This window comes from Garra rufa, chromosome 5 (genome assembly GCF_049309525.1).
Source record: "Garra rufa chromosome 5, GarRuf1.0, whole genome shotgun sequence".
Taxonomy (NCBI): domain Eukaryota; kingdom Metazoa; phylum Chordata; class Actinopteri; order Cypriniformes; family Cyprinidae; genus Garra; species Garra rufa.
In genome coordinates, this window is record NC_133365.1 from 26,842,066 (window position 1) to 26,914,154 (window position 72,089).

At 39.0% G+C, this 72,089-nt stretch overlaps 1 protein-coding gene and 4 non-coding genes across 5 annotated transcripts; 4 read left to right on the forward strand and 1 right to left on the reverse strand.

Annotated features, from left to right (window-relative positions):
* Positions 1 to 3,104: 3,104 nt before the first annotated feature.
* On the forward strand, positions 3,105 to 3,177 carry trnar-ucg (transfer RNA arginine (anticodon UCG)). The gene has a single exon. It is a non-coding gene; the product is annotated as a tRNA-Arg (tRNA).
* Positions 3,178 to 10,266: 7,089 nt separating this feature from the next.
* On the forward strand, positions 10,267 to 10,339 carry trnaq-uug (transfer RNA glutamine (anticodon UUG)). Its single transcript has one exon. It is a non-coding gene; the product is annotated as a tRNA-Gln (tRNA).
* A 10,540-nt stretch (positions 10,340 to 20,879) lies between these two features.
* trnar-ucg (transfer RNA arginine (anticodon UCG)) lies at positions 20,880 to 20,952 on the forward strand. The gene has a single exon. It is a non-coding gene; the product is annotated as a tRNA-Arg (tRNA).
* An 8,122-nt stretch (positions 20,953 to 29,074) lies between these two features.
* Positions 29,075 to 29,147, forward strand: trnar-ucg (transfer RNA arginine (anticodon UCG)). The gene has a single exon. It is a non-coding gene; the product is annotated as a tRNA-Arg (tRNA).
* Positions 29,148 to 53,451: 24,304 nt separating this feature from the next.
* LOC141335880 (GTPase IMAP family member 8-like) lies at positions 53,452 to 57,266 on the reverse strand. Its single transcript, XM_073841441.1, has 5 exons — positions 57,222 to 57,266; positions 56,908 to 57,105; positions 56,630 to 56,823; positions 54,394 to 54,427; positions 53,452 to 54,292 (listed from the first exon to the last, which is right to left on the reverse strand). Exons 1-5 carry the CDS (start codon positions 57,253 to 57,255, stop codon positions 53,778 to 53,780), a joined length of 975 nt encoding a protein of 324 aa, XP_073697542.1. The 5' UTR covers positions 57,256 to 57,266; the 3' UTR covers positions 53,452 to 53,777.
* Positions 57,267 to 72,089: the final 14,823 nt, after the last annotated feature.

Here is a 72,089-nt window from a genome sequence, read left to right on the forward strand (position 1 = left end):
TACAATGAAGTTAGAATTACGTTTGAATAAAATTATCACCCCTTTCTTTTTAGCATTACAGTTTGATGACACTATAGGAATATAATGTCTGTTTTGCAGTCTTTGGTTATCCGGTGCAACTAGGTGTGTTTCTTGAAAGAATGCTACATCAATCTTTTTTCTATGTAGAAGATCTAAAACCTTTGTACGTTTGATAGGAACGTTTAACCCCCTAACATTCAGTGACAAAATATTTACTCTAACCATAATCTGATATTGGGAAACTCACGCAAGATAACACGTAAAGGTTATAGCTTACTGACACGGTATCCATTACACTTTTCACTGATGTAAACAGAAAACTTGAAATTCCTGAGTGCTTTATGCGCCTGTGCGCCCCCTCCCTCTCCCAAATCCCCCATTTAGCCAACGTCTGTGGCGATCGCGAGGCAATGTCTAAGCACTTAATCACCTTATCAACCCCCTGAGAAAGGTGATATCTTGAGGAAAGTTAGATTTATAAAACAATATAATCAAATACAAAATTGTAGTCAAACATGTGACCACTCCCTAAATTAATTTTGTTTAAACAAGTAGGAAAGTTAGATTTATAAAACGTCTTTACAAAACATTTATAGTATAGTAGTTCGGTGTTACTTCTTAATATTATAATCTGACTGACACCCTGAACAGAAAAACAGTTGTTAAAGAACGTTGGAAATAGGATGTAATTTCACACGCAAAAAAAAAAAAAAAAAAAAAAAAAAGGTTTACCACTTCACTTTAGTGAATGCCACGGGTGCGAGCTGAACTACTTTGGTCCATGTATGTCACGGATTTGTAAGCAAAACCTCGGAAGTCTTTCTATACGTCCTCCTTCTCCATTGGTACCTGGAACTGAACGAGCCGTCGGTACCGTCGCGCCATCCAAACCCTCAATGTATTTATCCGCGTCCTCCGGAGATTCAAACGAATGCTTCTGGCCCTTGTAGGTGACTCTTAGTAGTGCTGGATAGATCAGGAAAGTTTCGGCGCCTTTCTGATGGAGCTTTGCTCTAACAGCTGAAAATGCCTTTCTCCGTTGCGCCGTTTCAGAACTGTAGTCAGCATAGAATTGCAGACTCATTCCTCCAGGGAGAGTCGGTTTTGCTTTATGTGCCCCATGAAGAATGGCTTGCCTGTCAGGATAGCGGAGAAGACGAAATATCATCGAACGAGGTTTAGCTTAGTTGGAGTTCGTGTAAACTCGATGAGCTCTATCGATATCGATCGGGCACGGGCGCGAAGAAATGTCGGGATCCATTTAGGTAACATTTTCTGCAGAAAGCCGACGGGATCATCACCCTCCATTCCCGTTGGTAGATTAACCAGACGGACATTGTTGCGACGTGACCGATCTTCTAAATCACTGCATTTTCGTTGCATCTGTTCAATCTGAGACAGGCAAAGATTCGTATCTTTTTTTTGTTTTACGGAGACTGCCTTGAAGGTTGTCTACATTCGTTGTGATATTCGCCAAACTTTTACCCATAGACTCCATTTCTTCTTTCAATGTTCGGAGAACAGTGCCATTCTCGCTAATATAGTCATTAAAGGGAATTAGAGCCGTCTTTATTGCCTCTGTAAGCATGCTGGAAACCATTTCGCGCATAGCTTTTTGTTGCGCTTCAATTGCATGGCTAACAATGGAGGCCACGTCGTCCTCAAACGTTTTGAGACGTTTTCCTCCCGAAGCTTGTTTTTGAGGAGACATCCACCTTTTACCTGTTGTCATCCTTAAAGTATAACTGATATGCTGTCGGATAAAGAAACAATCTTTCCTCGATATGAAAAAGATTACTGAAAATAGGAGGTTATTCGTCGGAACCTAGTGCTGAGCTGTCATCTTGCAGCGCGCGCCACCGGAAGTCCGGCAAACACTTCAGTTTTTGAAGTCCAGTATTGGTGGTTTGAGTCACATCTGGGATGTTTAGAAGCTTCATTTTGACAGGTGATTGTTCTGTAATTTGAATTCAATGGAATCATTGTACTAATCTAATACAGCAGCACTACACTAGTGAAACTGTAAGTGTGGGCCTGGTGGCCTAACAGAAAATGCATCAGACTTTTAAGATCAGTACTATGGTTTGAATAACTTTTGGCTTGTTTAAAAGCTGCTGATTGGTGATTTAATGTGGGTCCAGTTGTGTACCGGAAAAAGAATTAGACTTCGCAGCTGAGTAATGTGTGTTTGATATACATTTAAAAAAAAAAAAAACTGTTCTAGTGCATTACAACCAATTTGGTTCAGCAGCCTTCCGAGCTGAGGATTGTGGGTTTGAGTCCCATCTGGGTCAGTTGAAGCTGTATGAACTGCACTCTTGAAACTGCAATTGTGGGCCTAGTGGCCAGTTGCAGAAGGCGTCAGTTTGGAGCTGAGTAGGTTAGAATCAGATCTGGGTTGTTTAAAAAGGTTCTTCTTCTTGAGGATTGTCTACCAAATTATTGTTACTCACTGGAATGACAGTATTACTCTATTGCAGGGATGCCCAGGAGGCCCTTCAACACTGCATGTTTTCCATGTCTCCTTAATCAAACACACCTGTTTCAGATCATCGGCTCATTAGTTGAGACTCCAAGACCTGAAATGGGTGTGTCAGACAAAGGAGAGATGCAAAATGTGCAGTGTTAGGGGGTCTCCAGGAATGTGGTTGGGAACCACTACTCTAGTGCAACTGAAAGTGTGGGTCCAGTGGCTCAATGGCAAACACTTCAGATTTTGAAGTGCAGTATTGGTGGTTTGAGTCACATCTGGGATGTTCAGAAGCTTCTTTTTGACAGTTGATTGTTCTGTAATTTGAATTCAATGGAATCACTGTACTAAGCTAATACAGCAGCACTATTGCAGAGAAAGCGCAAATGTGGCTCTAGTGGCCTAATAGAAAACGCATCAGTATTTTGAGATGAGTACTATGGGTTTGAATAACTTCTGGGTTGCTTAAAAGCTGCTGCTTGGTGATCTAATGTGGGTCTAGTTGCATACTGGAAAAGGCATTAGACTTTGCAGCCGAGTATTGTATGTTTGATTCACATTTGAAAAGAAGTGTTTGAGTGCATTAAAACCAATTTGTTAAGAGCACTTTGCTGGCCCAGTGGCCTAATGGATAAGGCATCAGCCTTCGGAGTTGAAGATTGTTGGTTCAAGTCCCATCTGGGTCACTTGAAGCTGTATGAACTAGACTATTGAAACTGCAATTGTGGGCTCAGAAGGCATCAGAGTTTGGAACTGACTATGTTAGAATCACCTCTGGGTTGTTCAAATGGTTCTTCTTCTTGGGCATTAGTTACTAAATTGTTGTTACTCACTGGAATGACAGTATTACTCTAGTGCAGGGGTGCCCAACCCTGTTCCTGGAGACCAACTATCCTGCAAAGTTCATCTCCAACCCTGATTAAACACACCTGGACCGGCAAATATTCTCTTAGGTAGCACTTGTTAATTACAGACAGGTGTGTTGGAGCAGGGCTGGAACTAAAGTCTACTGGCCGGTAGATCTCCAGAAACAGGGTTGGGCACCCCTGCTCTAGTGCAACTCTAAGTGTGGGTCCAGTGGCTCAATGGCAAACACTTCAGTTTTTTTTTTTTTTTTTGTATTCAGTGTTTTTATTTATTTTCAAAGAGCATGTAAGTTACATCAAGCAAGAAAAAGTATCAAACAATTATTACCCCCCCCAACCCTCTCCCAACCCACCGCACTTCAGGAATTTAAAACAAATAATGTACAGATGAATAAACAAAATAATTACAAGATTTAAAGAAATGGTTTAAATGTCCAAAATCTCTCTAACTGAACAGATGCAGTTCTTCCACATAGACAAAATGACCGGTTTAGCCTGGTTGGTCCGTGCTGAAGACAGTTCCAAATATAATATCTCAAGTAAGGAATGTAGCTAGTGCTTAATAGAAAGGTCATGAGGAGGTTTCCATCGTTGAACTAAGAGTTTCTTTGCAGCAGTCGAGGCAGCTAACCAAAATTTCCTGTCCTTTTAATTAAAGCAAATTGAGAATTGTCGCTTAACAGTAACATAACAGGGATCTTGGGAAAACAGATCCCAGTGACCTTATACAGAACATCAAGCACCATATCCCAGAAATCTTGCACATCTGGACATTCCCAGAGCATATGCATCAGCGTGCCCAAGCAATCTGGCCCACAAAAATTACAGTAAGGGTGTGGTGATAAACCCATAACATGTCTTGTGCGCATGGTTAAATATGCCCTGTGAATAATTTTGAAATGGATAAACTGATGATTGGGGTTTGTAGATGCATGAAATGTATTGTCCCATACTATTTCCCATTCAATTGTACTATTATTGGGAATCAGTTCAGATAACCATGCTCTTGATTTTGGAAAACTCTCTGTTTTATGAGTTGAAAAGCAGAAGTAAAAATATGAAACCGTTCCTTTACTTGGCGCATTGTTAATCCATTTTACTACTGGATGAGTTTGAAGATCAGTACCCCAAGGCACCTTATGTGCCTTTAATGCTGCACGTAATTTAAAATATAAAAATAATGTATTCTGAGAAATATTAAATCTTTTAATTAATTCTTGAAAATCTAGGATTGATTTTTCTCCTTTTATGTCATTTAATGTTAGAATACCTCTTTCCGCCCAAGATGTCTGTACAAAAGGTTTTCCGCCAGAAAGTAAATTCAAATTGTGCCAAATAGGAGTATGCCATACAGTTTTAGACAAAAATAGACTTTCTATTTTTTTAAATATTTGGAGAGTATAAGACAAAATAGAACCATAGTATAATGAGCACTTCCTGTAAGAGATGCCAGAAAATAGAAAGTCTTGCAGACGAATTGGTGAAATTAAATCTTTTTCTATTTGTTTCCATGAAGACTGTGAACAAGGATCAAACCATCTCACAACCGAGAGCAGAACGAAGGACCAATGATACCATTTAAAATTAGGGCAGCCCTATCCACCTTCCATTTAATTGTTTTGAAGTGTAGACCACTTAATGCGTGGACGCTTTCCATTCCATACATATTTTGAGAGTAAAGAATCAATTTTTTTCCAATAATTTGCTGGTGGGGAAAGAGGAAGCATGGAGCTAATAAAGTTAATGCGAGGCAAAATATTCATTTGTATTGAAGACAATCGGGCAGGTGGTGATGAAGGTAGACACATCCATCTTTGAATATCAGCTTCAACATTTTTATAGATCGACATAAAATTGACATTTGAAATGAGGGATAAGGTGGGTCTCAATTCGATCCCTAAATATTTAACTTGTGTTGATATCTGAATACTATTATTATTAGGAATATTGGAACCTCCTGAATTGAGAGGCATCAAAATTGTTTTAGAGTGGTTAATTTTATATCCAGAAAGCTTGCCAAATTCATCTAGAACTTTAAGGGCATTAGGGAGTGAATGCTGCAAGTCAGATAGAAACAATAAAGTATCATCTGCATATAGAGAAACAGAATGGACTGATGACCCTAACTGGATTGGAGTGATATGTTTACACTGTCTAATGAACTGTGCCAAGGGTTCTATTGATAGATTAAATATAAGAGGGGAAAGTGGGCATCCCTGCCTTGTGCCTCTACAAATATTGAAGATATCTGAGATAAGCCCATTGGTAGATACTCTGGCCATGGGGTTGGTGTATAGGGTTTGTATCATTCTAATGAACTGATCACCAAAATTAAACTTTTTCAATGTATACCATAAATAACCCCATTCCAGCCGATCAAAGGCTTTTTCAGCATCAATAAATAGGAGGCCACTAGGTTTTTTCAGTTTCCCTGATTCAGCAATAACATGTAACACTCTACATACATTATCTGCAGCCAACCGGCCCGTAATAAATCCTGATTGATCTGGGTCAATTAATTTATGAATCACCGATTGTAAACGTCTGGCAATAACTCTAGCATATATTTTAACATCTTCATTAATCAAGGAAATAGGCCTATAATTAGAGCAATCTGAATGATCTTTATCAGGTTTAGGTAAAACTGTAATTAAAGCCGTATTAAGATCTTTATGAAAGTGGCCCCTGGATATGGCATCATTAATAGTGCGTAGCCAAATGTGACCTAATAGATCCCACAGCACCAAAAATAAATCAACTGGGATGCCGTCAATTCCCGGCTACTTTCCCTTATGTGAACCCAATACTGCATTATGTAGTTCTTCCAATGTAATTTCAGAGTCTAGACTATCAGCTTCTTCTTTTGACAATTTGGTTAAATTCAATTGGTCAAAAAAACTATTTAACTGATCTACATTAGGTTGTGTTTCTGAAGTATACAATTTTTCAAAAAATTCCTTGAATGTTTTATTAATGTCCATGGGATGCGAGGTGAGACCACTTTTAGAGCTTTTGATAGCCTGAATGTTGAAGCGTTGCTCGTGTTTTTTCAAAGTGAGCGCAAGGAGTCGACTCGGTTTGCTTCCATCTATGTAATATTTATGTTTTGTAATATGCATTAAATATTCTGTTCTCTGTCTAAGCAAGTCATTAAGAGCAGCCCTTTCACCATTCAATTTTTGTTCGGTTTCTTTAGAAAATTTATAACCCAATTCCTTCTCTAATTCTCCACACTTACTCTCTAATGCAAATAATTGTTCAAGATGGTTCTTTTTAAGTCTAGCAGAGAAGGAGATGGCATTATTTCTTAAAAACCCTTTGATAGAAGCCCAGAACATGTCTTGATTAGAGACTGAATTTTGGTTTAAGCTAATAAATTCAATCAATTCTGCTCTCAGTTGAGAAAGAAAGTCTTCATTTTGCAGTAAAAAAGTATTAAACCTCCATCTGGAAGGTTTACAGAGAGTGCTAATCTGGAGGTGTGCAAATACGGCATTATGATCTGAGATACTTTGTGGTAGAAATTCAATATTGATTAGATCTGAAAGTAATGATGAAGAAAGTAGAATATAGTCAATTCTTGAGAATGATTTGTAACTTGGGGAAAAATAGGTATATTCTTTGGCAGTAGAATTATGTAGCCGCCAAGCATCACACACATCTAAATCCATAGTAAACAGTCTCAATGCTGTAGAAGACTGAGATTGTGCTACTGAGAATGACGGATTGGAACGATCTAAATTTATGTCAAGCACCGCATTCATGTCTGCTCCAATGATGATTGAATAGCCACTAAGAGATAAGAGAGTTTTCGAAACATTTGGAAAAAAGGAGGCATCATATGAATTTGGGGCATAAATATTAACAAATGCCAACTTCTTTCCTCCTATTGAAGTACAACAATATGCAATTCTGCCATCATTATCTGAACCTGTATAATCTACAATGAAGTTAGAATTACGTTTGAATAAAATTATCACCCCTTTCTTTTTAGCATTACAGTTTGATGACACTATAGGAATATAATGTCTGTTTTGCAGTCTTTGGTTATCCGGTGCAACTAGGTGTGTTTCTTGGAAGAATGCTACATCAATCTTTTTTCTATGTAGAAGATCTAAAACCTTTGTACGTTTGGTAGGAACGTTTAACCCCCTAACATTCAGTGACAAAATATTTACTCTAACCATAATCTGATATTGGGAAACTCACGCAAGATAACACGTAAAGGTTATAGCTTACTGACACGGTATCCATTACACTTTTCACTGATGTAAACAGAAAACTTGAAATTCCTGAGTGCTTTATGCGCCTGTGCGCCCCCTCCCTCTCCCAAATCCCCCATTTAGCCAACGTCTGTGGCGATTGCGAGGCAATGTCTAAGCACTAATCACCTTATCAACCCCCGGAGAAAGGTGATATCTTGAGGAAAGTTAGATTTATAAAACAATATAATCAAATACAAAATTGTAGTCAAACATGTGACCACTCCCTAAATGAATTTTGTTTAAACAAGTAGGAAAGTTAGATTTATAAAACGTCTTTACAAAACATTTATAGTATAGTAGTTCGGTGTTACTTCTTAATATTATAATCTGACTGACACCCTGAACAGAAAAACAGTTGTTAAACAACGTTGGAAATAGGATGTAATTTCACACGCAATAAAAACAAAAAGGTTTACCACTTCACTTTAGTGAATGCCACGGGTGCGAGCTGAACTACTTTGGTCCATGTATGTCACGGATTTGTAAGCAAAACCTCGCAAGTCTTTCTATACGTCCTCCTCCTCCATTGGTATCTGGAACTGAAGGTTTAAAGATCTGCGAGCCGTCGGTACCGTCGCGCCATCCAAACCCTCAATGTATTTATCCGCATCCTCCGGAGATTCAAACGAATGCTTCTGGCCCTTGTAGGTGACTCTTAGTAGTGCTGGATAGATCAGAAAGTTTCGGCGCCTTTCTGATGGAGCTTTGCTCTAACAGCTGAAAATGCCTTTCTCCGTTGCGCCGTCTCAGAACTGTAGTCAGCATAGAATTGCAGACTCGTTCCTCCAGGGAGAGTTGGTTTTGCTTTACGTGCCCCTTGAAGAATGGCTTGCCTGTCAGGATAGCGGAGAAGACGAAATATCATCGAACGAGGTTTAGCTGAGTTGGAGTTCGTGTAAACTCGATGAGCTCTATCGATCTCGATCGGGCACGGGCGCGAAGAAAGGTCGGGGATCCATTTAGGTAACATTTTCTGCAGAAAGCCGACGGGATCATCACCCTCCATTCCCGTTGGTAGATTAACCAGACGGACATTGTTGCGACGTGACCGATCTTCTAAATCACTGCATTTTCGTTGCATCTGTTCAATCTGAGACAGGCAAAGATTTGTATCTTTTTTTGTTTTACGGAGACTGCCTTGAAGGTTGTCTACATTCGTTGTGATATTCGCCAAACTTTTACCCATAGACTCCATTTCTTCTTTCAATGTTCGGAGAACAGCGCCATTCTCGCTAATATAGTCATTAAAGGGAATTAGAGCCGTCTTTATTGCCTCTGTAAGCATGCTGGAAACCATTTCGCGCATAGCTTTTTATTGCGCTTCAATTGCATGGCTAGCAATGGAGGCCACGTCGTCCTCGAACGTTTTGAGGCGTTTTCCTCCCGAAGCTTGTTTTTGAGGAGACATCCACTTTTTACCAGTTGCCATTCTTAAAGTATAACTGATATGCTGTCGGATAAAGAAACAATCTTTCCTCGATATGAAAAAGATTACTGAAAATTTGAGGTTTTTCGTCGGAGCCTAGTGCTGAGCTGTCATCTTGCAGCGCGCGCCACCGGAAGTCCGGCAAACACTTCAGTTTTTGAAGTCCAGTATTGGTGGTTTGAGTCACATCTGGGATGTTCAGAAGCTTCTTTTTGACAGTTGATTGTTCTGTAATTTGAATTCAATGGAATCACTGTACTAAGCTAATACAGCAGCACTATTGCAGAGAAAGCGCAAATGTGGCTCTAGTGGCCTAACAGAAAACGCATCAGTATTTTGAGATGAGTACTATGGGTTTGAATAACTTCTGGGTTGTTTAAAAGCTGCTGCTTGTTGATCTAATGTGGGTCTAGTTGCATACTGGAAAAGGCATTAGACTTTGCAGCCGAGCATTGTGTGTTTGATTCACATTTGAAAAGAAGTGTTTGAGTGCATTAAAACCAATTTGTTAAGAGCACTTTGCTGGCCCAGTGGCCTAATGGATAAGGCATCAGCCTTCGGTGTTGAGGATTGTTGGTTCAAGTTCCATTTGGGTCTAGACTAATGAACCTATAAACTAGACTATTGAAACTGCAATTGTGGGCTCAGAAGGCATCAGAGTTTGAAACTGACTACGTTAGAATCACCTCTGGGTTGTTCAAATGGTTCTTCTTCTTGGGTTGTTTAAAAGCTACTGCTTGGTGATCTAATGTGGGTCTAGCTGCGTACTGGAAAAGGAATTATACTTTGCAGCTGAGTACTGTGTGTTTAATTCACATTTGAAAATAAGTATTCGAGTGCATTAAAACCAATTTGTTAAGAGCACTTTGCTGGCCCAGTGGCCTAATGGATAAGGCATCAGCCTTCGGTGTTGAGGATTGTGGGTTCAAGTTCCATTTGGGTCTAGACTAATGAACCCATAAACTAGACTATTGAAACTGCAATTGTGGGCTCAGAAATCATCAGAGTTTGGAACTGACTACGTTAGAATCACCTCTGGGTTGTTCAAATGGTTCTTCTTCTTGGGTTGTTTAAAAGCTACTGCTTGGTGATCTAATGTCGGTCTAGCTGCGGACTGGAAAAGGAATTATACTTTGCAGCTGAGTACTGTGTGTTTAATTCACATTTGAAAATAAGTATTCGAGTGCATTAAAACCAATTTGTTAAGAGCACTTTGCTGGCCCAGTGGCCTAATGGATAAGACATCAGCCTTTGGAGTTGAGGATTGTGGGTTCAAGTCCCATCTGGGTCACTTGAAGCTGTACGAACTAGACTATTGAAACTGCAATTGTGGGCTCAGAAGGCATCAGAGTTTGGAACTGACTAAGTTAGAATCACCTCTGGGTTGTTCAAATGGTTCTTCTTCTTGGGCATTAGTTACAAAATTGCTGTTACTCACTGGAATGACAGTATTACTCCAGTGCAGGGGTGCCCAACCCTGTTCCTGGAGACCAACTATCCTGCAAAGTTCACCTCCAACCCTGATTAAACACACCTGGACTGGCAAATATTCTCTTAGGTAGCACTTGTTAATTACAGACAGGTGTGTTGGAGCAGGGCTGGAACTAAAGTCTGCAGGACGGTAGATCTCCAGAAACAGGGTTGGGCACCCCTGCTCTAGTGCAACTGTAAGTGTGGGTCCAGTGGCTCAATGGCAAACACTAAAGTTTTTTTTTTGTTTTTTTTGTTTTTTGTATTCAGTGTTTTTATTTATTTTCAAAGAGCATGTAAGTTACATCAAGCAAGAAAAAGTATCAAACAATTATTACCCCCCCAACCCTCTCCCAACCCACCGCACTTTAGGAATTTAAAAACAAATAATGTACAGATGAATAAACAAAATAATTACAAGATTTAAAGAAATGGTTTAAATGTCCAAAATCTCTCTAACTGAACAGATGCAGTTCTTCCACATAGACAAAATGACCGGTTTAGCCTGGTTGGTCCGTGCTGAAGACAGTTCCAAATATAATATCTCAAGTAAGGAATGTAGCCAGTGCTTAATAGAAAGGTCATGAGGAGGTTTCCATCGTTGAACTAAGAGTTTCTTTGCAGCAGTCGAGGCAGCTAACCAAAATTTCCTGTCCTTTTCATTTAAAGCAAATTGAGAATTGTCGTTTAACAGTAACATAACAGGGATCTTGGGAAAACAGATCTTAACAGTGAAAACAGTGACCTTATACAGAACATCAAGCACCATATCCCAGAAATCTTGCACATCTGGACATTCCCAGAGCATATGAATCAGCGTGCCCAAGCAATCTGGCCCACAAAAATTACAGTAAGGGTGTGGTGATAAACCCATAACATGTCTTGTGCGCATGGTTAAATATGCCCTGTGAATAATTTTGAAATGGATAAACTGATGATTGGGGTTTGTAGATGCATGAAATGTATTGTCCCATACTATTTCCCATTCAATTGTACTATTATTGGGAATCAGTTCAGATAACCATGCTCTTGATTTTGGAAAACTCTCTGTTTTATGAGTTGAAAAGCAGAAGTAAAAATATGAAACCGTTCCTTTACTTGGCGCATTGTTAATCCATTTTACTACTGGATGAGTTTGAAGATCAGTACCCCAAGGCACCTTATGTGCCTTTAATGCTGCACGTAATTTAAAATATAAAAATAATGTATTCTGAGAAATATTAAATCTTTTAATTAATTCTTGAAAATCTAGGATTGATTTTTCTCCTTTTATGTCATTTAATGTTAGAATACCTCTTTCCACCCAAGATGTCTGTACAAAAGGTTTTCCGCCAGAAAGTAAATTCAAATTGTGCCAAATAGGAGTATGAGTATGCCATACAGTTTTAGACAAAAATAGACTTTCTATTTTTTTAAATATTTGGAGAGTATAAGACAAAATAGAACCATAGTATAATGAGCACTTCCTGTAAGAGATGCCAGAAAATAGAAAGTCTTGCAGACGAATTGGTGAAATTAAATCTTTTTCTATTTGTTTCCATGAAGACTGTGAACAAGGATCAAACCATCTCACAACCGAGAGCAGAACGAAGGACCAATGATACCATTTAAAGTTAGGGCAGCCCCATCCACCTTCCATTTAATTTTTTTGAAGTGTAGACCACTTAATGCGTGGACGCTTTCCATTCCATACATATTTTGAGAGTAAAGAATCTAATTTTTTCCAATAATTTGCTGGTGGGGAAAGAGGAAGCATGGAGCTAATAAAATTAATGCGAGGCAAAATATTCATTTTTATTGAAGACAATCGGGCAGGTGGTGATGAAGGTAGACACATCCATCTTTGAATATCAGCTTCAACATTTTTATAGATCGACATAAAATTGACATTTGAAATGAGGGATAAGGTGGGTCTCAATTCGATCCCTAAATATTTAACTTGTGTTGATATCTGAATACTATTATTATTAGGAATATTGGAACCTCCTGAATTGAGAGGCATCAAAATTGTTTTAGAGTGGTTAATTTTAAATCCAGAAAGCTTGCCAAATTCATCTAGAACTTTAAGGGCATTAGGGAGTGAATGCTGCAAGTCAGATAGAAACAATAAAGTATCATCTGCATATAGAGAAACAGAATGGACTGATGAGCCTAACTGGATTGGAGTGATATGTTTACACTGTCTAATGAACTGTGCCAAGGGTTCTATTGATAGATTAAACAGAAGAGCGGAAAGTGGGCATCCCTGCCTTGTGCCTCTACAAATATTGAAGATATCTGAGATAAGCCCATTGGTAGATACTCTGGCCATGGGGTTGGTGTATAGGGTTTGTATCATTCTAATGAACTGATCACCAAAATTAAACTTTTTCAATGTATACCATAAATAACCCCATTCCAGCCGATCAAAGGCTTTTTCAGCATCAATAAATAGGAGGCCACTAGGTTTTTTCAGTTTCCCTAATTCAGCAATAACATGTAACACTCTACGTACATTATCTGCAGCCAACCGGCCCGTAATAAATCCTGATTGATCTGGGTCAATTAATTTATGAATCACCGATTGTAAACGTCTGGCAATAACTCTAGCATATCTTTTAACATCTTCATTAATCAAGGAAATAGGCCTATAATTAGAGCAATCTGAATGATCTTTATCAGGTTTAGGTAAAACTGTAATTAAAGCCGTATTAAGTTCTTTATGAAAGTGGCCCCTGGATATGGCATCATTAATAGTGCGTAGCCAAATGTGACCTAATAGATCCCACAGCACCAAAAATAAATCAACTGGGATGCCGTCAATTCCCGGCGACTTTCCCTTATGTGAACCCAATACTGCATTATGCAGTTCTTCCAATGTAATTTCAGAGTCTAGACTATCAGCTTCTTCTTTTGACAATTTGGTTAAATTCAATTGGTCAAAAAAAATATTTAACTGATCTACATTAGGTTGTGTTTCTGAAGTATACAATTTTTCAAAAAATTCCTTGAATGTTTTATTAATGTCCGTGGAATGCGAGGTGAGACCACTTTTAGAGCTTTTGATAGCCTGAATGTTGAAGCGTTGCTCGTGTTTTTTCAAAGTGAGCGCAAGGAGTCGACTCGGTTTGCTTCCATCTATGTAATATTTATGTTTTGTAATATGCATTAAATATTCTGTTCTCTGTCTAAGCAAGTCATTAAGAGCAGCCCTTTCACCATTCAATTTTTATTCGGTTTCTTTAGAAAATTTATAAGCCAATTCCTTCTCTAATTCCCCACACTTACTCTCTAATGCAAATAATTGTTCAAGATGGTTCTTTTTAAGTCTAGCAGAGAAGGAGATGGCATTATTTCTTAAAAACCCTTTGATAGAAGCCCAGAACATGTCTTGATTAGAGACTGAATTTTGGTTTAAGCTAATAAATTCAATCAATTCTGCTCTCAGTTGAGAAAGAAAGTCTTCATTTTGCAGTAAAAAAGTATTAAACCTCCATCTGGAAGGTTTACAGAGAGTGCTAATCTGGAGGTGTGCAAATACGGCATTATGATCTGAGATACTTTGTGGTAGAAATTCAATATTGATTAGATCTGAAAGTAATGATGAAGAAAGTAGAATATAGTCAATTCTTGAGAATGATTTGTAACTTGAAAAATAGGTATATTCTTTGGCAGTAGAATTATGTAGCCGCCAAGCATCACACACATCTAAATCCATAGTAAGCAGTCTCAATGCTGTAGAAGACTGAGATTGTGCTACTGAGAATGACGGATTGGAACGATCTAAACTTATGTCAAGCACCGCATTCATGTCTGCTCCAATGATGATTGAATAGCCACTAAGAGATAAGAGAGTTTTCGAAACATTTGGAAAAAAGGAGGCATCATATGAATTTGGGGCATAAGTATATTCACAAATGCCAACGTCTTTCCTCCTATTGAAGTACAACAATATGCAATTCTGCCATCATTATCTGAACCTGTATAATCTACAATGAAGTTAGAATTACGTTTGAATAAAATTATCACCCCTATCTTTTTAGCATTACAGTTTGATGACACTATAGGAATATAATGTCTGTTTTGCAGTCTTTGGTTATCCGGTGCAACTAGGTGTGTTTCTTGGAAGAATGCTACATCAATCTTTTTTCTATGTAGAAGATCTAAAACCTTTGTACGTTTGGTAGGAGCGTTTAACCCCCTAACATTCAGTGACAAAATATTTACTCTAACCATAATCTGTAATTGGGAAACTCACGCAAGATAACACGTAAAGGTTATAGCTTACTGACACGGTATCCATTACACTTTTCACTGATGTAAACAGAAAACTTGAAATTCCTGAGTGCTTTATGCGCCTGTGCGCCCCCTCCCTCTCCCAAATCCCCCATTTAGCCAACGTCTGTGGCGATCGCGAGGCAATGTCTAAGCACTAATCACCTTATCAACCCCCTGAGAAAGGTGATATCTTGAGGAAAGTTAGATTTATAAAACAATATAATCAAATACAAAATTGTAGTCAAACATGTGACCACTCCCTAAATGAATTTTTTTTAAACAAGTAGGAAAGTTAGATTTATAAAACGTCTTTACAAAACATTTATAGTATAGTAGTTCGGTGTTACTTCTTAATATTATAATCTGACTGACACCCTGAACAGAAAAACAGTTGTTAAAGAACGTTGGAAATAGGATGTAATTTCACACGCAAAAAAAAAAAAAAAAAAGGTTTACCACTTTCACTTTCACTTTAGTGAATGCAACGGGTGCGAGCTGAACTACTTTGGTCCATGTATGTCACGGATTTGTAAGCAAAACCTCGCAAGTCTTTCTATACGTCCTCCTCCTCCATTGGTATCTGGAACTGAAGGTTTAAAGATCTGCGAGCCGTCGGTACCGTCGCGCCATCCAAACCCTCAATGTATTTATCCGCGTCCTCCGGAGATTCAAACGAATGCTTCTGGCCCTTGTAGGTGACTCTTAGTAGTGCTGGATAGATCAGGAAAGTTTCGGCGCCTTTCTGATGGAGCTTTGCTCTAACAGCTGAAAATGCCTTTCTCCATTGCGCCGTCTCAGAACTGTAGTCAGCATAGAATTGCAGACTCGTTCCTCCAGGGAGAGTCGGTTTAGCTTCACGTGCCCCTTGAAGAATGGCTTGCCTGTCAGGATAGCGGAGAAGACGAAATATCATCAAACGAGGTTTAGCTGAGTTGGAGTTCGTGTAAACTCGATGAGCTCTATCGATCTCGATCGGGCACGGGCGCGAAGAAAGGTCGGGATCCATTTAGGTAACATTTTCTGCAGAAAGCCGACGGGATCATCACCCTCCATTCCCGTTGGTAGATTAACCAGACGGACATTGTTGCGACGTGACCGATCTTCTAAATCACTGCATTTTCGTTGCATCTGTTCAATCTGAGACAGGCAAAGATTCGTATCTTTTTTTGTTTTACAGAGACTGCCTTGAAGGTTGTCTACATTCGTTGTGATATTCGCCAAACTTTTACCCATAGACTCCATTTCTTCTTTCAATGTTCGGAGAACAGCGCCATTCTCGCTAATATAGTCATTAAAGGGAATTAGAGCCGTCTTTATTGCCTCTGTAAGCATGCTGGAAACCATTTCGCGCATAGCTTTTTGTTGCGCTTCAATTGCATGGCTAACAATGGAGGCCACGTCGTCCTCAAACGTTTTGAGGCGTTTTCCTCCCGAAGCTTGTTTTTGAGGAGACATCCACTTTTTACCAGTTGCCATTCTTAAAGTATAACTGATATGCTGTCGGATAAAGAAACAATCTTTCCTCGATATGAAAAAGATTACTGAAAATAGGAGGTTATTCGTCGGAGCCTAGTGCTGAGCTGTCATCTTGCAGCGCGCGCCACCTGAAGTCCGGCAAACACTTCAGTTTTTGAAGTCCAGTATTGGTGGTTTGAGTCACATCTGGGATGTTTAGAAGCTTCATTTTGACAGGTGATTATTCTGTAATTTGAATTCAATGGAATCATTGTACTAATATAATAAAGCAGCACTACACTAGTGAAACTGCAAGTGTGGGCCTGGTGGCCTAACAGAAAATGCATCAGACTTTTAAGATGAGTACTATGGTTTGAATAACTTTTGGCTTGTTTAAAAGCTGCTGATTGGTGATTTAATGTGGGTCCAGTTGTGTACCGGAAAAAGCATTAGACTTTGCAGCTGAGTACTGTGTTTGATTCACATTTGAAAAGAAGTGTTTGAGTGCATTAAAACCAATTTGTTAAGCGGACTTTGCTGGCCTAATGAATAAGGCATCAGCCTTCGGAGTTGAAGATTGTGGGTTCAAGTCCCATCTGGGTCACTTGAAGGTGTATGAACTAGACTATTGAAACTGCAATTGTGGGATCAGAAAGCATCAGAGTTTGGAACTGACTACGTTAGAATCACCTCTGGATTCTTCAAATGGTTCTTGTTCTTGGGCATTAGTTACTAAATTGTTGTTACTCACTGGAATGACAGTATAACTCTAGTGTAGGGGTGCCCAACCCTGTTCCTGGAGACCAACTATCCTGCAAAGTTCATCTCCAACCCTGATTAAACACACCTGGACTGGCAAATATTCTCTTAGGTAGCACTTGTTAATTACAGACAGGTGTGTTGGAGCAGGGCTGGAACTAAAGTCTGCAGGCCGGTAGATCTCCAGGAACATGGTTGGGCACCCCTGCTCTAGTGCAACTGAAAGTGTGGGTCCAGTGGCTCAATGGCAAACACTTCAGTTTTTGAAGTCCAGTATTGGTGGTTTGAGTCACATCTGGGATGTTTAGAAGCTTCTTTTTGACAGGTGATTGTTCTGTAATTTGAATTCAATGGAATCATTGTACTAATCTAATACAGCAGCACTACTGCAGAGAAAGCGCAAATGTGGCTCTAGTGGCCTAACAGAAAACGCATCAGGCTTTTGAGATGAGTACTATGGGTTTGAATAACTTCTGGGTTGTTTAAAAGCTGCTGCTTGGTGATCTAATGTGGGTCTCGCTGCGTACTGGAAAAGGCATTAGACTTTGCAGCTGAGTACTGTGTGTTTGATTCACATTTGAAAATAAGTATTCGAGTGCATTAAAACCAATTTGTTAAGGCTGTTTTGAGGGTCCAGTGGCCTAATGGATAAGGCATCAACCTTCGAAGCTGAGGATTGTGGGTTTGAGTCCCAACTGGGTCATATAAAACTCTATGTTTAAGGTGTTTCATAGGATGCAGACCTTCAAATATAAGCTTTGCCTCTTACAAAAAAATCTGATTTTTATGTGTATTACATAAAGGTGACTGTTTTTTTTACTAGTGATTCTGTGACTTTTATTTAACACTAAATTAATTGAATAATCATGTTACTTTATTAATGTAATCCAGCAGCACTACACTAGTGAAACTGCAAGTGTGGGCCTGGTGGCCTAACAGAAAATGCATCAGACTTTTAAGATGAGTACTATGGTTTGAATAACTTTTGGCTTGTTTAAAAGCTGCTGATTGGTGATTTAATGTGGGTCCAGTTGCGTACCGGAAAAAGCATTAGACTTCGCAGCTGAGTAATGTGTGTTTGATATACATAAAAAAAAAAAAAAAACTGTTCTAGTGCATTAGAACCAATTTGGTTCAGCAGCCTTCCGAGCTGAGGATTGTGGTTTGAGTCCCATCTGGGTCATATAAAACTCTATGTGTAAGCTGTTTCATAGGATGCAGACTTTCAGATGTAAGCTTTGCCTCTTACAAAAAATCAGATTTTTATGTGTATTACATAAAGGTGACTGTTTTTTTTTTTTTACTATTGATTTATTTTTGTAGAAACTCCTCTTCTTACACTGTGACTTTTATTTAACTCTAATTTAATTGAAAAATCATATTACTTTATCAATGTAATCCAGCAGCACTACACTAGTGAAACTGCAAGTGTGGGCCTGGTGGCCTAACAGAAAATGCATCAGACTTTTAAGATGAGTAGTATGGTTTGAATAACTTTTGGCTTGTTTAAAAGCTGCTGATTGGTGATTTAATGTGGGTCCAGTTGTGTACCGGAAAAAGCAGTAGACTTCGCAGCTGAGTAATGTGTGTTTGATATACATTTTAAAAAAAAAACTGTTCTAGTGCATTAGAACCAATTTGGTTCAGCAGCCTTCTGAGCTGAGGATTGTGGGTTTGAGTCCCATCTGGGTCAGTTGAAGCTGTATGAACTGCACTCTTGAAACTGCAATTGTGGGCCTAGTAGCCAGTTGCAGAAGGCGTCAGAGTTTGGAGCTGAGTAGGTTAGAATCAGATCTGGGTTGTTTAAAAAGGTTCTTCTTCTTGAGGATTGCCTACCAAATTATTGTTATTCACTGGAATGACAGTATTACTCTATTGCAGGGATGCCCAGGAGGACCTTCAACACTGCATGTTTTCCATGTCTCCTTAATCAAACACACCTGTTTCAGATCATCAGCTCATTAGTAGAGACTCCAAGACCTGAAATGGGTGTGTCAGACAAAGGAGAGATGCAAAATGTGCAGTGTTGGGGGGTCTCCAGGAACGTGGTTGGGAACCACTGCTCTAGTGCAACTGTAAGTGTGGGTCCAGTGGCTCAATGGCAAACACTTCAGATTTTGAAGTGCAGTATTGGTGGTTTGAGTCACATCTGGGATGTTCAGAAGCTTCTTTTTGACAGTTGATTGTTCTGTAATTTGAATTCAATGGAATCATTGTACTAAGCTAATACAGCAGCACTATTACAGAGAAAGCGCAAATGTGGCTCTTGTGGCCTAATAGAAAACGCATCAGTATTTTGAGATGAGTACTATGAGTTTGAATAACTTCTGGGTTGTTTAAAAGCTGCTCCTTGGTGATCTAATGTGGGTCTAGTTGCGTACTGGAAAAGGCATTAGATTTTGCAGCCGAGTACAGTGTGTTTGATTCACATTTGAAAAGAAGTGTTTGAGTGCATTAAAGCCAATTTGTTAAGAGCACTTTGCTGGCTCAGTAGCCTAATGGATAAGGCATCAGCCTTCGGAGTTGAGGATTGTGGGTTCAAGTCCCATCTGGATCACTTGAAGCTGTATGAGCTAGACTATTGAAACTGCAATTGTGGGCTCAGAAGGCATCAGAGTTTGGAACTGACTATGTTAGAATCACCTCTGGGTTGTTCAAATGGTTCTTCTTCTTGGACATTAGTTACTAAATTGTTGTTACTCACTGGAATGACAGTATTACTCTAGTGCAGGTGTGCCCAACACTGTTCCTGGAGACCAACTATCCTGCAAAGTTCATCTCCAACCCTGATTAAACACACCTGGACCGGCAAATATTCTCTTAGGTAGCACTTGTTAATTACAGACAGGTGTGTTGGAGCAGGGCTGGAACTAAAGTCTGCAGGCCGGTAGATCTCCAGGAACAGGGTTGGGCACCCCTGAACTAGACTATTGAAACTGCAATTGTGGGCTCAGAAGGCATCAGAGTTTGGAACTGACTACGTTAGAATCACCTCTGGGTTGTTCAAATGGTTCTTCTTCTTGGGCATTAGTTACTAAATTGTTGTTACTCACTGGAATGACAGTATTACTCTAGTGCAGGGATCATCAAATCTGGCCCACGAGATCCATTTTCCTGCAGAGTTTAGCTCTTACCCTAATCAAACACACCTGAGCATGCTAATCAAGGTCTTCAGGATCATTAGAGAATAACAGGTAGGTGAGTGTGATCAGGGTTGGAGCTAAACTCTGCAGCGCATTGGCCCTCCAGGGTAAGATTTGGGGAACCCTGCTCTAGTGCATGGGTGCCCAACCCTGTACCTGGAGACCAATTATCCTGCAAAGTTCATCTCCAACCCTGATTAAACACCTTCACCTGCAAATATTCTCCTAGGTAGCACTTGTTAATTACAGACAGGTGTGTTGGAGCAGGGCTGGAACTAAAGTCTGCAGGCCGGTAGATCTCCAGGAACAGGGTTGGGCACCCCTGCTCTAGTGCAACAATAAGTGTGGGTCCAGTGGCTCAATGGCAAACACTTCAGTTTTTGAAGTCCAGTATTGGTGGTTTGAGTCACATCTGGGATGTTTAGAAGCTTCTTTTTGACAGGTGATTGTTCTGTAATTTGAATTCAATGGAATCATTGTACTAATCTAATACAGCAGCACTACTGCAGAGAAAGCGCAAATGTGGCTCTAGTGGCCTAACAGAAAACGCATCAGGCTTTTGAGATGAGTACTATGGGTTTGAATAACTTCTGGGTTGTTTAAAAGCTGCTGCTTGGTGATCTAATGTGGGTCTAGCTGCGTACTGGAAAAGGCATTAGACTTTGCAGCTGAGTACTCTGTGTTTGATTCACATTTGAAAATAAGTATTCGAGTGCATTAAAACCAATTTGTTAAGGCTGTTTTGAGGGCCCAGTGGCCTAATGGATAAGGCATCAGCCTTCGGAGCTGAGGATTGTGGGTTTGAGTCCCATCTGGGTCATATAAAACTCTATGTGTAAGCTGTTTCATAGGATTCAGACCTTCAGATGTAAGCGTTGCCTCTTACAAAAAAATCAGATTTTTATGTATTACATAAAGGTGACTGTTTTTTTTTACTATTGATTTATTTTTGTAGAAACTCCTCTTCTTACAATGTGACTTTTATTTAACTCTAATTTAATTGAATAATCATGTTACTTTATTAATGTAATCCAGCAGCACTACACTAGTGAAACTGCAAGTGTGGGCCTGGTGGCCTAACAGAAAATGCATCAGACTTTTAAGATGAGTACTATGGTTTGAATAACTTTTGGCTTGTTTAAAAGCTGCTGATTGGTGATTTAATGTGGGTCCAGTTGCGTACCGGAAAAAGCATTAGACTTCGCAGCTGAGTAATGTGTGTTTGATATACATTTAAAAAAAAAAAAAACTGTTCTAGTGCATTAGAACCAATTTGGTTCAGCAGCCTTCCGAGCTGAGGATTGTGGTTTGAGTCCCATCTGGGTCAGTTGAAGCTGTATGAACTGCACTCTTGAAACTGCAATTGTGGGCCTAGTGGCCAGTTGCAGAAGGCGTCAGAGTTTGGAGCTGAGTAGGTTCGAATCAGATTTGGGTTGTTTAAAAGGTTCTTCTTCTTGAGGATTGCCTACCAAATCATTGTTACTCACTGGAATGACAGTATTACTCTATTGCAGGGATGCCCAGGAGGCCCTTCAACACTGCGGCTGTGTTCGAAACCGCATACTCAATGAGTAGGTACTTAATTTCAATAAGTACTTACTTAACGAGCGCTAAAAGAGTACGTACTCTACAGCCAAATCTCGTTGAGTATGGATGTGAGCTGCCATGTTGACGTTACCTTCTTCTTCTTCTTTAATCGCCGTTCACTCCTACGGAGTATTACCGCCACCTACTGTACACTTTACTCACTTACATGAATTAATCTGATGTTGATGTATCTGCGTTGGCGTTACCATGTGACCTGTGACGTTATACCAAGCGCAACAACTTAAAAGGTATGACTGACAGGTGCACAAACACCTGATTTCATCAGTGGAATATACCACTTTGTATAGAAGAATGTTTGCAAGAAAAATCACTGCAATATTGTCATCCAAAAGGAGACGTCGGGCAGCTGCTCGAAGGTCTCACCTTTGGAGAAGAATGTTCATTCTACAATCAAAAAATGTAAGTATCAATACTTAAAAATTCAGAAATTAATTGCATTGCTAGCTCACTCCTACAATTATGTAATAATGTTGATAAATGCTGACCAATAGTAAATTATATTGCATAATTTGTCACTGAAAATTATATATTTTAGTAAAACAAAGAAAAAAGTAACTTAATTGTATTGTTATATTACCTAACTATACATGAACTAGACAAAATCAACCAATGTGAATACATGCATTTTCAGTTAATTTTCATGTTAATGCATGAATTAAAGTATATTCTATTTACTGACCACAATGACAAATTAAAAATAACCATCACAATAAATCAATACAAGTCCACAACATATGAAACAATGCTTTATTTAAATGTATTGTGCTAACTATCAAATATTTACAGGCGGTGAACCCCACATCCTACTGCGGTCTTAATGCAGCTGTGCCGATTCTGCAGCTGTATTTGGATGAAGCAGCTGACCACCGTGCCCACTTTCGCCTGTCTTTGCCGTCTATCAGGTCCTTCATTGGTGCACTCAGACTGGAATCTGACCATGGGTGGGAAATGGATATCAAGGTGCTGGTGTTCCTCTACTGGCTTGCCCATGCAGCGTCCTACAGGCTAGTGTCACAGACCTTCGATATCCCCAAGACCTCTGTGCATGACATTGTGCACAGAGTGAGCAAAGCAGTCCTGGGAATTTTAAGGAAGGTGATTTGCTTTCCAACCGGTGATGACCTGGAGGCAGTGGGAGCAGGATTTGCACAGCTGTCTGGTTCACCAGCTTTCAGCAGGGCAGTTGGTGCAATCGACGGCTGTCATATCCCCATGAAACCTCCAGCAAATAACTCCCACTGTTACTACAAAAGGAAGTTGTTTCACTCCATCCAACTCCAGGCCATCACTGATCACCGGGGGAAATTCCTTGACATCTTTGTGGGATATCCTGGGTCTGTGCATGATGCCAGGGTACTGAGGAGCAGCCCTGTTTACTTGGGCAGCCTTTACCCACCACCAGGAAAGTGCATCCTTGGGGATGGTGGCTATCCTTGTCTGAGTGCACCCATCTGCCTCATCACCCCTTACAGAGAGCCTGTACAGAACCCTGTGCAGGCTCGTTTCAACAGCAAGCACTCCCGTGCCCGTAACATCATTGAGAGAGCTTTCGGGATGATGAAGACGCGCTGGTGCTCTATCTTCTTCAAGGCCTTAGAGATCAGCCCTGCCTTTGTGCCTGAGGTTGTTGCGTGCTGCGCTGTGCTTCATAATCTGGCTCTTCTCAATGGGGACATCGTTGAGGCAGAGGATGAGGAAGACCATGATGACGGCCCCCCTGAACCCCACAACCCTCAGGCAAGAGCGGGAGATCACGTGCGGGACAACCTGGCTGCAGCTGTGTCTGCCCCAAACATTTGTGTGGCTGCTCTCCATGAGCATGACTATCTATAAAACATTTAAACCAATTAAAACATTTAAAATGAGTATTGTCAGCATTTCAGTTCTTGCGTAATTTAATTTCAAATGTTTACAAAGATAATGCTCATTTCTGGTGTAGCCTTATTACTTTTGTGGTGTAGTTAGCTAAACTGCTGAACTGGTAAGCAGAAGGTTGCTGGTTCCATCTCTGCAGCAGCCATCATAACCAGTGTGTCCTTGAGCAAGGCTCATTTCTCCAGGTTGCTCCAGAAGCACTGGGGTCCCTGTAATAAGAACACTGTAAGTCAGTTCGGATAAAAGCATCTGTCAAATGCAGAAATCAAAATGATTTTAGTAAAACCTTTTTTGAAAGCGTCTCGGACACAAACTCTCTATAAAGCTTCTGTTTTCTTACTGTTTTCTAAAGATGTTACTATAATATAACTGCATGTCATACAGTTTTTATTTGGGGGCTTAAAAGGTTAGTTCACCTGAACATAAATTCTATCATTATTTACCTGCCTTCATGTTGTTCAATCTCTCTTTTTCTATTATTCCGTTAATACAATATCAGTCAATGGAGCCTGATTTTCAGGAGCTTCATGACATTATTTGATGATGCTTTTGAAACTTCTGAAAGTCCACTGACTGATACTCAGCTCTTGTGTAAAAGGGGGGAAACACGGGGATCAAACAACATGAAGTAAATACTGATTAAATTTATATAGTTTGTTAAACTTTAATCACTTTGTTACTATTGTGTAGTTAATGCAAAACTTAAGGCAGTTTGTGCAAGCAGTCTCAAGTTCAATTTAGGTCATGGAGGGGCAGAGTTTTTCCTACCCTAATTAAACACACCTTAACAATCTAATCAAACAATTAATAACAGCTGCTTTGAAAATTACAGACAGGTGTGTTGGAACTAAACCCAACAGAGCAGTGGCCAACATGATATTCCTTTATGTGCTCTATATGCATTTAGGAATCAGACACACAATAATAAAACTATCCTTTTAAAGTGTGTGTGGTACATTACACCCCACATATGCACAAACTATTCATCACTTTATATTTTAACAATTTATGAATGTTATCTTCTGAATGCATCACCAAATGTCTATAAGTCCACAGTGTACTTTGAATAGAAATTGTTTTATATGCATCATATCAGGCATAATGTCTCAGGCCACCATTTGATGTTGTTTTAGCAATGCTATTATGAATAGATGATTACAAATATATATATATATATATATATATATATATATATATATATATGTGTGTGTGTGTGTGTGTGTGTGTGTGTGTGTGTGACCCTGGACCACAAAACCAGTCTTAAGTCGCTGGGGTATATTTGTAGCAATAGCCAAAAATACATTGTATGGGTCAAAATTATTGATTTTTCTTTTATGCCAAAAATCATTAGGAAATTACTTAAAGATCATGTTACATTAAGATTTTTTTGTAAAACCCCTACTATAAATATATCAAAATGTAATTTTTAATTAGTAATATGCATTGTTAAGAACTTAATTTGGAGAATTTTAAAGGTCATTTTCTCAGTATTTAGATTTTTTTGCACCCTCAGATTCCAGATTTTCAAATAGATGTATCTCGGCCAAATATTGGCCTATCCTAACAAACCATATATCAATAGAAAGCTTATTTATTGAGCTTTCATATGTTGTATACATCTCAGTTTTGTAAAATTTTACCTTATATATTTGCCTATAGAAGCCATTTTGATCAGATTTTTAAAAATGGTTTAATGTATCTCCTTTATAAAAAAAAAATAAAGGACATACATAAAACCATTTTTAAAAATCTGAATCTTTTTATCTTATTAAAAGAGACTACAAAATAAATATGGATGGTCATTAAAGCATTGCTAAAACAACAAAGCAAGTAGTGGCCTATGATTTTTGCACAGTACTGTATGCATATCGATAGATCCATAAATAGAATCTATTTTAAAATGTTTGTTCTTTATGTAAACCAAATGAGTAAATGATCAGAACATGCTTTTATTTTACAATTTATTTCATTCATTTTTTTGTGAGAGCCTCAAGGAGGCGAAGGAATCTTTCCTCCCTTTCCTTTGCCTCCCTGTCTCTCCTTTTCTCTCTCTCACTTGTTTCCTGCCGCCATCGCTCTTCTCTTTCTCTTGCCTCTCTTTCTCGTCTCTCCTCTCTCTCCTGTCTCTCTCGTTCCCTTCTGTCTTCCTTCTCCTCCATTTCTCGCCATCTTCTTTCCTCCCTCTCAGATGCTTCCCGCTCTCTCTCCGCTTCCCGTTCCTCCATCTCCCTCATCAGATCGGCGAGATCTCTTTTTCTTTTTCCAGGCGCTGGCATCACCGAGGATGAAGAGGCCACAGCAACATCTGGCCCAGATGAGGCAACGAGAGCAGGTGGTGTGATGGAGGGTCTGCTCCCAATTGCATCATCCATGGCAGTATACCACTTCCATGATGCTGCTGTGTGGTCTCCATCCTCAGTGCTCACGCCAGTTGCTGGACATTTCAGTTCCTTCAAAATTGCACAAACACAATACAAAAACAGTCAGTTTAACAGCACAGTGTGATTTGATTTCTTTATTAGAGGTAACAATATGATCTTACTTTGTATTTTTGTTTCAAGTTTTCCCATTTTTTTTAATGAATGAAGCAGTGACCTTTCCTTGCAGGCCCTGCTCCACCACAAAAGCTCTGCAGCAAAGGCACAAAATCAAGAAACATAAAAGTGCTGTAATAACTATTTGAAATTACAATAATTAAAATAAACTACAGCTTAAAATTTAAAAAGATGTTTTATTCATTTCTGTTGTATACTTACTCGAAGCCTTTGATGGCAGCATTTCGCTTTCCGGTGAAGAGGGCTTCGTTAGCCGCTCTCCACCGGATAAGCAGATGCGTCTGCTCATCTGTCCCTGTAACATTCAAATAGATTCCCTTTGTGATGTATGTTCTCAATACTACATTCACATGTTGAGTTAGTTACTGATGTGGTAAGTTGCTTTTTATCCAACACAAATGTTTCTCAATTGGTCAACAGTACTAGTGGACAAATAAAACATTCTTTATGTAATCTAATTTATGTTATCTAATTTATTTATGTAAATGTATTTACATTACTTACAGTAACATCTAATGTAAGCAGTGATGCTAACTGCATAAAAGCACACATACATCATTCACATGTGTTCATCTGCAAAACTTATCTAAGATTTTCCTGTCAGATGTTAAGTATACATTTGGTTATCATCTTTAAGATATATATGGTGTATCATACATGTATATTCACATTAGAGACGTACGTGTGCTTACTACTGTTAGCTATACATAAAACAAATCAGAAATATAACGTTACTATGCTATGTAGCGTCTTTACACCTGCAACAATTGAAGTTTACAGAATCTCAACAAACAGAAGGAACGGTGTTATTGGTTTCTAATACTCACATTTGAAAACACCCGCGTCCATTTTTTTATTTGAAATGTTTGGATATGACGAATCCTCTTTCTCTTCTTCTTTATGACGTATTGATCTCCCGTGGGCTTCTGGGATAGAAAAGTGTCCATCGGATGCACACTCCAGAATCTGGGCTAAAGCAATTGGACATCCAGGGATTTCTCGCCTACTCTTTTATGAATACTGAGGTTTCGAACGTACTTCTTTCTTCACGTACTCATTTTCCCTACTATATAGTAGGTAAGTAGGCATATTCGAACGCACTTTAAGTAGACGTTCGTCCGAATCTCGCGGGAATTAGTGCATTCGCCTACTCATTCTCGCCTACTCTTTTATGAATACTTAAGATTCAAACATACTTATTCACTCGCCTACTGCTTTTTGCCTACTATATAGTATGGAAGTATGCGGTTTCGAACGCAGCCTGCATGTTTTCCATGTCTCCTTAATCAAACACACCTGTTTCAGATCATCAGCTCATTAGTAGAGACACCAAGACCTGAAATGGGTGTGTCAGACAAACGAGAGATGCAAAATGTGCAGTGTTGGGGGGTCTCCAGGAACGTGGTTGGGAACCACTGCTCTAGTCTAGTGCAACTGTAAGTGTGGGTCCAGTGGCTCAATGGCAAACACTTCAGATTTTGAAGTGCAGTATTGGTGGTTTGAGTCACATCTGGGATATTCAGAAGCTTGTTTTTGACAGTTGATTGTTCTGTAATTTGAATTCAATGGAATCACTGTACTAATCTAATACAGCAGCACTACTGCAGAGAAAGCGCAAATGTGGCTCTAGTGGCCTAATAGAAAACGCATCAGTATTTTGAGATGAGTACTATGGGTTTGAATAACTTCTGGGTTGTTTAAAAGCTGCTCCTTGGTGATCTAATGTGGGTCTAGTTGCGTACTGGAAAAGGCATTAGATTTTGCAGCCGAGTACAGTGCGTTTGATTCACATTTGAAAAGAAGTGTTTGAGTGCATTAAAGCCAATTTGTTAAGAGCACTTTTCTGGCCCAGTGGCCTAATGTATAAGGCATCAGCCTTCGGAGTTGAGGATTGTGGGTTCAAGTACCATTTGGATCACTTGAAGCTGTATGAACTAGACTATTGAAACTGCAATTGTGGGCTCAGAAGGCATCAGAGTTTGGAACTGAGTAAGTTAGAATCACCTCTGGGTTGTTCAAATGGTTCTTCTTTTTGGGCATTAGTTACTAAATTGTTGTTACTCACTGGAATGACAGTATTACTCTAGTGCAGGGGTGCCCAACACTGTTCCTGGAGACCAACTATCCTGCAAAGTTCATCTCCAACCGTGATTAAACACACCTGGACTGGCAAATGTTCTCTTAGGTAGAACTTGTTAATTACAGAGAGGTGTGTTGGAGCAGGGCTGGAACTAAAGCAGAGATCCTCAAATCTTACCTTGGAGGTCCAATGCACTGCAGAGTTTAGCTCTAACCCTAATCAAACACACCTGAGAATGCTAATCAAGGTCTTCAGGATCAATAGAGAATCACAGTTAGGTGAGTTTCATCAGGGTTGGAGCTAAACTCTGCAGTGCATTGGACCTCCAGGGTAAGATTTGAGGAACCCTGAACTAAAGTCTGCAGGCTGGTAGATCTCCAGGAACAGGGTTGGGCACTCCTGCTCTAGTGCAACTGTAAGTGTGGGTCCAGTGGCTCAATGGCAAACACTTCAGTTTTTGAAGTCCTGTATTGGTGGTTTGAGTCACATCTGGGATGTTTAGAAGCTTCTTTTTGACAGGTGATTGTTCTGTAATTTGAATTCAATGGAATCATTGTACTAATCTAATACAGCAGCACTACTGCAGAGAAAGCGCAAATGTGGCTCTAGTGGCCTAACAGAAAACGCATCAGGCTTTTGAGATGAGTACTATGGGTATGAATAACTTCTGGGTTGTTTAAAAGCTGCTGCTTGGTGATCTAATGTGGGTCTAGCTGCGTACTGGAAAAGGCATTAGACCTTGCAGCTGAGTACTGTGTGTTTGATTCACATTTAAAAATAAGTATTCAAGTGCATTAAAACCAATTTGTTAAGCTTGTTCTGCTGGCCCATTGGCCAAATGGATAAGGCATCAGCCTTCGGAGCTGAGGGTTGTGGGTTTGAGTCCCATCTGGGTCATATAAAACTCTATGGCTGCGTTCGAAACCGCATACTCAATGAGTAGGTACTTAATTTCAATAAGTACTTACTTAATGAGCGCTAAAAGAGTACGTACTCTACAGCCAAATCTCGTTGAGTATGGATGTGATCTGCACATTTTCCGCCATGTTGACGTTATCATGTGACCAACGACGTTATAACAAGTGCAACAACTTAACATATAGCGACAGGTTTAATTCATCTTTCTATAAATATTTTGATATTGATGAAATTTGTTCATTTTGTGGTCATGTTGAAGAAACAGCTGTTCTTTTATTGTGATTGTTGTATAACAGATACGTTTTGGGTTCATTTAGGTTTTTGTATTTTTTAATTCTTAAAGAAATAATTTTTGTCAGGAAAACCCAAATTCTTTATTTTTTGAATAAGTTATTTCTTTTGTATTCAAAATTGTTATCCACACGCAAAGCTAGCTTAAATTCTTGTTGAATATCTCTTTTCATTCCTGAGGCTTATCAATAACAAAAACAAATCCAATTTTTGATAAACGATGATGTGAATATTTTGATTATTCAGAGATATTTAATCATATTTCCCTGTGTATATAATTGCATACTATGATGTAAGCAAGCCTAATAGTTATGTTTTCAGTTTTTCTCATTATGATTGTTCATTGTTAAAGATAAATACCATCTTTCCCTGAACCTGTAATTGTAAGTTAGGTAGTATTAATAATAAAAAGAAAATAAGCACAACAGGTGCTCAAACACCTCATAGCATCAGTAACACAACAACCCTACCTAGTACATCTTCCTCCATGTTTGCAATATCTGCACAAAGGAGACGTGGATCAGCTGCTTGAAGATCTTGTGTTTGTAGGTGTTTTTTGAGGATTTTACACTCAAAAAATGTAAGTATTACTAAGAAATTAAGATTACCTCAGAATGCACTGATCAATAATAATGATAAATGCTGACCTATAATTAATTATATTTTTAGTAAAACAAGCATGTTTTTTTATCAAGTAATTAATTAATGCATATGTTAATGAAACTTATATTTTATTTACTGATAACAACATGGATATATGAGTAAAATAATAAAGTAACCATGAACATAAATAAAGACACATGGAACAAAGCTTTATTCAGACATATTGGTATTTTAGTCTTTCTCTAGATGCTCTCGCTGGCTCTTTGGTCTCTGAGGATGAAGAGACCACAGCAACATCTGGTCCAGATGAGACAAAGGGCAGGTGGAGTGATGGAGGGTCTCATCGATGGCACTTGACCATTTCCAGGATGCTGCTGTGGATTTCTCTTTTCTCAATGCATACACCAGTCTGCAGCAGACATTTCAGATCATACAAAGATGCACAAATACAATACAAAAGTTGTCATTTTAACAGCACAATTTCATTAGATCTCTGTATTAGAAGTAACAAAATTACCTAACTTTATATTAAGTTACTGATTTTACTTTTTTCCCCACAAATGCTGCTGTCACCTTTCCTTTCAGGTCCTGCTCCACCGCAAAATATCTGCAACAAAGACACAGAAATCTAGAATCAGAAAAGTGCTTAAAGTTTTTTTATTTTTTTTATTTATATATATATTATTAATAAACTGCTACTTAAGGTTTAAATAGATGTCTGTAGTGTACTCACTCAAAGCCTTTGATGGCAGCACTGCTTCATCAGTCACTCTTCACCAGACAAGCATACTTGTCTCATCTGTCCCTGTAACATCCACACAAGATTCAGTTCCCTCAATACTAGCTGTTGTGTTAATTGGCTTTTTATCCAATACAAATGCTCCTGAATTTATCAACAGTAGGTACTATTAGACAAATGAAATAGATAACTCATGTTTACTTGTTTACTAACTATATGTTTATTTACATTACATTAATCTAAAGCAGTGTTGACAACAGAGAATTCTACATAAACTCACATAACGTCCATCACTCGTTTAGATGTCTGTTTGGTGTTGTGATGTGCTCATTTAATTCTCTCAGAACATGTTCCTGTCAGTTGTTAAACATTTAGTAATCATCTTTAAGATGTCTATGGTCGCTATACGTAATAAAACGTGTTTTACAGTGAAATTACAAATATACTTTAACGTTTCACGTATTGACACCTAATGCAAATCAGCAGTTTACGATACAGTAGCTCAACAAATACGATTTTAAGACAGGGAACCGTGTTTTGGTTTGTAATACTCACATTTGTAAACACTCTCGTTGCGGTTCCCAATCACGTTCGATGATGACGTTTTGGCCTCCTGTGGCCTCCTGGGATTGAAAAGTGTGCATCAGATGAACACTTCAGAATCTGGGCTGAAGCAGTAGGACATCCGGGGATTTCTCGCCTACTCTTTTATGAATACTGAGGTTTCGAACGTACTTCTTTCTTCACGTACTCTTTTTTCCTACTAATATAGTAGGTAAGTAGGCATATTCGAACGCACTTTAAGTAGACGTTCGTCCGAATCTCGCGAGAATTAGTGCACTCGCCTACTAATTCTCGCCTACTCTTTTATGAATACTGAACATTCAAACATACTTTTTTGCTCGCCTACTGCTTTTTGCCTACTATATAGTATGGAAGTATGCGGTTTCGAACGCAGCCTATGTGTAAGCTGTTTCATAGGATGCACACCTTCAGATGTAAGCTTTGCCTCTTACAAAAAAAATCTGTTTTTATGTGTATTACATAAAGGTGACTGTTTTTCTTACTATTGATTTATTTTTGTAGAAACTCCTCTTCTTACACTGTGACTTTTATTTAACTCTAATTTAATTGAATAATCATATTACTTTATTAATGTAATCCAGCAGCACTACACTAGTGAAACTGCAAGTGTGGGCCTGGTGGCCTAACAGAAAATGCATCAGACTTTTGAGATGAGTACTATGGTTTGAATAACTTTTGGCTTGTTTAAAAGCTGCTGATTTGTGATTTAATGTGGGTCCAGTTGTAGTGATTTATAGCTCAAAAGGGAAAATATTTATGATTAATTATAACTGGTTACAATTAATTACAAATATTTAGATCAGATCTCAGAATTAACCGTAGCAGAATTAATATTAAAATTATTTGATCTGTTCGTCCGCCGAATAGATAGTATAATCATTTATCAATTCTAGGAAGAATTACGTTTCTGGCCAAGAAAGAGTAACTTTCCTACTTTAGTCAGTACTAGCAATAATTCAGTGAGATCCACATATAGCATGTAGCAAAATCAGACATTCAGGGACCTTGGATTATGAGCAGCACTCAGAGACAATAAATTGTGAAATATAGGGTATTTAATAAATGAATCTACGGTGAACGTACAACTACTAATAAAAACACATATATGCACAAAGAAAGGAATTAAATGAGGAAAGAGAGAGAGAGAGAAGAAGAAGAAGAAGAAGAAGAAGAATGGTAGTATTTAGTATCAAATAACCACAACCTAATGAGAATCATCAAAGAATCAATTTACCTTAAAAAGGGGCTCAACTTAAACGCATCTAAAATAGCGGTAAATAGATACTTGCATTGGCTTTGTTTGCTGAACAAGAGTCTTGATGCGGTAAACAATGGAGATTCTTGATGGATTCCGTTAAGAGAGTGAGCTGGAAGTTTCTGTAGTTCTTCTGAAGATAGGGAAATCCACAACGAGTCTACAAAGTTATTTGAAGATAAAACTACCGAAAGTTAGACTCAGTGATGAGTCTTGGAGAAGATCCAGAAGGTTGAAGAAAAGCTGAAGAGACTGCTGAAGAAGAGAAAAAGCGCAAAAGCCAAGATCTGCTTGAGCCCAGATCTTTTCAAAGTTTCTCTGTCACACCCACGTTTGGGAGGACCGGCCAATCCAAAGTTTGTTTTTTTGAGCGGGACAACTTTCTTTGTCTTCACTTTATGGCCCATTTGCATGTTTATGGCTGGTCTGTGAAATTGTTTCAGTTTTACCCAAAATACAGTGTAAACAATATGATGCATCTTCTAATCACATAGCATACACAATTGTTTAGAAAATGAAGAGCAGATCATTTTGGTACCAAGAACGAACAGTCTAGAAGATATTAAACCAAAGATACATTAATACACAGGAATATAAGTATTCACAGGGTTAACTAGTACAGATAACTAGGTAACTAGGCAAATATGATAGAGAAACATACAAACAACACATGCATATACCAGATACATTTGGGACCGATTAATTATAGGCTAAATAAGGAAAAAGTCTTTGTGTATGTGTGTTTGTGTATTGTAAGGTTGTCTGTGGCCAGGCATCTCCTGCCTGGCACCGAGTTGCTGATTGTCTCCTCGTTGGTATCCCTTTGAAGTCCCATTGGGAGACAAGAGTTGGTCTGTTTAGCAACTACGTGGCAGTGAGTAGGGAACCATGGGCCATTTAACACCTATATAAATGTAGAGGGACAAGCTATCTCTTTAATTTATATGCAAATGTCAAAAGGCTAAAAGGGTCTCTAAGGCCAACGGCCTAACTGTTATCACTGAAAATAGGCAGACGCTACACAGTTGCGTACTGGAAAGAGCATTAGACTTCGCAGCTGAGTAATGTGTGTTTTATATACCTTTAAAAAAAAAAAAAAAAAAAAAAAAGTTCTAGTGCATTAGAACCAATTTGGTTCAGCAGCCTTCCGAGCTGAGGATTGTGGGTTTGAGTCCCATCTGGGTCAGTTGAAGCTGTATGAACTGCACTCATGAAACTGCAATTGTGGGCCTAGTGGCCGGTTGCAGAAGGCGTCAGAGTTTGGAGCTGAGTAGGTTCGATTTGTGTTGTTTAAAAGGTTCTTCTTCTTGAGGATTGCCTACAAAATTATTGTTACTCACTGGAATGACAGTATTACTCTATTGCAGGGATGCCCTTCAACACTGCATGTTTTCCATGTCTCCTTAATCAAACACACCTGTTTCAGATCATCAGCTCATTAATAGAGACTCCAAGACCTGAAATGGGTGTGTCAGACAAAGGAGAGATGCAAAATGTGCAGTGTTGGGGGGTCTCCAGGAACGTGGTTGGAAACCACTGCTCTAGTGCAACTGTAAATGTGGGTCCAGTGGCTAAATGGCAAACACTTCAGATTTTGAAGTTCAGTATTGGTGGTTTGAGTCACATCTGGGATGTTCAGAAGCTTCTTTTTGACAGTTGATTGTTCTGTAATTTGAATTCAATGGAATCACTGTACTAAGCTAATACAGCAGCACTATTGCAGAGAAAGCGCAAATGTGGCTCTAGTGGCCTTATAGAAAACGCATCAGTATTTTGAGATGAGTACTATGGGTTTGAATAACTTCTGGGTTGTTTAGCTCAGCGATTCTCAATTCCAGTCCTCACGCCCCCCTGCTCTGCACATTTTGTGTCTTTCATGTATCGCTTCAGACGTTTGTTCTATTCCAACGTTACTGCCCTTTAAAGTGGACATCACAGGATATTCCGCCATTATTCATTAGTTCGAAACGAGTATATATGTTCCATTTGAAGGTCATTAAAGCATTCGAGACGTAAATTTAAAATGTATTTATTTACAGATGCATTTATGTCACACTTCTCTAGTAAGTTTCTGTGTGTGAAGACGCTGCATGCGGTGGCGTAGCACAAATATGTGAATGAATGTTTCAAAGTGTAGTAAACAGATTTCCCCCGCTCAGGTAGTAGGGAGCAGTGAACACTGTGCAGGGATCAGAACACAGTTCCTGCACGGAGTTCACTTCTAACGAGCTGGTTATTTGAATCAGGTGTGTTAACTAAGAGAGACATGCAAAATATGCAGAGCGGGGGGGTGCGAGGACTGGAATTGAGAACCGCTGGTTTAGTTGCTGCTTGGTGATCATGTCCATACTCTCCATCCTAAATAGTACGTGAAATTACAATAATTTTGTCCCAATGTGGGTCTAGCTGCGTACTGGAAAAGGCATTAGACTTTGCAGCTGAGTACTGTGTGTTTGATTCACATTTGAAAATAAGTATTCGAGTGCATTAAAACCAATTTGTTAAGGCTGTTTTGCGGGCCCACTGGCCTAATGGATAGGTTGTGGGTTGTGGGTTCAAGTCCCATCTGGGTTATATAAAACTCTATGTGCAAGCTGTTTCATAGGATGCAGACCTTCTGATGTAATCTTTGCCTCTTACAAAAAAAATATGATTTTTATGTGTCTTACATAAAGTTGACTGTTTTTTTACAATTGATTTATTTTTGTAGAAACTCCTCTTCTTACACGGTGACTTTTATTTAACTCTAATTTAATTTAATTACTCTAGTGCATGGGTGCCCAACCCTGTTCCTGGACATCAACTATCCTGCAAAGTTCAGCTCCAACCGTGATTAAACACACCTGGACCGACAAATAATCTCTTATCCCAATGTCCATACTCTCCATCCTAAATAGTACGTGAAATTAATTTTGTCCAAAAGCATAGTATGCTGAAAGGAGTATGCCAAAAGTCCCCGGATGGTCTACTATTTCAGGTTGATTTTTGAAGTGTAGATCCCTGCACACTCTAATGGCTAATCTTGCCCACAATCCATTGCGCTTTGGCAAAGGATTCAGTCCAGAACTACAAACACAAATAAACAGGTTAAAATAACTACAAGCATGGTGGATGTGCGCGACCACCGGTTAGGTGGAGATGTTTAGAAACAGGGGTTTCATTTATTAATAATTAACATTTAACCTGGTAAAAAATATTTATTTAATGTTATCTGTGAATTTTTTATAAACACCTGTTTGGTCATTAACTTTTAAATGCATCATTATGCAGAAATTGTAATGGTTTTACTGGTTATAATGGAAATTGTATTGGTTTTATTAGAACCTATTACTATGGGTCTCTACTGGTGATTTGTTTCCTTCTATTGGTAACATGTCGGTCTAGTGCATACCATTAAGGGGAAAAATTCTACTAATAGAAACCATCAGAATTTGTAAGGATTTTATTGGTTATAATGGGAATTGTATTGGTTTTATTAGAACCTGTAATGGTCCCTATTTGTCTCTACTGGTGATTTGGTCCCTTCTATTGGTAACATGTCGGTCTAGTGGATACCATTAAGGAAAAAAAAAACTACTAGTAGAAACTATCACAGAGGTTGTAATGGTTTCCACAAATACCATTAAAACATTAAACCATCAACTGTTAACCAATAAAAACAGTACATTTAATGGTTTGTAGTGTGTTTTCGGACATATTCCATTAAGATTTAATGGTTTTAATTTTTAATGGCCACTTCTCTCCAAAAAAAAACAAAAAACATCAGCAACAGATTGATCTTCTGCAAAAATTATGGCGAATGGACTGCTGAGGACTGGGGCAAAGTCATATTCTCTGATGAAGCCTCTTTCCGATTGTTTGGGGCATCTGGAAAAAGGCTTGTCCGGAGAAGAAAAGGTGAGCGCTACCATCAGTCCTGTGTCATGCCAACAGTAAAGCATCCTGAGACCATTCATGTGTGGGGTTGCTTCTCATCCAAGGGGGTGGGCTCACTCACAATTTTGCCCAAAAACACAGCAATGAATAAAGAATGGTACCAAAACACCCTCTAACAGCAACTTCTTCCAACAATCCAACAACAGTTTGGTGAAGAACAATGCATTTTCCGGCACAATGGAGCACCGTGCCATGAGGCAAAAGTGATAACTAAGTGGCTCGGGGACCATAACGTTGACATTTTAGGTCCATGGCCTGGAAATTCCCCAGATCTTAAAACTTGAGGTCAATCCTCAAGAGGCAGGTGGACAAACAAAAAAAAACACTAATTCTGACAAAGTCCAAGAAGTGATTATGAAAGAATGGGTTGCTATCAGTCAGGATTTGGCCCAGAAGTTGGTTGAGAGCATGCCCAGTCGAATTGCAGAGCTCCTGAAAAAGAAGGGCCAACACCGCAAATACTGACTCTTTGCATAAATGTCATGTAATTGTCGATAAAAGCCTTTGAAACGTATGAAGTGCTTGTAATTATACTTCAGTACATCACAGAAACAACTGAAACAAAGATCTAAAAGCAGTTGAGCAGCAAACTTTGTGAAAACTAATATTTATGTCATTCTCAAAACTTTTGGACGATGGGATGAATAGAATCCAACTCTGTGTCGCCGTAGAGTCTTAAACGCCCACCCACATGAATAAGACCACTGGTAGGGTCAAACTCAGGTTTCCCAGACTTCAGTTGGACCATCTCGGTAGGGAAGGACGATCCACAAAATGCAGACTGCCTTAACTCATTACTCTGTTCTTCAGTAGGCAAGGAAGGTTGCTCGGGCCAATTCGCTGGTGGCAGTTTGAGGAATGAAGGACATTGATTCCACTGGCTTCCTTTTCCTAGGTCACACAGGCGTTTACCTCTTGTGATGCTGTCCACAGGATTTTCCTTGGATCGTATGTAATGCCAGGTTGCAGATGCTGTGAGTTCTTGTATCTCCGCCACCCGAGTTCCCACGAACACCTTGTAACGACAAGAACTCGACAACAGCCAAGTAAGCAAAGTCATAGAATCTGACCAGAGAGTTAAGGAACCAATGGGGATTGTCAGTTCTGTGACAAGGACCTTGGAGAGCTGGGCACCACTCAGAGCTGCGCATAGCTCAAGGCGAGGTATAGACTGCTGCTTGCGAGGGGCAACCCGTGATCTGGCCGCTAGAAATGCAACTTCTACTTGGCCTTCTGTATTTTCTGTCCACAGATAGGCCATGGACCCATAGGCCTGCTCTGATGCATCACAGAATATATGTACATCACGTTTGCTAGTTGGAAGATCCATGTATGGACTGGAATAGCATCTTGGCAGTGATATCTTTTCTAGATCACTCAGTTCTTTCTCCCATGAACTCCATAAGCTGAGCAGTTCTCCTGGCAATTGTGGGTCATCCCAGTCATGCTTTTTATCCCATAGGCGCTGTAACAGTATTTACGCTCGAGTGGTGTATGGGATGATATAGCCAAGGGGATCGTATTGACTGGCCAGAACACGATAAATTCTGTGCATGGTTACTTCAGTGCAATTCACTACCCTGTGCTTGTAGTGCAAAGTGTCCGACTGACAATGCCAGAGGAGTCCAAGCAGTGCACAGAGTTGATCAACCAGATCCTTAGTGGCATCTTTGGAGGTGAGACTGTAAAGACAATTGTCAACATAGAAGGACTTTTCAATCACCTCTCTTACCTGATCTCCTGGTTGACTGTGGACCAGCACATGCTTTTGCAGAGCAAAAGTGTCCCTGTGGCACAACAGAGACTGCAAGTAGTCCCAAAAGGAAGGACCTGCCACTGGTACACATCTGGTGCTTGTTCTAGAGTTATGTCCCTCCACAGGAACCGGAGTTTGTCATCAGAGAGCAGCCTCACCTGATGAAACATTCCACGAATGTCACTGCTTAAAGCTGTGGAATGTTCACGGAAGCGCAGTAACACTGCCAACAGGGTGGGACTTAAGGTGGGACCTGGAAGAAGCAGCTCGTTCAAGCTCTGGCCCGCATACTGGAATGAGTAGTTGTAATCGACCCGATTCTTGCCGTTGTGTGTGACCATATGATGAGGGATGTACCATGATTCCTGTGATCTCTCTGCCTCGCATGGTTGCAGTTTCTCCACATAGCCAGCATTTTTGAGTCTTTCAATTTCAATTTCAATTTCAATTTTATTTGTATAGCACATTTACAACAGCCTTCAGGCTGACCAAAGTGCTTCACAGAAAAGCAAGAACATAAAACAAACCACAAAAACAAATATACACAAAAGTAAAACAACCCGTTTAAAACAACTGTATAACAGAATTAATACACTAAAGAGAAAAATTTGGTTTTGAGCAAGGACTTAAAAGAAGAGAGAGAAGGTGCCATTCTAATCTCTAAAGGCAAGGTATTCCAAAGTTGAGGCCCTGCTACTGCAAATGTACGTGCCCCTCTATGCTTGAGCCTTGTGTGTGGGACTACTAATAGCCTGGTCACAAGACCTTAGTGTTCTAGAAGGAGAGTAAAGATGAAGAAGTTCAGAGAGACAGACAGGAGCTAGGTTATGTAGAGATTTGTACACAAAAAGGAGGATTTTAAAATGAATTCTCTGAGAGACTGGCAGCCAGTGAAGCCCTTTCAGAATCGGAGTGATGTGTTCATGTTTATGGCATTTACGCAGAAGTCTTGCTGCCGCATTTTGTACAAGCTGTAGGCGTGCATTTTGAGACTTGGATATACCGCAGTATAAAGAATTGCAGTAATCTAGACGAGATGTAACAAATGCATGAACAGCCATTTCTAAAGTTTTGGGGGTGAGAAAGTGTTTCACTTTAGCCAGTAGTCGAAGCTGATAGAAGCTGGATCCAATAACGGAGGCGATATGTTTATCAAATTTTAAATGCTGGTCAATGAGGACACCAAGGTTACGCACCTGCGATGATCTAAAAACAGATCAACTGTCCAGGTCAGGGCTAATACTCTGAGAGTTCTCATTAGGACCAAAAACAATTACCTCAGTCTTGTCTTCATTTAGGAAGAGGAAGTTTTGAGCTAGCCATGATTTAACCTCCTCTAGACACTGCAAAATATTAGTGGTAGCAGTAGCATTGTTTCTTTTGATGGGAAGATAAATTTGAGTACCATCTGCATAGAAATGAAAAGACACTCCATGTTTCCGTAGAATAGAGCCCAGAGGTAGCATGTAGAGAGAGAACAGAGATGGAGCTAAAATAGAGCCTTGTGGAAGGCCACAGGTCAGAGGTGCAGGGGAAGAAGTAAAATTACCCATCTTAACTAAAAACTTTCTGTCAGACAAATATGACTGAAACCACCCTTACGAAACAAAAATATATTGCAATATACTGGAATTTATATTGCAATACATTAGAAAATATATTTCAATGTATCAGAAACTTCCTCATATATTCGAAAATATATAGCAATATATGGATGGACAACCTATTGCTATATATTGATTCATATATTAAAATACATTGATATACAAACAAAACTGTATTACATTATTGAATGTATTTTTATTGAAACAAAGTATTTTTTTTCTATGAGTTAAGCAAGCTCATGCATAGGTTTATAGAGAGGTTGATTAACAATAGACCAAATCAGATTTTTGCATGACATTCAATATATTTTACATTATATAGGAGGAGGTGAAGTGAGGCCAAGTATGGTGACCCATACTAGGAATTTGTGCTCTGCATTTAACCCATCCAAGTAGTGAACACACACACCGTGAACACACACCCGGAGCAGTGGGCAGCCATTGCTGCTGCGCCCGGGGAGCAGTTGGGGGAACGGTGCCTTGCTCAAGGGACTCACCTCAGCCATGGTATTGAGGGTGGAGAGAGTGCTGTACATTCACTCCCCCCACCTACAATCCCTGCCGGACCTGAGACTCGAACCGGCAACCTTTGGGTTACAAGTCCGACTCTCTAACCATTAGGCCACGGCAGCCCCGGCCACGGCTGCATATGGATGGACCATATATGTAGCCTAGAATCAAGACGCACCCCTAGCGGCAGCAGATTACATTTGCTTCCAATGTCAGTCTAGTTACTCTCAATTCACTTAAAGGTCCCATATTGTCAAAATCGAAATTTCTGATGACTGACCTGCGACCATAAGTTCTGTCAGACATGAATTCCTGATTCCATGAATTACGCGTGGAAAACTGAACAGTATTTATATAATTTTTTACTTTTGATACACAGCCACGTCCATCTGTCCTGAGCAGGAGTACGGTAAAAAGAAAATGATATAAATACTGTTAATTTTCTTGCAAAAAAACGATCGTTTCGTGTCTTAGGACAGCAATGTATCGTCACGAGCCGCAGGGTGTAATTTGGATTTGTCTGTGCATGGTTTCTGTTTACATTGTTAAAAAAAAAACTAATTTTAAAGAAAATAACTCTAACTTTTTTACAGTAGTTTTCTGTCATTTCAAATTACATTCAAAACTTAGTAATATTACTAACAATATCTGTAAACTAACAACTTGACTGTTATTTTAGGTTCTATATCATTAAAGACAAATTAAAGTATTTTTTTCTTTTTTATACAGGAAAATTACTGTATTATTTTCACAGTATTTTTGTGTTATTTTAAATTATGTTAAAAACTTTGTAAAATTACAAACAATATCTGTAAATTAACAACTTAACTGTTATTTTAAGTATTATTACATTAATGAAAAATTACAGGAATTCTCATTTTTTTATACAAAATTTTTTTGTATTTTTTTACAGTATTTTTTCTGTTTTCTTAAATTACTTACACATTGACGTAAAATTACAAAAACAATCTGTAATTAAATAATGTAGCTCATTAAGGTTTATGTCCATACTAACAATTTAATGTTCTTTTTGTAATTTGAAAGTAAAAAGTAGTTTTATATTTAGGTGTATTTTACATTAAAACTCTGTAATTTTATATAAAACAGAAGTAGAATATATTTAAAATAGAAAATCAATCTTAAAATCCACGAATCGTGTAACCATGCAATAAAAATATATTGCATTAAAAATGGTTTATTTTTTATAAAGAACAAATTAACCAATAAAAGTGTATAATTTATTTCCAGAAGTCGTGTCAAGAATCAGTACCACTGTAGTCCAAATGACAATGCGTTGCAGTTGCAGTCCTCTCTGGTGGAATATACAGTAGGCTAATAATTTAGTGTGAGGAGCAGGGCATAATTTAAGTTGTTAAACGCTGAAAACGCTATACCGAATTCACTATCGCTCAATTGACGCGCGTTTCTTATTTAAAACACGACGCATTACCGGCGGAAACACTGCAAGTCGCAATCTATGACGGTACCGGCGACAGCCAATGAGAGTTTGGTTATTGCTGCTGTTAATTATTCTGGCCAGTGACTAGCCGTTTCCCGGGCAAATTTGAATATGCTGATCGGCCTCTGTTGCTTCGGTCGCTCCTCTAGCAACGGCTTTCACATGGATTATTGTCGGACTGTTTAATTCATATTTTGAGTGAGTTTTGGTTGTGGAATGAAGATTGAGAACCAAAAAAACGCGAATATGGATTTTTTACCAGCAGCTAAAGGACATGCAAACTGAAAAAGGTAAGTACCTTTTACTATTATATAAAGTTCTACAGACTATAACGTCAGTTACATTAAGATAGAGTGTACTGAAGTGATATGCTAATCACAATTACATATTTTATTATCATACCAGTGTGTGTTACTGTGTTTTGTTAGTATGAATTAATACTGTTAGCTGCGGCTAGGCAGGAAGGTTATATTTATGTCTTACCGAATATGAAGTGAAAGAAATCTGCACCTCACTTGAATAGTCAAATATAGACAGTTTACTTAAGATTTAATTGACCTAAATACAGTCGCTAATGTTTTGAGTCAAGATTAACAAATCAGGTTAGGCGCAAGTGTACTGGATCTGGCCATTTTGTTCTTAAAGTTACAGCACTATAATTAAGTCTAACGTTACCCTCAGTCGGTCTTAATTATAATCAAACAACAAAATATTAAAGAGAAAATCATTAAATGTACTTAACTTGCCTTTGTATTAGTCCTATTGTTTGTAACGTTAATTTGCTACTTTGATCGTATGTTGAATGAAATACAATATTAGAAATAACTATACTGTAAGATATTACTATTGTGAAATAATATGGTCATATCATGCACCCATGCTAGTTTTAAGATCAAACTCACAAAATGTGACAGAACTTCAAAACGAGTAATCTGAGAACACTGTTATGTGAACTCATTTGACAGAGAGGGGACCTGAAAGTATGATCATTGGACTCCATGGAGAAGAATACTAGATGTTAACCAGGATTTTGGATCAGCTGTGCAGATTTGGTATGGAGCTGGTGAGTAACGTTACATTTTTGCAAGCCCATGTCTGTCAGTAAGTAGATAGTGTTTTATCAAACTAATACATTTTAATTTAATTGATTGCTTGTGTGTGTGTTTCCCCCTTATGATCCAGAAGCTTTGGGAATGAAAATCTTCTACTACATGATCTTCAGAGGAAGTAAGTATTCATTTTTAACATTAAGACACACTAACATTCATTTATTTTTAAAGGAGTGTTTGTAGTATTTTTCTTAAATTTTTGTTTTAAATTTGTTTTTGTTTTAAATTTGTTTGTTTTTTTACCCCCAGCTGATCCAGCTGATTCCTGGCCATTTGGAGGAGGACTGCTCTTTATCTGGTGTGTCTGTCACTTCTGGTGCAGAGTCATGGACCTTTTGTTGTATGTTTCGGTTTTACTTATTCTCACACTACATTAATTATCAGAGCTACAGTGGTGCCCAAAATTATTAGAACACTAGTATTTTAACTAACTAACTAGTGCCTTAACTAATGGTTTAAACTTAGTTATTTCTATCATTTGCTATAGTGTGTCAGTATGAAATATCAGTTTACATTTCCAAGCGTTCATTTTGCCATTAATTACAATAATCAGTGACACAAGGAGTATGAAAACAGACAGTGCTTCACACAGAGGTCTAATCTCATCATCTAAATCCAGAAGAACTGTGGCAACATCTGCAATATGCTTAAAGAAACCTACCTGCAAAGCAGTACTGTTAAAAGTTTTAAGCACTTGTGTAAAAATTCTGTAAAATGAGAATGTTGATAAAAATATCTTAAATGTCAAAAATGTTATACATTTTCTTTATCAGTCAACTTCTTTTACATAAATTAAATCAACATTTAGTGTGACCATCATCTTGTGTTTAAAGCAGCTTTTGCACTAGGTGCACTTGCGGATAGTTTTTCAGGTTTGCAGGTGGGTCTCTTGAAGCATCTTGGAGACGTTGCCACAGTGCTTCTAGATTTAATCTGTCTCAGTTTGTTCTGTTTCTTTATGTCATTCTTTGCAGAATGGATGATGATAAGACCAGATCTCTGTTGGGAGCACTGGATGTTGTCAAACAAAAATCTTACTGGATTATTACATTTAATGGCAAAATTAATGTTAAGAAATATAAAATAAAATTACCCATTGAAACACTACAGCAAAAGATAGACATAACTGAATTAAAATCATTTTTAGCTGGTAAAAATACTAGTGTTCTAATAATTTTGGACACCACTGTATATGGAGCCCATGGGAGTCAGTAGAATATTGTGGATTAAAATAAATTGATGTGGATGAGATAGATATGCATTTTTAGTTAAATTTCTCCTTGGAGCTCTGAATAACTGGTAATGAAAAATTCAATAATCTAAATTTACATCTGAAACTAATAAAATTGTTAATCTTTTTGTAGATGTATTGGTTTTGTATTTATTCAGTTTTAAAGGACTAGTTCAATTCTGATACAAATATTTCCTGCTGATACTGTGTCATTCAAGATGCTCATGTCTGTCTCTTTTTCTGTCGAAAAGGTTTTTGAGGAAAACATTCCAGGATTTTTTTCCATATTTCGATGGGAGCCAACGGGTTGAAGGTCCAAATTTAATTGTCAATGCAGCTTCAAAGGGCTCTACATCATCCCAAGGAATAAGGGTCACTGGGAACTTGTAAAGCCCTTTGAAAGCTGTATTGAAATTTTGAAACCTTTATCCTTGACCTTAATCCCACTGAAGTCCACTATATGGAGAAAAATCCTGAAATCTACTCCTCAAAAACTTTAATTTCTTTATGACTTAAAGAAAGAAAGATATGAACATCTTGAATTACATGGGGCTGAGTGAATTATCAGGAAATATTTTCTAATAGTTTTAAGTTAAACATATATTTAATTAAACGTTTTGATGAAACTGTCTCATGTTCTTTTAATGTAATTGTGCTGCATTTCTTACAAAAAAAAATATCTGAAATGTAAAATGTTAATTTTATATGGCATTTGCACAGACTTTGTGTTGCAGACTGTTTTTTGTCTTTTAAATAAAACTGTTAATTTTCCACCTTGAGCATGCTTTGACACTTTATTGAAGGTTTTTATTGTAATGATTTGTAAAATAACAGTGTTTCTCTGTTGAACATTTAGTGCTTTCATTGTAATAATCTAGTTAAAATGTGTCAAATAAGGGTTTTACACTGTAAAAAAAAATGGTCAAACGACTGGCAGCTATGGCTGCCAAACAAAAACCATAAAGTTAAAGTAAAATATTGTAACTGAAACAAGGGAAAGTCTGTAAAATAAGGGTTTTACACTGTAAAAGAGGTCCCGTAAAAAACTGTCAAATGACTGGCAGCTATGGCTGACAAACAAAAAACGTAAAATTAAAGTAAAATATTGTAATTAAAACAAGGTAAAATCTGTAAAAATAAATATTTTTTTTAAACCTTTAATGAAAATTTCTGTAAAATTATTGTTTTTGCACTTTATTTCAATTAAGATATTTTACTGTAATATTACGGTTTTTGTTTGGCAGTACACTGTTTTGTTTTTACAGTGTACCTTTAAAGGTTTAGTGCCTATCTATGTCTATTATTTGTCTGACAGACTGCACAGTGCACTGATTTTCATTAAAAATCTTTGTTGCTCTGACTACGTCACCTGACCGACTACGTCTCTGATTGGTTGTAGCGCTAGCTACATTCTGTTTGTTCTCAGGTCACTGTCCCTTCAGCTGCTGCTTTTGAAATAAACCTCATTCAGTTAATGTGAACTATATTGATGTCTCATTCAATCTATTATATTTTAAAATATATGACAGACATTGTGCATTAGATTATTTCATATTTGCCATGTATATAATATAATAATAATATATAATATATTATGTAATATAAATCAATATATTTTTCAACATATTTAAGTCATATGTTCTCATATAAATCTGATTATATTATCTAGTACATTGAGGTATATTATCTCATATAATTTTACATATATATTTACATATATATACAATGCCTCTTCCAATATATAATTTCATATAATGTGGGATATATTTCAATATACATAATAATATATTAAATAGTATAATAATATGTATTTATTCAATATATGAAAACAGCAATAATTGCAGTATTGTTCCATATATTGCAATATATCACTTAAATATATATAATATATTATTATATAATATATCATATGATATATATAATGTAATGTGGGATATATTTCAGTATACATAACAATATATTATATAGTATAATAATATGTATTTATTCAATATATGAAAACGGCAATAATTGCAGTATTGTTCCATATATTGCAATATATCACTTAAATATATATAATATATTATTATATAATATATCATATGATATATTACTATGTAAATTTCACAATATATGGAGACACGTGACATATATTTTCTTGTAATATATTGAGAAATATATTTTTGTTTCGTAAGGGCATTTCAGAACATTAGCTTTTAGACCCACCCTAGACTCTAATCTAGATAATAGTATGGAGTGGTCAACGGTATCAAAGGCAGCCGATAGATCCAGAAGAAGAAGAATCACAGAATCTCCGGAGTCAGTGGAGAGATAAATATAATTTAACACTCTCAAAAGGGCGGATTCTGTGCTGTGAGCAGACTTAAAACCAGATTGAAAAACCTCATGAATACCCTTATTAGTCACAAAACACTGAAGTTGATCCAGCACAATTTTCTCCAAAACCTTTGAAACGAAAGGTAAGACAGAAATTGGCCAAAAATTCTTTAAAACAGAAGGATCCAATGATGGCTTCTTGAGCAAAGGAGTGACAGTAGCCACTTTAAGATTGGCCAGAACACAGCCCGTTTGGAGACACTTATTAATAAAAGACACCAAGCCTGGCCCAATCGAATCAAGCATTAATCTTAGGAATCTTGGATGGATAATATCATTAGAGCAAGAAGAGGGTTTAAGCTTGTCAATCACCTCCTTCAAAGCCTGGAAATTGATTGGTTCAAAAACATCCCAAAAGGTAGAGACAGGAGGCACGGTTGGTGAGTCATTTAATGTTAAGCTGGGGCAAATGCCAAGTCTTAGGGTAGTAATTTTGTCACTGAAATATCTAAAGAAGCCTTCAGTTCACATACAGCATCAGAAGCAACCGGCAAGGTGTTAACACAAGGATTTACAACAGACTGAATGATTGAAAACAAAACCTTAGGTTTAGAGTGATTAGTTTCAATTATATTGGAGAAATATGCCGCTTTTGCAGACTTAGCAGCAGACTGGTAAGATGTAAGAGAATCTTTAAGTAATTGAAAGGAAATATGCAACCTGTCCTTTTTCCATTTACGTTCTGGCTTTCTACAGATGTGTCTTAAGAGATGGGTCTCAGAGTTTTGCCACAGTTCAGATTTTGGTTTCTGCTTATGAGGTTTAAGAGGGGCAGTTGCATTTGCTACCTTAAGCCCGGCAGAATTCATGAGGCTAAGATGTTGATCAGCATCCAAGTCATATGATGGTTGATCCAAGTACAACTGTGAGCAAAATTCAGTAAAGCACAAGTTGAAATTTGAGCTAAACTGTGGAGAGTAGAACCGAGACAGAGTAACAGATGCATTAGAAAAGTGAGTAAGATCTGGGAGAGAGAGTGAAAATAATATAGGCTTATGGTCAGAGAGCAGAAAGTCAGAGAGCACAATATCAGTCACATCAAGTCCATAAGAGAGTACAAAATCCAACGTATGACCCTAGATGTGAGTAGAGCTGTTGATCCACTGAGATAAATTAAAAGCGTCAATAAGATTGAGGAAATCACGCGAGAGAGGGTTTGACAGACAGCAGACATGAATATTAAAATCGCCTACCAACAGAAAACGATCGCAGGTTGTGGCAATATTGCCGATAAGTTCAGTAAACTGCTGTATAAAATCCTTAGTGGAGTGAGGAGGGCGGTAGATTACCCCTAAACAGACAGGACCATTCCAGTCTAAGGAGCTGAGCTTCAAAACTTGAAAAGGCCGTTACGGGTCCCAGCCGACAGCGTGCAGAAAAATAGTTCTTTAAAATAGTTACAATCCCAGCCCCGCGACCACTTAAGCGGGGAGAGTTAAAAAATGTACAGTCAACAGGGGCCAGGTCTGCGAAAGGAGTTAGATCACCAACCTTTATCCAGGATTCCGTGATGAACATAAAATCCAGGTTGTGAGATGAGTAAAAGTCATTTAATAAAAAGGTCTTGTTCACCAGGGAGCGGGCATTTATCAATGCCATCTTCAGTGCGGGAATAATAATAGAGGACGAGGACGCTCTATTCAGTGAGCGCAGATTTTCGTGCGTTACTCCTCGTTGACGGTAGCCGAGGCCAACCCGGCGGAGACCGGTGCAAGAAGCCGGACTCTGGTGCAGGGGCAAAACCGGACGAAGCCACCGGTGGACCAGATCCAGCGGACGCCAGATAGTAGAGCCGCCGTAAAACGAATCACGGAAGGGAACTGGGAGAAAGTCAGCCCGCCGATAGGCTTTCAGCTTTACAAGATAACCTCCACGGTTGCCTTGTTTCCTCCTCCGCTTTCTCCGCGAGATGTTCAGGGGCCAGCGGCGAACACATTCCAGGATATCCATTCGGAACGACTCATGTGAGTTATCAAAAGAGCAGTCCACATCTGTGTTGAAGTTCGTAAATGTGTCTGCAACCAAGTCACGGATATCCAAAACTGCTTGACGGTCATAAGTTAGAAGCGTGCAGCAATTCAGGGGCAGAGGTAGACCAAACAGCCAAACAAGCAACCAGAAGAGCAACAGACGGCATGCCAAATGCACCGGCGCCATCTTGATCTCAGTTTTGTAAGCACTGGCCTGATCAGGGTTCTTCATCAGCTTTCGCTTAATGCTTCTAAGCTGCGGCAGAACAGCTTCCTTTGGCATGTGCAAAATTGGCATGTGCTGTATGCGGAGGAGCGGTGTCGCATAACGCATGACACCTTCCACATTAACTCTCGCCGTTTTCTCTTGTAAGAGGTTGATGGCCTCTTGATCAAGTTTAGACCGCGTCACTACTTTCTCACTGCCGTACGGAATTACATCCATCTGCCATAGCTTTTCCACATGGGCGAACAGATCAGCATTGGGAGATATGGCAGTAAAGAGGCATTGGTGAGTGCTGAGCCCACGCTTGATCTCGTGTGTAGAGCCTTGTATAGTCCAGCCTAGCCGAGTTCAAACTGCAGCAGGTCCACCTGGAGGGCCTAGGCGAACAGGCTCAATTGGGGTAACAAGGTGTGGACAATCTGAGCCAATTAGCAGTACAGGCTGTAAGGGCAATCCAGCTAAATGTTTGTACATCTTCTGGAGGGATGCAACGGGGTGAGTTTGCTCAGCGAGACCAAGCCTTTCAGCTGTGAAGGCACCTTGAATGTGGAATTTCTTGTGTCGGTTAGTGACAGGAGACACAGTGAATGAGACTGCCGCCCCATGAAGAACCTGTTGGTCCTGCCTCACCGTCCGCAGTATAAGGTCCTCAGGCTGCCCCTTCAAATTTAACTGCTGTGCTGCTGTGTGAAGCAGTATGGTCCTCTCCAACCCATCATCCAACAGAGGTTATGCCTCAATAGATTTGTCTCCGTTGGTGATGATGACTTTGCTCACCTTTAGGAGAACCTTGCGGCTGTAGACTGGGTGATCCACGTACAGGATGTCCTTGGTCGTGTTAACCAGACAGGAGTTCTCCCTAGTGTCTATTTCGGTTTCGTCCGCTACAGTTCGCTCATTTACATCATGCAGTATAAGAAGGTGCTTCCTATGGCACATCTTACATGGGGATTTCAGGTTGTATTTTGAGGCATGATGACTCCGTCCGCAGCACCAGCATCGATTGTTCTTATGGACCCAACATTCCTTCTGCTCCTTTGTGAGCTCTTTGAAATTGGCACACCCATTCAGGAAATTATTGGAATTGTCACAGTAGGGACAATATGCATGCAATCTCCCTTTAAACCTGGCAGATTTAGATGTTACTTCTGGAGCGGGTGCTTGAATTTCACTACCAGTGATGGGTATCCCTGTGCCTAGCAAGATGGAGGTCAGTTTCTTTAAAGCCCTTGAGTCTCAGCGGTCCTGCCGTCTCCTACTGCTGGGTTCTGGTGGGAGACCTGTCATCCTGGAGCCATCATCTTGTACCTAGAGCTCGTACTCCAGCCAGTTAGAGAAATCGAGAAGAGTTGGTATGGTTACTCTCAGTGGGTGGATGTATCTCTTGAAGCTAGTTCTCAGCTCATGAGGAAGTTTACTCTGAAGTCGGGACACATGTGATCCACAGTCTAGTTCGACAGTTCCTTCAGGTCCCAGCTGTTCCAGCATGCTCACTAGGGAACGCACACGTAGCGCAAACAGCTTAAAAGCCTTCACATCTCCAGTTCTGATGTTTGGGCCATCCATAACTTCATGCAATGTTCTGCAGGACCAGTTTGTGCGGTTGCCCATACATGGGATGTTCACATAGACTCCATTGTGAAAAAGGCCCAGCAGAGACTGTACTTCCTCCACCAGCTGAGGAAGCTCAACCTGCCACAGGAACTGCTGAAACAGTTTTACTCTGCCATCATTGAATCCGTCCTCTGCACTTCAATTACTGTCTGGTTCAGCTCAGCTACCAATTCTGATCTCAGAAGACTACGTCGCATAGTCCGGACTGCTGAGCGAATCATTGGTACAACCCTTCCTACCCTTCAAGATCTCTACTTATCCAGAGTGCGCAAAAGGGCTGGCAAAATCACTCTGGACCCCTCACATCCAGCACACTTGCTCTTTGAACTGTTACCATCTGGTCGGCGCTACAGAGCACTGAGCACCAAGACGACCAGACACCGGAACAGTTTTTTTCCCCAGGCAATCCACCTCATGAACACTTCTCAGTAAACGTGGAACATGCAGCACTATTATACACTTTATTAATCTATTCAGTATTTATTAATACCTACTTACATCCAATTTGCACCTAATATACCTGTACCTAGTAATGGCATACTCTGTATATTGTGTTTTTGCTATTTTGCACTTTGCACTTTGTCTTGTGTACTTGTATATTGTTCTTTTTTATAATCTATGTCATGTCTTGTCACTGTCACACTATTGCACTGTGGAGCTGCTGTCACTAAAACAAATTCCTAGTATGTGTAAACATACCTGGCAATAAAGCTCATTCTGATTCTGATTCTGATTCTGATCTTAATGAAAGCGTGCATAGTGTCTGTATAAGGGTGTGTTGAATTGCAATAGGAATCTGCAACTAGCTGTGCCTCCTCTAGCTGTAGATGATCTGCAAGTATCCGATACTTGAAACGTTCAGTGGCGTCGGCAGGAAGGAGGTTCTCTAATGTCATGCTTAATCTTTAAAACTCTCTTGGATCTGGTGTTGTCAAGGAGGTATCGAAGGCTTAGGTCCTCTGTACGTCCTCTCCTGGTAGCATAGTGCTGCAGCTCTGGGAACATCCTCAGATCGTTGTGTAGAATGGGACTCTTTGACACCCAGGTATGGATAATAGTTTTCTCTGGACACCTTCTCATCTAGGTGGATGGATTCAGCATATGGATGAGGCTGAGCATGATAAGGAGTACTGCCTCTCTGAGCAGGGGTACGATACCTTGGCGTAGCTTCAGGCTGACCATCAGGTATTGATGAAATGGTGTAGTCCCTCACCCTCTCTGTTATCTACCTGATCTGCGCAGAGGGGTACTAGTGGAAGTCTCTGCTTTGTGTGGTGGGCACTGGCTGGCTACGGCAAGTTTCCGGTTCATGGAATCGAGGAGGCTTTGATTTGCATGGGGTGGCCACAGTGGTAGCTAACTGCTGGATCTCTCGTTTCATAACGGCATTCTCTGTTTTAAAACTTTGCAACGCGCTTAGAATCTCTGGCAGTTGTCGAATGCAGCTGTGAAGCTCTGCAAGTCTCCCCTTGTATCTCGCCATTCATCCAGTAGCACCAGTTCACTGATGGGTGAACGCTGACTTATGGGCGTAGAGACATGAGACTCATGCTCTGAAGACAGTGGAGGATCTTCATCCTTAGCTATATCATCACTGGAACATGCAGGTTGCTGGGATCTCCTTTCAATTCCAGGTCTTTGTACTTGGAATTCTGCTAGGTATGCAAGTGGCTTTACATGTCATCTGGGACGTACAACTGGAGGCTCTGGCTCTGGAGGGGATGTCATTTCTCTGCAGTAATTCGATGTTTCCGGCTCGAGGGACCACTTATAGTTGAGGTTTTAAATTTTAATACTGAATCAGGTAGATTCGAACCCCTGCAGACAGTCGGTCAGAACTGTATAATGACATCTAGCTTGATGAATTCACCCCAGACTCCAGAATGTCAGTAAAGCATTTACTGATGGTAAAACTGTGGTTTTTCTATGTACGCACAACTATATTACACCAGTAAGAATGAGATGTTGCAGACAATGTGAGATGAAGCAGATTACTCGAGGAAAGAGTTCGCGTTCTGCAAGTCTGCTCAGCGCACCTGGTCCATTTCCTGACTGCGCGTGATGCACATGATGGTGACGTTGCAGATGTTGATTGGCCATAGGAAGAAAGTTCAAGAAGCCTTTTGAACAAACACGTTTCTCCAAAGTAATGTAATTGTTCTCAAAACAAAAAACACAGCTATGTAAACACTAACTTATCTTAACCAAACATTTTTTACTAAGTTTTTACAACTTTACTGCAAAATGAAGCACTGCAATTTTTATTGAGTTTATTAAAGGTATATGTTAACATCAAATCAATAGGTGTGTTCTCAATATTCAGCTGTCCATGCACAAATGCACTAGTCGCAACGTTCTTCAAAAGGGAGTTTTATTTTATATATAAATTGTGTAAATCTAAATGAAATAAAAAATAGTCTTCTAACAGCTTTTGCCCATGTGAAAAACTAATTACCTCTTTAAACCTAAATCTGGTTGTGCCACCTTTAGCAGCAGAAAAGATACAGTGAATTTTTCCATCTGCATATTTCATGGGGAGAAGACATTTACCATGTACACAGGGCAAGCCAACGTGGAGTCAATGTTTTCATCAGCTTTTGTTAGATGATGCAGATTTATCTTTAAATTGTATTACTGTATATTAGAAGATAAAATTCAATCAAAATGAAATAAAACACCTCTGTATTCACCATTCACAAATTAGTTGGAACAACTAATGACATGAAGCATAATGCTGTTATTCACCTTCACGTCCCTTATTTGAATGTGTAAATGCAAAGGCAATTGAAGAGCTACACTGGAGAGCATTTAAAGTAGAACAACACGAGGATAAGTAAATTTCTTTTTAGAGGAACTGAGCCTTTGATATTATCAAAAACTCAAAAGTAGACTTTGTGTGCTGCATCTAGCTGCTGTACAGGAAACATATGGTGAATTGAGAAGACAATGCATTGATAGATATACACAAACATGTATTCTATTTTCAGATTTTTATTTCCAACATGCTGAAACACAAAAGGGAAAACACAAATGTCACTAAAGGTTGTTTTAAGGGGGATGCCAAAAAAGTATCTGCTAAATACCTGCTGCATTCACAATTTAAAAAAAAAAAACACTTTAAGTAACTTTCACTTTAAGCTATCACATTCTCTGCCAAGACAAAATTTTCTATCAAGATTTTGATCACTTTAATCTAATAGATTTATAATAGAAAATATGCTCTTCTTTACCATACATATTTTTTAAATAATTACAATTAGTCACAGCCACAGTTGATATTCACCAACATTATGGTATTTTAGCTTTTAAATTGATCTTCTGCATTTCTGTTGATTTTTTTAAGCATCACATAAACATGCAACTTTCATTTTTTTTCTTTACAACCTTCAGCAGCCCTGGAACCTGAGATCTATTCCCAGTTTGACTAATGTTAAGGATGTGATATGCCCATTTTTTCTTGATGTTGGGTTTTTGGATCTCTTGCTCTTCTTGTTCATTAGTAGCAGTGAAAATGATCATGAGCGTCTCACAGAATCTGTCTTGAAAAATCACCTGCATTTTCTCCATTATCTCTCTCCCCTCTTCTCTAAACTGCTTTACTGCCATGACTAGTAGTAAAGTGTAAGGTTTCTGTGAAACCCAATTGATGCAGAATTGTATTTTTTGTTGTATTTCCTCTGTGGAGAGCCCAGAGCTGAACCAGTCAGGAGTGTTGATCACAGCCACCTGCTCCCCGTCCACCACTCCAGTATTTACTGTGATCATCTGTGTGGCTCGAGAGGTATCAGCATGACCAAGTATCATGTGTTCAACTGCAGTCTTCTCACACACAGACGTGCCCAGCAGGACAGTGATCAGTTCTGACCATCATATGTAATAAGGCAATTAACAAAAATAAATAAATAAATAAATATACTGTATTATACAAGAATACAAAAAAAAAAACATAAATCATACTCACTGGAAATAGATATCTCTTTTTTGACTTGAGTTTCCTGTTGTGTCAGAAAAGAGTGATGCATAAGTAAGATGCATTTATTTAAATAATATAAATATAAATTTCCTATTCTGTAAAATCCTGTAACTGGGATGTTTCACTTGATTCAATACAGTTACTCTTGATTAGTGCATATTAGTGAATGAAATGTTCAATATGACTATGTAAGTTTAGTTTATCCACTGGTTTTACATAAATCTGTTTAGTATTACAATCACAGCTTATAGCAACTAACTAACTAAGCTGTGTATATTATTATATTATATCATATTATATTATATAGCAATTTACTTAATGCTTCTCTAAATAAGCATAAAGCATATTATCAAAAACATTATAATGCTAATGATGAGATTTTTTTGCTTTTCTATTTTTTATTGCTTTTCTAGATTCAGTGATGATCAAGATGGTGCTGCAGATGGCAGCCTCTGTGCTTAGCTCTCCAATTGTTTAAGTGTTTTTGTTCGTTTTTCCTGTTCTTTGTTTTGCAAACACAATCAGTTTTACCAGGGATGAACTGCTGAACATTTGGCAGAACACACCACAAAATCTCCTACCGGTTTTTTATTATTCGGACGTTTGGCTGAACAACGTTGTTGATCAAACGCTTCAGGACGCGCAGCCAGTGGCGGAGCCAGGGGGTGGCCAGGGGTGGCCGTGGCCACCACTGGCCTAAGCTTGGCCACCCTACTCAAAACTGCCTTTTTTTCTTAACAAGAAGTGCATTTATTAAGACGCGGAACCGCCGTAAATCTTTTCGACCACATAAAACGGGAGACTTTTGAGACGTGTACTTCAGCACCAGGCATGAGTCAAATGTGCGCAGAAAAGGTATACAGGAGCCAAATAAGCTGCAGTAGAACAACAGTGATAGGCGGACTGATGAGATGTTGTTAAGCTATATGTCAGTAAAACAAACTTTTCTGTCCTGAATGACAATGACAAGCCATGGTTTACAGAAAAACTCAGACATCTTCGTCATGCCAAAGAGGATGCCTAGAGAAAAGGGGATAGAGTCTTGTACAACCAGACCAGGAACACACTGAATAAAGAGATTAGAGTGGCTAAAAGGACCTATGCAAAAAGGTTAGAAGATCAGTTCACTTCGAATGATCCAAGTTCAGTGTGTTTGCAGACGACACCATGCTTATCGGCCTCATTCAGGATGGTGACGAGTCTACATACAGACAGGAAGTTAAAGAGCTGGCTGTCTGGTGCAGTCACAACAACCTGGAGCTGAACAAGCTCAAAACTGTAGAGATGATAGTGGACTTCAGGAGGAACCCCCCTGCACTTTCCTCACTCACCATCACGGACAGCAATGTGGCTACAGTGGAGACTTTCAAGCTCCTGGCATCTTTCATCTCCCAGTACCTGAAGTAGGACACTCGTATCGACTCCATTGTAAAAAAATGGCCCAATAAAGGTTGTACTTCCTTCGCCAACTGAGAAAGCCGTCATCGAGTCTGTTATGTGCACATCAAAAACTGTCTGATTTGGCTCAGCTAAAAAAATAAGACATCAGAAGATTGCAGAGAACGGTTCAAACTGCCGAGAGGATTAATGGTGCTCCCCTGCCCACCCTTCAAGAACTGTATACATCCAGAATGAGGGAAAGAGCTCATAAAATCACTCTGGACCCCTCACATTCAAGCCATCCCCTCTTTGAACTCTTACCATCTGGCTGGCGCTACAGAGCCCCAAATATCAGGACAACCAGGCACATGAACAGTTTTTTTTCGCCAGGCAATCCACCTTTTGAACAATTAAAATGTTCCTCCCATTGCGCGATAAAAAATGTGTGCAATAATCTATTTATTTGCTACCACCTCTACCCTAATACATCCCTGCATTCCATTCTACGATCTACAGCACAACTGTACATGCCACTTCTTTATTTTTTAAATTTAATTTTTTTTGTTTGTTTGTTTGTTTGTTTGTTTTTTTCTATTTATATTTACATACGTGTATTTTCTTATTCTCATCTTATTTTTATTGTCTGTGTGTTGTTGTTATCTCTGTATACTGGAAGCTAATCATACTGAAACAAATTCCTTGTATGCGCAAGCATACTTGGCAATAAAGCTCTTTCTGATTCTGATTTTCTATTTATTTTGATAAAAATTGTGAACTTGAAAAAAAAAACATACTTAACATTACATTTACTGTTTAATATCTTTTATCCTAAAGAACTAGATACCTGTGGCTGCAGCCATTGACGGATTCTTTTAGCCGCATCAGCATTCTTCACACACTTCAGGAGTCCCTCGTCCTCATTGAAAAAACAGTCCACTGTGAGTGTATTCTCCCTGGTCACATATCTGCTGCTGTCTGGCACAACCTTCTCTGGTTCAAATGTGTGATGAAGCACCATGAAAACAGCTGGTTTAGACTCTAAAATGGAGTAATCAAAAAGTTTTTGTAATCAGTGTTAAAATAAGTACAATAACTTGAAAAAATTAAATAACAGCACAATACCTAAGAGAGCTTCAAGTTCAATCAGTGCAGCATCAATGTCAGTTCCTGCCCTTGAAACAATAAAGCAGAGAACCAAAATGGCGTCACACTTCTTCACGTTGAACACCTCCCGACCTGATACTTGTTCAAGGACATTTCTTATGATGTCCTCTTTAGGCTTGAATGTCTTCCCAGGTGAAAGGAAGAAATACTCATTTCCTTCAAAAGAAAGAAAAATAATGGTTAATGTAATATAATTTGTATCTATTATTTTTACCAGTCTAATTAGAAACAAAGTCTTTAGAAAAAAAGTAGTGAAGCTCTACAGTTATTACCATTAATTGTAAGAAGTTGTTTTTCCTGTTCCATTTTAAGTTTAGTTCTGAAATTGATAGAACACAGTAATATCAATTATTACCATTATTATCATTTTCATAGACCTATATATCTTTGTTTAAATCACGACATGCAATAGTTAATTTTTGTTATATATTTCAATAGTACATATTTACAAACTTGGACAAGATTAAAACTAATGCTCAAAACGTATTCCTGTAATTCAACTATGTGACGTCATTGAAGATGACTAAGCGTCTGTTCATGGAAAATGTCCACTAGGTGTCGCTACACTATAATAAAATATAGCAGTCTTGAAAAGACACAAAATACATGGTTGCGCTTGTATTAAGCTTTAAGATGTTTATACGAAAATGTGTCCTCTGATGTCAACATTTAAGCCTATAATAAACATAGATAGCCTTATAAAAAGAATAATCTTTATACATGATAGTTTATATTAATGAATAAATACCATACAAAACATTTTTATCAGACATGTACTTATTCGAATAAATCTAATACGACACAGTATATGATAAACATATGGTTAATGTTGTTCAGAATAAAATTAGAGGTACTGCTGCTACTCACCCGAGCTGCTCTCCTCCCTATTTTCTAACACAATATAACAATCTTTCAGTTTCGTATTGAGTTTCAGACGTGACGTCACGTTTCTATCTTTTCAGAGACAGGATTATTATTATTATTTTTTTTTATTAAACTTCAATAAACACAGCCAAAGTACAGTTAGGACTACAATAATGCACATGAAAACATTAAAGGATTAAGATAATTACACACAGTGAGAAATAGTGCATGTCACGATACTGCAGAGCAGGATTGAATGTATCGCTGCAGACGCAAAAAAAAGTACTTTGTAACGATTCTTGGGCGTAGGAACCAAACCTTAAGATTTGCTATCAGGATTTTGATCACTTATCATGCTTTTTATGATGCTTTTATTTAAAGTAAAATCGCCTAAAATAAGACATTTAACTGATCACCACCACTCATGGTTTTAAATAACATGTTGTTGTATCAGTTGTTAATTCTAATTCTGTCATTAACAGCTTTTAAATATATTGTGTATTTCTACTTGTAATTTTACACCTATATCTGAATATACAAGCTGTTAAATGATGTGAATGAATATTCCAGGTTTTAAGATATTGAAATTGTAAGGCACCATATTTTTATGCAGAGCTTACATGCTTAGACTAATTCAAAGCCTCACTAGCTTCTGATAAGATCCGAATTGTGCTGCAGATTTTTAGATTGGCTGCCCCCTTTACAGACATCTCCCCACTTTAGTGTTTTGTTGGTATGAGTGAAATGTAAGGTCCGTGGGAACACTCCTGGACACAAAATTGTGTTTTGTTGCTTCCTTTGTGATGAGCTGAAAGTCCACCATTTTGATAGTCTTACCTTTGCAACTATATGTTAACTACTCGTCACTAGTGTATTAGTAGACTGTCGGCTTAATATCTGCCAATACTTTGTTTTGATGGTCCCCCAGCAGATGTTCTTCTGTCTATAAGTAACTCTGGAAGTACATGCCAACATATTTTACTAATACTAACCATAACCTGACAGTAATGAGCGTTTGTTGGCATGTAGTAAATTAATGAGAGTTGTTGCAAAGATACTAGTAGAGTGTCTAAAGTGGACTATAAAGTGTAACCTGCATCTCTGCGTATGCAGAGCTGGATAAATATCAGTTCTGATGCATACTTTTGTATCTTCACTTGTAGGTTGTCTGGAAATGTATGATTAGCAGTTCAAGCCAAAGTGAAATCAAAAGGAAGTTAATGTAACTGTTGTATAAAAGACAATCAACAAAATTTTGTTAAATGTTTTATGATGAAAAAAATTACAGTAGAAAAAAGACTAAGATAATGTTTAAATCTAAACGTGATAATTATTATTTGTTAAAATAAAAAAAAAATATATGTTTTATTTTCGTAGTCCTTGACAAATGTGAAAAATTAACATATACCTGTTGGGGCCCCTGAAATTGTGCTAATAATATCAAGGAATTGTCCTGTATTATAATAAACTGCACTTTTGATAAGATAAATATAATATGTTTAAGTGTTGTTGGGATTTTGTATCCTAGTCTTTTCTGAGACCAAAGACAATAAATGAGACATACACATTTACAGTCAAAAGTTGCTTTATTTTGATTTATGATTTTCTAAACATTAGGATATGCCTAAAATATACGCATTAAAATTCGTGTGATTCTATAATATGACTTCATTGAAGATGACTAAGCGTCTGTTCATGCGAAATTTCCACTAGATGTCGCTAAACTACAATACTGCCCTTTTAACCGTCTAAATATCAGCAAAGGCAAGCGCTTATGTAGCGCAGAAATACATGGTTGCGTTTGTTTTAAGCTATAAGACGTTTATACGAAAATGTGTCCACTGATCTTGACATACAGGCCTCTAAATTAGCATAGATAACCTTATGAAAATATTTAAATAATCTTTATTCATGAAAGCCTATATTAATGAACAAATAGTCTCTAAACAACATTTTATCAGACGTGCATTTATTCGAATAAGTCTAATAGGACACAGTTTATGATAAATGTATCGCTTATGTTGCTCAGAATAAAATTAGAACTGCTGCTACTTATCCGAGCTGCTTTCCTCTCTATTTTACAATATAGGGTAGAGTGGGGTAAAACTCCCCCTTGGGGTTAAAGCCCATCTACTGTTTTCCCAAAATAATCACTAGATAAAGTCAAGAACATTTTTTGTTGTAACTATTGGACTACATTGACAGGAGCGATGTAGAAGTATTCATCCACCACACCAGTCTCTGCCGTGATCTTCATTTGGCTGGAGAGGTATCAGCCTCTTGGTAACACTGGCATATTAATAGACTGTCTCCTTAATATCTGACAACACTTTATTTTGATGGTCCCTCAGCAGACATTCTATGTCTAAGTAACTTTAGAAGTAGTACTTTTACTAACCCGAACCCTAAGCTAACAGTAATGAGAGTTAGTTGGTATGTAGTTGCAAATTCTCTCTTTGTTAAATATCACGTGTCCTGCTGCAGTCTTGTCTGGCTTAGACATGCTGAGCATGACAAGTATCAGTTCTGATGCATACTTTTCTCTCTTCACTTAGCTTTTTCACTCTGCATTTATTTTCTGTATAAGAAATGTGAAATAAATATATATAAATACTCACTGGAAAAAACTCACTGGAAAAAACTTGTGTGACACAGGAGATAACAATAGTAAGTCTTTTTTTTTTTTTTTTTGGAACAATTTGTGCCAATTACCAGAAATATCCACCATATAGAGCAGTTTGGTAACTTCACTATTACAAGTCAATACTGTAATAATAATAATGACAATTTTGAGACTGTATTTTCTATTTACTCTGACTTATTAACTTCACATTACAATGTGGCTGGAGCCATTGATGGATTCTGGTCAGAGCAACATAATTCTTCATACACTTCAGGAGTAGGGTAGACTGAGTACATTTGAGTCATATGTCCAGTTGAAACACACTAAATAACTTGCATACACAGGAACCCTGAGCCATGATTTTTTCTCCACACATGTATTATCTTATACAGTATGTCAGTGGGGTACAGTTGAGACACATTGTGTCAACTGTACCCAGATTGGTGCCATATTGTGTCATATGCTGTTTAGTTGTAAAGTGTTATGATAATAGGTTAAAAGTCACATTTACACCCATGCTACACAAATTATGTTTAAAAAAATGATATATGTGATATTGCAACTGTCTATTATTAACCCCTTCAGACCTGAACAAAACAAAATTTTAACCACTTAATATTTGCTCTTCTCCAACATATAAATGAGTCTAAAAAATGCCAACTTATTTTTTATTATATTTTTCCCATGTCCACCACAATGGATGCCGGGCCTGAAGAAAAATAAAACTCCTCATATTTTAACCATACATAATAAATAGAGTTTGTGCACTATAGTTGATATAGTGTTTAAGAATTTAAAAAGTACACATACTGTAAGAATGAACAATGCAGTAAGAATGTGGGAAAAAAAGGTAAGATGATATGAAGTCTAAAAAAATCTAGTTTGATCCCCTTTTTTGGTTGAAGTGGGTGAATCTGAGTATATGTATAAATGTCTTTGTGTTTGTGTAAATGGGTTTATGTGTTCTTGCTGATTGTTTTGATAAATATATGATTGTGTGCATTATAGCATCAAGGTAATTGTGTCGGTGGGGGTGTGAATGTGTTTGTTACTCTGTATTCAGTGATCTCACATCCACTATGGCTGTTTCTCACTAAAACCAATGACAAATTGATTTACAGGATATAGTCAATTTGAAGACATAAATTAAATTATAATATTTTAATTGTAGGAGCCAAAATCATGTATGTCACTTTCTGTGTCTTTCTGAGTCACCTCCCTCTAGTGGCTGGGCCTTCATTCTTTAAAGGCAGGTGATACTACCTGGAGGGTGTGGCCAGAGCAGGAAGCTACAGTCTTCGACCGCAAAAGCACAAGGAGAGGCTACTCTGTTGAATCCTTCGTTCATCTTTGCAATCCTTATTTTGATTAACTTTAAGAACCAATGAGCTTTATATTTTTATTTGTTTGTAATAAACCTTTCCTTATTTCTGGACATCAAAACACCTGTGGATGTGAATTATTCTCCTTGGACAAGTGGGTCAGACACTCTAGCTCAGCCACCATAGTGGTCAATAGGACAAAGAAAGAAAAACCACTTCAAAGTCGAAGACTCCTTCCAATAAGCAAGAGAAGAACTGGAAATGGAAAGCTGGATGGATGCTGATTAAGGACACATGGCCTGATTGTTTGAGAGCATGGTACGTCACCTCAATGCATTTGTTGTGCTTGATATTTATAGCTGAAGTCAGTTAAAGAAATTTGCTATTGGAGTGGATTATTGCATTGTTTGGAAAACTTGATCATTAGTTTATAATCAAGCATGGCTGATGTAATTGAAGATGAGGGAATCAAGTTTAGTGCCTCAGATACAGGGATGGAAGACAGTGAACATGCATCCAAATTAAAAAAGGCCAGAAAAGGAAAACTTGCACAATTAACTAAAAGGAAGAATGTAATGATTCATCTTATGGAAGATGTGTCAAGTGTGCAGGGAGTTAAAGAAAATCTTCATAAGTATACACAATTGTTGGAAGACTTTAAATCCATACACAGAGCTTATCAAGAGCTGTTAACACAGAATGAAGTGAAAAATGATGAATGTGAATGGTTTGAACCTAAGATCAAAGAAATTAATACTTTTAATTCTTCTGTCTCTGAGTGGCTATCTGGAGCAACAAAGGCTGCTGAACCCCAAGTAGTGGAAGTTGGCCCAAAAGACTCCATCATAGTCTCCAGTCACGGAGCTTCTTCTGTTGCTTCTGCAAGGATACATGCTGAAGCAGAGAGAGCCGCCATCATGACCAAGGTTGCCGCGCTGAAAGAAAAGCATGACTTAGAAGAGTAAGAGAATGCGCTGCAAAAGGAGATACAAGTATTAAAGCAAAAAAGGGAAGCCTTGGAGCTGAGAACACAATTGGCAGTCTCATCATCAAAAATCGCAGTCCTCATGTCTGCTGAAGAAGGATCTATGGTAGCCAAGACAACAGCTAAGCAACAATCTCTGCATCAGCCAGAGCCAGCAGCAGACACACAAGTCAAGCAGTCTGATGAGAACCTATCAAGTGAAGGTAAAGATGCAATGAATGCTTGCTTGGCTGAGATGTCCATGAAAAGTGATGCTACAGAGAGTGAGTTTCTTTCTTTAGAAAAAGTCGCTAAAGCCTTTTCAATGATGCAAACGCCTATCGTTCGCCCCAAGGATGGAGTCCACTTTGAGTCCATCTTAGAGAGAGAAGGCTCAGGCATTAAGAAGACCAGCTCAGTGCAGACATTAAGTCCTTTTGATTCTTTTAGAAAGGATGGTCCATCTAAAACAAGCGTACCAGAAAAGGCCTCTGATCACCTTTTGATGACTCCCAAGGGCAGTTTAAGTCATGATGGACTAACAGACATCCTACAGCGTCAAAATGATATAGCATCCATTCTTGCAAGGCAACAACAACTCTCTTATCTTCCACCTAGAGAAATTCCAGTCTTCATTGGAGATGTTTTGTCATACAGACCTTTCATCAGAGCTTTCGAATACTCAATTGAGCTTAAGACTGATAGTAGTGCAGATAGGCTGTACTTCCTTGATCAGTACACCAGTGGCCTCCCCAGAGACCTTGTGAGGAGTTGTCTCCACATGAGTCCAGATAGAGGTTATGAAAGGGCAAAAACTTTGCTGCAGGAATATTTTGGAGATGAATTCAAAATCTGTTCTGCTTATATGAAAAAGGCAGTAGAATGGCCTGTCATTAAAACTGAAGATTTAAAGGCATTACAGGTCTTCGCAATATTCTTGAGGAGTTGCTGTAATGCAATGGAAGAAATGAGTTACTCACATGAAATCAACCTGTCTTCAAACATGAAAATCTTGATCATGAAACTCCCCTACAAACTCAGAGAAAGATGGTGATCTTTTGTGTGTGAATTTCAGGAGAGACATAATAGAAGACCTCAATTCTCTAATCTTGTTGCATTCCTTGAGAGGCAAGTGAGGGTAGCTTCTGACCCAGTATATGGGGACATTCGGGATAGGCGGCCTACCAGAGCTACAGAAAAGCTACCCATTAAAGCTAAGTTCATGTCTAGTGGAAGCAGCTTTGCAACCAGTGTCTTCACTTCTGCCTCTCATCCCACTCTACAATCAAAAGACAATGATCTTGCTCCCTATGCAACAGCAATCACACATTGGAGTGCTGTGGTGCATTTAGGAGAAAGAAACGCTGAGACAAAATTTACTTTTTAAAAGAAAAGGGAATCTGCTTTCGCTGTCTACATCAAGGCCACATCAACAAACACTGTAGACAAAGGCTTACCTGCACAGTGTGTTCCAAACAGCACCCCAGTGTCCTCCATATTGAGAAGATGGAACAAAAATCAATGCTGCAACAAAAAGATGTTACATCAGAAGCAGTAAACCCTGTAGATAGGCTCCCCAAAGCATGTGGGCACATTGGGGCCGGTAATATGCTTTCTGTACTTCCTGTGAAGGTCAAAGCTAGTAAAGGTGGAAAGATCATCACAGTGTATGCTTTCATAGACCCAGGTAGCTCAGCTACCTTTTGTACAGAAAAGGCGCCTCATGACGCCTCATGTCTCAGCTGAATATGAAAGGCAGAAGAACGAACATCTTGTTGCAAACAATGAGCCATGAGAAGTCAGTACCAACATATGTGGTCTCAGGCTTAAAAATTGCTGGTCTTGATGGAAACAATTTCATACAGCTACCAGATGTGTTTACACAGAAGGAGATGCCAATCACTGTAGACAATATCCCTACAAAGCAGGATCTTGCTAAATGGCCCTACCTGCACAAGGTCAATATTACAGAAATAGACAGCAACATCGAACTGCTGGTAGGAACCAATGCATCAAAGATCATAGAACCCTGGGAGATCATAAACAGTCAAGACAAGGGACCATATGCAGTAAAGACTGTGGGTAGTCAATGGGCCCTTATGAAGTGGCAAATCTACTGCCTCCAATGACTGTCAGTCTACCACAGTGAACAGGATCTCTGTTGCAAATCTGGAGAAGTTGCTGATTAGTCAGTACAATTACGACTTTAATGAAAGGGCATCAGAGGAAAAGCGTGAACTTTGAATCGAGGACAAAAAGTTCCTTGATATTGCAAATAAGTCAGTTTCATTAACAGATGGTCACTATACACTTAACTTACCCTTCAGGAAAGAAGATATGCAAATGCATAACAATCGCCATGCAGCGTCTCCAAAGACTAAAAAGAAAGCTAAAAAGAAATGAATCTTTTCACAGTGAATATGCAGCCTTTCTGAATGGTGTCATATCTCAAGGATATGCAGAGGTGGTTCCACAGCAAGAGATGGAAGGAGCTGAAGGAAGAACCTGGTATATTCCACATCACGGAGTATACCATCCTAAGAAGAACACACTCAGGGTGGTGTTTGACTGTGGTGCAGTATAACAGGGTGTTTCCCTGAACTCGGAGCTTTTGCAAGGCCCTGATCTTACCAACTCACTAATTGGAGTCTTGCTCAGGTTTAGACCTGAACCCATAGCTCTCATGGCAGACATTAGATATATGTTCCATCAAGTTAGGGTGTCCAATCCAGATTTTCTGCGCTTTATGTGGTGGACAGACGGGGACATTGAACAGGATCCAATAGACCATTGTATGCTGGTACACTTATTTGGAGCTGTTTCCTCACCAAGCTGCGCCAGTTTTGCCCTGCGAAGAATGGCTGAAGATCAACCCCACCACTCCAGACCACAGGTGACAGACACCATAATAAATAATTTATATGTGGATGACTGCTTAAAGGGGTCATCCGGTGCCACATGCACTTTTACAAGCTGTTTGAACTGAAATGTGTGTTGGGAGTGTGTGTACACAACCACCCTAGAATGACAAAGATCCACCCAGTAGTTTTCTTTTAATTTAGTAAAATAATTTGCCTCTTCTCATATCGAGCCGTTCTCAGATGCCTGTCGTTGTGGCGTAACACCAACAGAGGCCGCTCCTGCGACAGTTGATAGACAATAGTGTTTTAGCATAGACCCGCCCTGAGTGAAAAGTAAACTGACAGCACTGAGGGAATGTGACCGCTGATCTATCTAAATGGGTTCATGTTTACGTGAATCATTTCTCACCATACTGCTTTATAAACGAGGGTCAGTATAAAGCTTAGCTTTGTAACGCTAGATGGTTTAAAACGGTGTCTGTTAATGATTAAGATGTAACCTTAACGCAATACCTGCAAAAGTGTTTACAGCCCGCAACTGCACATGAGTAAAGACTATAGCACTCACATTTATGTATTTCAATATAAGGACGGGGTAAGTTATGTTAACCGATCACTTTTTTGCTCTTGTTCAATCAGCTATACCTCAGTAAACGCATCGCGTTTGTCTCTTTACCACAGTAAACACAGTAAACACACCGCATTCGTCTCTTTACCACAGTAAACACAGTAAAGACATCACGTTCATCTCCGCAGTAAACACAGTAAACACATCACGTCAGTCTCCACAGTAAACACACAGCGTTCATCTCTTCCTGTACTGTCTGGTTTTAGGGTATAAGAAGTACTAAACCTGCATCCCTTGCAGATCGGAGACTTCACACTTCTTACTTTTTCTTTCTCTCCACTCTCTATCTTTTACTCTGATACTGGGTGCACCTAGACCGTCTAATATTTCTATTAGACTTACTTCTCTCAGATTTGACTAGCTTTGAATTTGACTTACACCTTTAATTCGACTTTGATTTTAATTCTAATTTGATTAATTTAATAATGTGATTCTTGTTATGGCTGCTATTCTTTTAAATGTGGCATTTATTTTCATACTAGAATATATATATAACTTTTGGAAACTTTGAATAAATTTACAACCTTTTTGACCCCACCCATCTGACTTTGAATCAATCATTTTTCCGCATCAGTATATTACAAACTTTTCATTTGGACCCTAAAGCATCATATTAACTTGTGGAAAATGGGCATCGGATGACCCCTTTAACATCTTTGCCTACTGTACAGGATGCAGTGCAGCTAACAGCAGACTTGGTGGAGGTCTGCAGTAAAGGAGGATTCCAACTTACCAAATGGGTGAGCAACAACAGAGCTGTGCTATCAACCATAAAGGAGGAAGAAAGAGGAAAAGACATCAGATCCTTGGACTTAGATAAAGACCAATTACCAACTGACCGCGCTCTTGGACTTCAGTGGAGTGTGGAAGATGACACCTTCAGGTTTGACATCATAGTTCCAGAAAAGCCACACACACGGAGAGGAATTCTATCAATGGTAAGCTCTGTGTATGATCCACTTGGTATCTTAGCACCTCTCACCCTCCCAGCCAAGCAACTATTACAGCAATTCTGTAAGCAGGGCTATGGATGGGATGAGCCAATACCCAGAGATCAGTCTAAGCAGTGGAGTAGTTGGACTGGACAAAACTGGCAGACTTTAGTGTTTCACGCTGTATTAAACCCACTGACTTTGGAAGCCCACAGTCCTTCCAACTGCACCATTTCGCTGATTCCAGCGAGGTTGGATTCGGAACAGTAAGTTATCTTAGGATGACTAATGACCGGGGTAAAATACATGTGTGTTTTATGATGGGAAAAGCAAGAGTTGCCCCTTTAAAGCAAATGATGATCCCAAGGCTAGAATTGGCAGCTGCAGTGTTGTCTGTTAAGGTAGACAAGCTTCTCAAGGCTGAATTGCATCTCATCTTCCAAAGTTCACAGTTTTGGATAGACAGTCAGGCTGTATTAAAGTATATAGCCAATGACACCGCAAGATTTCATACCTTTGTCGCAAATAGAGTTTCCTTCATAAGAGAGAACAGCAGTGTTCAACAATGGAAGTTCATCAACAGCAAGAACAATCCGGCAGACGACGCCTCTAGAGGGCTGAGTGTGCAGAAATTCCTGGACAACCAAAGATGGATTTATGGCCCTGAATTTCTGTGGAAACAAAAGCACACCTGGCCAGCAGACTGCACCGAAGCAGTCTCTCTGTCACAAGATGACCCAAAGGTCAAACATTGCCCTGTTGTGTGTAATGTAATTCAAGATGCTGCAAGTCCTACTCATAAACTTCTCACTTTCTTCTCAGACTGGACCAAGTTGGTGAAAGCCGTTGCCTGGTATCAAAGGCTTGGAGAGAGCCTGTTACTTCTGGTGGACAAAAGAAAACAAATTTTGACAGACATCACCACTCATCAAAATGTGATAAAGCTAGGTAGTCGGTGCACATCCCTGAATGATCTTGAAAGGGCTGAGAGAGCAATTCTATCATTCACTCAAAGGCAGACGACTTTCCCTATTGAGTATGAAAGGTTAGGAACGACACAACCTAGTGGTGTTCCTAAAAGGAGCAAGATTTACAAGCTGGATCCTGTGCTGAAAGACGGGTTGCTCAGAGTAGGAGGATGGTTATCAAGGGCGGCTATGTCTGAGACCATGAAGTATCCCATCATCCTTCCAAAACAGTCTCACATATCCAGCCTGTTACTTCGCCATATTCATGAAAAATATGGGCACTTTGGCAGAAATTGCTTCCTTAGCCAATTATGGAAAAAGTACTGGATCGTAAGTGGAAATAGCGCGGCAAGAAGTGTAATCTCAAAATGTGTGCTCTGCAGACGTTTGAAAAACAGGACAGGAGAACAAAAGATGGCAAATTTGCCATACGAAAGAACACAGCCAGATCTTCCACCATTCATGTGGGCATGGACTATTTTGGTCCCATAGAAACCAGAAGAGGGAGAAATTTGGTAAAAAGATATGGTGTGCTCTTTACATGTTTGTCTTGCAGAGCTGTCCACCTGGAGATGACATACTCGCTTGAAACCGACTCCTGCATCCATGCCATCAGGAGATTCATATGTAGACGAGGCCAGGTACAGCACATCTGGTCCGACAATGGCACCAACCTAGTCGGTGCTGAAAAGGAATTGAAAAAGGCTTTGCCCAGCTTTAACAACAAAAAGATCCAAAGTGCAATGCTGGACAAAGGAATACAGTGGACCTTCAATCCACCAGGGGCATCTCACCAAGGTGGGGTGTGGGAGAGACTGATCAGGTCAGCGAGATGGGTCCTGAACTCTCTTTTAAACGAACAAACACTAACTGACGAAGGTCTTCAGACACTATTTTGTGAGGTTGAGGCCATCCTTAACAACCCCCCAATCACCACTACATCCTCTGATCCTTTTGATTTGGAACCCCTTACCCCAAACCACATTCTCCTACTTAACTCCCAACCTATACTCCCTCCTGGTGAGTTTTCTAAAGCCGACTTGTACACCAGGCGCCAGTGGAAACAAGTACAGTATCTGGCAGACTTATTCTGGAAACGATGGACACAAGAATATCTGACTCTAATGCAAGAACGGCAGAAGTGGTCCAAGGTGAGACAAAACATCAACATTGGGGACATCGTGGTGATTGTTGACCCTATCGTCATGGCCTCTGGCAAGAATCCTGGAGACAAAGCCTGATTCCAGTGGATTAGTCCGGTCAGTAAAACTTAAAACCAAGACGGGCATCCTAGAGCGTCCAATTACTAAACTGTGCCTGCTGTTAGAAGAGCCACATTAACAACCAGATCAAAAGACCATGAATGTAATGTATCTCTTTCTTTCTTTATACTTTATAAACAGTATATTGGCTCCTTTAATATTAAAAGTAGTAATTGTTTTATGTTAAGCCTAAAACATTTAGGGGCCAGACGTGTAGGAGCCAAAATCAAGTATGTCACTTTCTGTGTCTTTCTGAGTCACCTCCCTCTAGTGGCTGGGCCTTCATTCTTTAAAGGCAGGTGATACTACCTGGAGGGTGTGCCCAGAGCAGAAAGCTACAGTCTTCGACCGCAAAAGCCCAAGGAGAGGCTGCTCTGTTGAATCCTTCGTTCATCTTTGCAATCCTTATTTTGATTAACTTTAAGAACCAATGAGCTTTATATTTTTATTTGTTTGAAATAAACCTTTCCTTATTTCTGGACATCAAAACACCTGTGGATGTGGATTATTCTCCTTGGACAAGTGGGTCAGACACTCTAGCTCAGCCACCATAGTGGTCAATAGGACAAAGAAAGAAAAACCACTACAGTAACACTCAGTTTCGATGAGCCTTGGAAAGTCTGTGCTTACCGAGTATTATCCGCAGGTTCTTGGCTATTTCCCGTGTCTTTTACGGCCACTGGATAGAAGAGTCATACAAAGACTTCTGCGTTCCAAATCAGTGTTTATTTTCAACTTTTGCATTAACTGTGTCTCTGTCTCATTCCACTGACTACCTCGTGCATCCCCCCCCCCCTCTTTCTCTCCATCTCTCTCTCTCTCTCTCTCTCTCTCTCTCGTTCTTCCCTTCTCTACTCTCGCGATCTCTCGCGTACAATCTGCTTTATTTAAACACTGCCATATGACCATGAGATCAATAAGCCCATTATACTGGTAAACAACTTATAGTGGTATATAAAACACATACTCATTACGCTATGCGTACTGTATAATGGCATAAACAAGTCACATCAGTACATTGAAAGTAAACCACTTAATACACTTGGAAGTCTTTTAAATAAACTGGCAGTCGATGTAACCTTGAGCATGGTAGGGAGATGTGCGGAACTTTTTAACGCCCATTAACTTACAGAGGTTTTTAATGAGGTCTGATTCGAATTGTCTGCCTTGGTCAGAATCCAAGGCATCCAGAACTCCATGTTGCGGTATATAATGATCAAAGATGCAACCTGCCACCGAGATAGCTGTCTGATCATTTAAAGGTTACAGATTGACAAACTTAGTGTGCAGTCAAGTCAAGTCACCTTTATTTATATAGCGCTTTTAACAATACAGATTGTGTCAAAGCAACTGCACAGTATTTAACAGCACAATAGTGTGTAAGTAACGCATTATTGTAAACAATCAATTTTCAGTTAAAGCAGTTCATCAATGAATTCAGTGATATCATCGTCCAGTTCAGTTCAGTTCAAATAGTATAGGATATCGCTGGAAAGTGTCCCCAACTAAGCAAGCCAGAGGCGACAACGGCAAGGAACCAAAACTCCACAGGTGACAAAAATGGCGAAAAAAAAAAAAAAAAGCCTTGGGAGAAACCAGGCTCAGTCGGGGGACCAGTTCTCCTCTGGCCAGACGAAACCAGCAGTTTGTAACAATGTCCGATTGTAGAGAACTCATCAGGTTCCTGTGGTGTAGCGTCGATGGCCCTCTAGGTCAGCGGTTCCCAATTCTAGTCCTCGCGACCCACCGCTCTGCACATTTTGTGTGTTTCACGCATCGCTTCCGACGTTTGTTCTATTCTAACGTTACTGCCCTTCCAAGTGGACATCACAGGATATTCCGCCATTATTCATTAGTTCGAAGCGAGCGTATGTGTTCCATTTGAAGGTCATTAAAGCGTGCGAGACGTAAATTTAAAATGCATTTCATCTGTGTGTGAAGACGCTGCATGCGGTAACGTAGCGCAAATATGTAAATGAATGTTTCGAAGTATAGTAAACAGATTTCCTCCGCTTAGGGAGCAGGGAGCAATGAACACTTTGCAGGGACCATGTCAATCGGATCGCAGTTCCTGCATGGACCTCACTTCTAATGAGCTGGTTATCTGAATCAGGTGTGTTAACTAAGAGAGACATGCAAAATGTGCAGAGTGGTGGGGCGCGAGGACTGGAATTGGGAACCGCTGCTCTAGGTTGGCAAGGTCTTTATTGATGATCCGTCTCTGGAGCTCATTTGGTTGACATTCAGGGCTATAGAAGTCATCTCCAGGTGGTGATCCATGATCTAAGCTGGGTACGGACTGGATCCGGGGGACTGCAGTGACCATCTGATCTGGATACAGGCTGGGTCTGGTGGCTACGGTGACCTCGGAATAAGAATAAAACAGACTAATATTAGCGTAGATGCCATTCTTTTTACGATGCAATGGGTACATCAGGTGTTATGGGAAGTGTTTTCGGTTCCGGTTGACCTAATTAATGCAGCCTAACAATCCTTTAACGGATTTGAATTATAGGAATGTGTTAATGTTTTTATGTGTAAGCCAGGTTAAAGAGATGTGTCTTTAATCTAGATTTAAACTGACAGAGTGTGTCTGCCTCCCGAACAGTGTTAGGTAGATTGTTCCAGAGTTTAGGCGCTAGATAAGAAAATGATCTGCCACCGGCAGTTGATTTTGATATTCTAGGTATTATCAAATTGCCAGAATTTTGAGAAC

Bases quoted from the DNA above. Each gene is read 5' to 3' on its own strand.
- LOC141335880 (XM_073841441.1), bottom strand. From the start codon at position 57,255: ATGGAACAGGAAAAACAACTTCTTACAATTAATG. The intron at 56,824-56,907 runs GTATTGTGCTGT...ACTCCATTTTAG, and splicing joins TGAACTTGAAGCTCTCTTAG to AGTCTAAACCAGCTGTTTTC. The intron at 54,428-56,629 runs GTATCTAGTTCT...CTGACACAACAG, and splicing joins GTCAATGGCTGCAGCCACAG to GAAACTCAAGTCAAAAAAGA.